At 42.1% G+C, this 72,089-nt stretch overlaps 1 protein-coding gene across 2 annotated transcripts; it reads left to right on the top strand.

Moving 5' to 3' along the window:
• Positions 1-19,733: 19,733 nt before the first annotated feature.
• On the top strand, positions 19,734-67,373 carry SEC63 (SEC63 protein translocation regulator). Of its 2 annotated transcripts, none has more exons than XM_088460451.1 (21): positions 19,734-20,010; positions 32,742-32,841; positions 34,532-34,646; positions 35,633-35,745; positions 36,790-36,851; positions 37,043-37,101; positions 39,126-39,176; positions 43,277-43,385; positions 44,220-44,314; positions 44,399-44,531; positions 44,624-44,716; positions 45,230-45,384; positions 46,720-46,867; positions 48,400-48,482; positions 48,562-48,627; positions 50,360-50,530; positions 51,206-51,355; positions 51,872-51,973; positions 62,966-63,064; positions 64,758-64,862; positions 65,696-67,373. In XM_088460451.1, the coding sequence occupies exons 1-21, from the start codon at positions 19,887-19,889 to the stop codon at positions 65,834-65,836; spliced, it is 2,274 nt and encodes a 757-aa protein (XP_088316577.1). In that variant the 5' UTR covers positions 19,734-19,886; the 3' UTR covers positions 65,837-67,373. The 2 variants fall into 2 exon arrangements, with proteins under 2 accessions (XP_088316577.1, XP_088316578.1); XM_088460452.1 differs by having other exon boundaries at positions 19,735-20,010; positions 48,562-48,621.
• The last annotated feature ends 4,716 nt before the right edge of the window (positions 67,374-72,089 follow it).

Below are 72,089 nucleotides of genomic sequence, written 5' to 3'. Positions count from 1 at the left end.
TACTTACTAACCTAACCAACCCCCCTAACCCTCCTTGTTCCTAACCCTAACCTCCCCCCTCTAAGTGCCTAACCCTAACCCCCCCTTCCCCGCTGCCTAGCCCTAATTCCCCCCCGGGTGCCCTAAACCTAACCCTCCCCTCCTGTGGCTATCCGCTCACGGCACCCGACATCCCTTCGATGGGGATGCCGGGCGCCTGTCTCCCGGCGTCGGGAAAATGACAGGCGTATAGATTTTAGACGCCTGTCATTTAACCCTTTGCGGGATAGAGGATTCGGGAAGCCGGCGGTCGAGATTGCGGCCGCCGGCTTCCTAAACGTATCCCTTAAATACTTATGCAAGCAGCATTTGTCAGTTTTTATATTTCTTTATTTTTTGCAACTGCTTGGAACAATCTGTGTAAAGCTGGGTACACACTGCACAATATATTGTGCAATTATGCGACCCGCATCCAATCTGCATGACCATTATATATTACGGGGGTAGGCAACCTCCCGCACTAAAGCAGCTGTGGAACTACACACACCAGCATGCCTTGCCGCAGTTTTAGCTTGCCTTAACAGCAAAACGATGGCAGGGGATGCTGAGCAGCTGAAGTATCGCAGGTTGCCTACCCCTAGTATAGTGTGTACAGGGGCGGATTGGGCCGCCGGGACAGCGGGACAGTTCCCGCTGGGCCGGTCCCATGAACCCCTCTGCCGGGCCGGCTGTCATCGGCTGGCGGGCCATGCCAATTTCTATGTGCCGGGCTGCCGGCCACGGCGCTTCCTGTATTAGCGTTCCGCTATGGAACGCCAACAGGAAGCTGTCATCTGCTCCGGCTAGCAGGCACTTTATAGTGCCGTTAGCCAGAAGCAGTGCAGCGGAGTCAGCGTCCGGAGCGCTTGTGCTCCAGCCAGGACACCGTGGGGGGCCGGAGCAGATTATGGCAGAGTTAGAAGGGGTGGTCCATTTTTGCACAAGACCACCCTTCAGCTGTGTGGGCAGTGGGCAACACCGGTCAGGACTCAGGAGCTGGTCATGATGCCGGATTTAGCAGAGGACGGGGCGGTTCCTAATCCTCCTCCTCAGCTCCCCTGCCCTGCGGTACTCCAGCGCAGTCTGACAGTCATCATACAGCGATCTTGGACCCTGCAGCCGCCGCACTACGGTCACAGCAGGACCTGGAGCTCTAGGTAAGAGGCCCTGGTGTCCTACTGTATGTGCAACTAGATTCACTGACTGCCTGTCCAGCTGTGATGAGACTACAAGTCCCAGCACACTTTGTCAACTGAATGTGCTGGGATTTGTAGTGCCATACCAGCTAGAGAGGCTCTGAAAAGACAAGTGTTATATATGCTATTTTTTGCTTATGAATTTCATGAAAACTCATTTTTAATGAATTTGTATGTAGTCTGCTGTGGAAATGTTATATACTGTGTGTGTGTATGTATGTATGTATGTATGTATGTGTGTATATATATATATATATATATATAGACACACACACACACACACATATCTAGCCAGTACTACACTCCACAATAATGGTACCTGCCCACCTAGATGCTCTATCTCTATATAAAGGAGCCCCTTCGATGTCCCTGCTCTCACCCTCCCTGTAACTCCCCCTCGGTGTCCCTACCCTAACCCTCCCTGTAACGCCACCTCGGTGTCCCTACCCTAACCCTCCCTGTAACTCCCCCTCTGTGTCCCTGCCCTCACCCTCCCTGTAACGCCACCTCGGTGTCCCTGGCCTCACCCTCCCTGTAACTCCCCCCTCAGTGTCCCTGCTCTCACCCTCCCTGTAACTCCCCCTCGGTGTCCCTGCTCTCACCCTCCCTGTAACTCCCCCTCGGTGTCCCTGCTCTCACCCTCCCTGAAAGTCACACTGTGTGCCTGTCACTCAATGTCAATATTCCTGCCACTCATACTCACTGTCACATTCACCTTTGTATCACTCACTCTGACCCTCAATGTCCCTACACACATCAATTACAGTAGTCCTGCCAGTCACACAATCACTCAAGCTACGAACCACACAAACACCCACAATGTTACCGTTACACTCACACTTAATAACACACAAACACCATCAATGTTATCCATTACAAAAAATGAGCAGGAAAGAATGTCAGAAAGGAAACAGACACAGACATAGAGGGCAGGAGAGCGAGAGGGGGAAAAGTGGAAGACAGGAGGGAAGAGAGAGAAAAAGTAGTGGGATGAGAAAAATGGGAAGGAGAATATCAGAGCGAGAGAGGAAGTGCGGAGGGAGAAAAGAGATATGAGGAAAAGATGGAGCCGGAAGTGAGAAATGGAATAAAAAGGGGGAAAAGGGGAGGAGAAGCAGGGGGCAGAAGAGAGAGAAGGAGAGAGTAGCAAAAATAAATACATTCAGGCAGCATCATGGACAGCAATAGCTTAAAAAATAAAAAGAAAGCCAGGCAACGCTGACCATTACCTTTAGATTGTGTGTTTGTATGTATATATGTTTATGTTTTTAAATGTAAATTTTTGTGTGGATGTTTCTTTGTTATAATGTTTATTTTGGGAAGAGAGTAATAGCCGAATCCACACTAAATTTTAATGCACACACGCAAGATCCACACTGGGTTCTATGTTAAAAGTAAAGTGAAAAGCGTCTTAAAAACATTTTTTTTGTCCAACTCAGAATCAGGTCCAATGAGAAGGGATCCCGCCCCCCTCGATTGACCCCAACCCCTCAACAGGCCACGCCCCCATTAGGGCTGCTTCCGTAAGTTTCCCGGGCTGGTTTTTCAACCCAATCCGCCCCTGAGTGTGTACACCCAATCTATAGTTTACACACATTGCAGATTGCATCGTTCCATCTGATGTGCTACACATCACATGGGACGATATAATGTACGATGCAGTGCACATCATGTAGTATTTATGCAGGACCACATAATTTTTTGGACAACCGTAACTCTGAAGACATCACCTGAACTGCCGATCCCTTTTCCAACCTCACTCCTTGGCTTGTTTCATTCTCTCCCTCAGTACTGCCTATTATTTAAATTGTATGCATGCTTGGCACTGTTCTGCATAGAGATGAGCGGCTCGGATTTTAGGAGATCTGAATGCGCCCGAACTTAGGAGATCTGAGCAGATCCGAATCCCGGCTCAGATGTTCCTGTCAGGTTCGGATCCGAAAACGAGCCAAAATACAGAGATCCCGGCATTGGATCTCAGTGTTTTGTTTCGGAAAGCTGGCTGATCTGATCCAATCAGCGGTCGCTACCATTGGTGACAGGCCGCTGGTTGGCTGAGAATGGCTGTCTCTCAGCCAACCAGAGGCCTGTTAGCATGCTAGCAGCCACTGATTGGATCTGACAGGCTGCATGAGGGGGACATCAGTACACCAGCCCGCCAAAATCTTCCGGGCGCCCACTATGATGTATAATACTAATATACATCTCAGCGTCGGACACCTGACTGCAGCCTAGGTAAGCAGCACTGAAGCTATATAATGGCGCTGCTGTGTGGCGTAACGTGTATAAGGGCTCTGCTATGTGGCGTAATGTGTATAAGGGCTCTGCTGACTGGCATAATGTGTATAAGGGCTCTGCTGTGTGTCGTAATGTGTATAAGGGCTTTGCTGTCTAGCATAACGTGTATAAGGGACTCTGCTGTGTGGCGTAATGTGTATAAGCGGCTCTACTCTGGTGACCATATAAGGGGTACTACTGTGTGTTGTAATGTGAAAAACAGACACTACTGTGTGGTGCAATGTGAATAACGGACAGTAATGTGCGGAGTAATGTATAATGTGCCATGTATTTGTGACTCCCACCCAAGACCCTGATTTAACATCAACACTGGACCTCAGTCTGCTCGGTGGCGACAGTGATCCGGAGAACAGCACACAAGTGGAAAGTCAAGTTCCACCTGGACCCTCATCTTCGCAACAACCCCAAAAAAAGAAAAAAATAGGCAGAAAGGAGAATTTTACAGAACGAGAGGACCATTTTTTACAAAACGCAGAACGGCTGCTGCAGAAACCCCCAGATGCAATTGATGATTTCACAGCTCATGTGAACAGCACATTGAGAAATCTGGATGCAGATATCCCAAAAAAAATTTTACGGTTAAACTACGACCTCTTGAGTCGCTGTATGAGCAAATATATCTCAAATTCGACATACATTGCAGATCCAATGCTATTTTCCCCTGCCCCAAATAGGTATGTCTGCCCCCCTCGCCCAGTTAGATATTACTCCCCCACCAAGCACCCCAAGCACCAGCACCACCTTGTATAATGTTCTGCTGGATGCAGCAGATGAGTCGCCCCAATATACAGAGATGTACATTTTTTCTATATTGTAATATCATCAAATTTTATGAATTCCAATCGGTGCTTGCTGCATGGGATAGGGTGGTGATGACGCCATTTGAACAAGGTCACTACGCACATGGCACAAGTACACATAGCTGGAAGCCGGGGCCACAATGTGTACTTGTGCCATGTGTGTATTGGCCTGTTCAAACTGGCGTCTGACCCACCCTATCACATACAGCCGGCTACCTATTGGGATTCATTAAATTTGGTGATATTTAATTTGGTTGTTTTTTTTGTCTTGATTTTAATGTCACCAAATTTTATGAATTCCAATCGGTGCTTGCTGCATGGGATAGGGTGGTGATGACGCCATTTGAACAAGGTCACTACGCACATGGCACAAGTACACATAGCTGGAAGCCGGGGCCACAATGTGTACTTGTGCCGTGTGTGTATTGGCCTGTTCAAACTGGCGTCTGACCCACCCTATCACATACAGCCGGCTACCTATTGAGATTCTTAAAATTTGGTGATAATGTTCTTTTGTAAAGTTGTAATAAAAAAGTATTTTGCACACAGTTTAGTGCACACTTTCAGTTGCCTGCAGGTCAGTGCACATTGTACTAAAAGAAGGCAATTTCTTGCTTTATATGTTGAGTAAAAAATAAATATAAAAATTTTTCTTTGCACAAGAAACCAATGTGTGGTGTTTTTTTTTAACTTACCTTGCAATACTGGTACTGTAGCACTTTTACGATGGCTTTGCAGGTCTCCGGAATGATGACGCCCAAGGACTGAGGTGAGATGAGTGTCCCAAACTTTAGATCTTCCAGTGACCTTCCTGTAGCCAGGTATCTCAGGGTAGCCACCAGTCTGTCTTCAGCAGGGATTGCCCTCCGCCACCTTGTGTCCTGTCTCTTGATGTGGGGGGTCACCAGATGCAGCAATTCTTGGAAGCTGGCGTCATCCATGCGCAGGTAGTTCCGATAGTCCTCCGGGTTGTTCTCCTTGATCTCTATCAGCAGGGACATGTGAGAGCGGGTATCCCTTTGTAGCAGCCACTCCTTGGTCCAGCATGCTCTCGTCCTTCTTCGCTGGGCCCTCTTCCTAATCTCCCGGACCCCGGCTTCAGCGACCAACACTTTATACTGATAGGGACGCATCAGTACAGAATTCAGGAACAGGATAGAATGCAGGTAGGTAGCACACACTTGCAGGTAGAATAAACTTTGTATAAGGCAAGCCAAATACAAAGAGCACAGTAGCAATGTACAGGATTCAGCAGGAATATACCTAGCCTCATCTAGTAGCAGAGCAGAATGTACACAGAGTTTAAAGGGTTCCTGCTGTTTATACTCCCTAGATAGCCCCTCCCATTGTTATGGCTGTTTAAATTTCCCACCAATAGTCAAGAGCCTGTTTTATTTTTTTTTTAAACTCACGATTTGTTATGTCCAATCTCACGATGCGTACGATCCGATAGATCGTGAGATCGTAAGACAGATTGGGTGTCTTTTTTCCCAAATCGTGATCACGACGGCAAGCGAGCTCCCGTGAAAGTTCATGAGGAAATTGGCCATAAAATCGTATCGTGAGCACATCGGTATATGTGTGGGCACCTTTAGTTTAACAAGCCAGCTCGCTGGAGCCTTTGGCCAATATTGGTGTAAATGTAAAGTTGAAAACAATATTGTGAGGTGGTCAAAATTGACTGTCAATGCCTGGAAATTAATGTTGTTGAGGTTACTAATACTCTAGGAACAAAAAAAAAAACAAATTATGTGATTTTAGCTTTTTTTTGTAAATTAAAAAAAACAAAAAACAGTCACGACATTTTGGCAAAAACAAAATCAAAACTGGATGACGAATTGGAACCAAAACCAGCAAGAATGGTCCGGCGCACATCTCTAGTTCTACATGATCGCATAGTGGGCCTGATTCAGCTGCGTATGGTACTGTAGTGGATAATTTATGCATGCCCATGCAACAGCATTGCATCGCACTGGCACGCCTGCATTCGCCTGACCACCCCCCATCACCACCCACAAACGGCACTTCCTGTCAATCAATGTGCTCCGGGTCTGCGTAGCCTCTGCAAATTTATTTCCCATCGCAATTGTTAGTTTGCAAATTAATCAAACGATTGCGTGCATCTTTGCTACTGCGATCCTTGCTGAATCAGGCCCTATGTGCACGGGAGTAAAGATTAATTGGATATGATACCCAACACTGTATAACCAAAGATTGCATAGTGTGTACACTCGTAGTCATGTATTCTGGGATTGTATGATTGTAAGTGAAGTTGGAAGGACTGTCACACCATTTGTTATATCGTTCAGGTGTGTACCCAGCTTAAGTATTATTTGTAATACAAAAAATCTATTGACTTTTAGGCGGCTGAATACTTATACAAGCCACTGTAACTCACAAGCCTACCCATACTTCTGGACATTTTTATTGATTTTGTTTGGAATGATATAGGTTTCCCTCCCCATGACTGTATCTTATGTACTTTGAATAACCAAATCAATTATTACCTGTCGAGGGTGGTAATAAATCTAAGCATTTTGGATCTAGCAAAACCTTTGCATCACCTTAACAATCAGCACCTCCCCACTAAGTAGTTCATTTGCATTTCTCATGTTTAGAACAAAATCTTGCTTTAGCAATGTAGATGATCACAAAATATTGACCTGCAACACATCTATCCTGCCTGATCCACCCATCACCTACAACCCGGCGTTATCAGGGCCATCTCTTCCATTGGGCTTGTTGTGCAGCCGCGGCCAGTTGGTAAAATTGTGATATTTTTATAAGACGGCCGCCGGTACACTGTACTCCAATCTAACCTCTCCACCCCATCCCCCCTCGTGATGAATACTCACCTCAGTCCCAGTTTCACTTCATCCGCCGGCTTCAGAACAGTCAGACAGAGTCTCTATGCATGTGTGGGAGGTCTGATGGGCATGCAGGAGGGTTTCATTTTATTGACCATTTACATTTTTTTCCCGTGAATGGATGGGTAGGGGCCCCAGTGCATTGCTTTGCCCAGGGCCCACACTGCTGTTAAGACAACCCTGGGCGTTATGCGTTACTACATGAAACAATGCACAGCTGTCTTCTAAGTAAGACCCCAGTATCTAGGATTACACTTTGAGGCTGATTTCATGGCATCCTCTGTGCTGACAGCTATTTAAAGCTCAGACAGAGGTTTGGAAGATGCCAGCTGCTTTTTCTATGTAAGAATGTATAATAAAGGTGGCACATGAGAGGACCAGCAATGGAAGCCAGGAAATGCTTATGTCAGAGACTCCATTCTTAGTGGAGTTCTTCTTTATTTTCCTTGTAATCATTGAACCCTCAATGTTATAGAGCATGCAGGGCTACATCCATTATGCACAGTCACCTGAGATGTCAGCCTTTGCTTTAATAATTTATTATGAATTGTCAGTATCAGGCAGTTCCATTTTTACAGTGTGGGTGAGATTACAATAAACGTTTGACGCCCATTTATATAGATTTCTTGAATAATTGGAGGATGAAGGATCCAGTACTTCAACTGACCATATATTTTTACTTCTTGTTTTGTATATATAAAGAAAAAGTCAGACAACGCTTCTGGGATATAGTCACACAACAGCAAATGCTGATCCTTGTAGTGCCCTATTGGGGGATCCTGGAGCCTCCAGGTGAGCTGGCTATCAATTTACAGACACGTGACTATATGATCCAAAGTGGGGCTATTATTATGTAGTGTAGGATGACCAGAGCAGAGGCACCTTGACACACTGGGTGTCTAATAATATATTTGTGTAACTGAGTCCTCTACATCTTATTATTATTATTAGGATGCATGTCTCTTTTGCTGATGCATTTTAGAGTGCCGGGGAATTTGTTTTATTATTATTATTATTATTATTATTAATATATTATTTTTATGCAGATCGAGCGATTGTTTGCCATTGCACATGCGCGTAAGCCGCACTATGGATACGCAGCGATTGTTTTGTGATTATGCCTGCACAGAGGATCCATTCACAAAGTGAGTGACATGTAGTCAGCGTTTGGGCTAGGCGAACGTAGGCGTGTCTGACCGTTTAAATGACAATTCATGGGCATGCATAAATTAGCTATTGCGATCTCCTTTGCAGCATGAGAGCTCTCTGCGTGTCATGACAGCTACAGTGTTTGGGGCTGGTCAGACTTGCCGCATATGCTGTATGGATGCCTAATCTGCATCGATGTTACCAATGTTTCTGTTAAGCTCTCATGCTGTGAAGGAGATCGCAATGGCTAATTTATGTGCGCCCATGAAATGTTGTTTAAATGGTCAGACATGCCTGTGTTTGCCTAGCAACCCTAAGGTTACCTTCCCTAAATGCTGACTACCTGTCACTCACTTTACAAATGGATCCTCTGTGCGGGCGTAATCTCAGAACAATTGCTGCGTGTGCGCAGTGTGGCTGATACACATGCACAAACAATTGTGCGATTTGTGTAAATATCGGCATTGCGTACATCTCTAAATCAAAGCCACTATTCAAACAAAGAATAAAGGTGCAATATACAGTATACAGCAGTAATCTCAGCAGATAGCACACCTATACTTAATGGTTCTAGGGTCAATCAGGAGGATTAGTCCACCCTGAAGCCAGCTACTCCAATCAGGTAGCAGGCTCTCCAGATGTACGACCGAAGTAGGTACAATCACCAACCACCACACATAACCGGGCTGGGAATAACATGGAGTAGGGAATCTAGAGCTCATGGAGAAGATATTTATTGCTCTGGGAAGGAGTCCGAGGAAAGGGATACAATGAGCTCTCTCCACAGCAAACTGTGCAGTAAACTTCCCGTCCAAAGAGATGAATAAGCCAGTTTCCAAGGAATTTAGGTTTGAGGCCCTCATCTTTCCGAAGAAGTCCAACCAGTTGAACAGTATTGCAACGTAGGAGTTGTTGCAAGGTGATGACCGGCTCATCAGGTGGAAGATCAGAAGCTAGAGGAATTTCATTTTGCGGATAGAGGATTGTGGGAGAATTTCTCCAGTCTCACAGCCACCACTGTCCAGTGCTGTAACAGGTATTCTTGGAGCCCTGATCTGGCCACACCCCCTCAGCGCATGACAACATGCTGAGGGGGCGAAGGCGCTAGTGTTGGGAAGAACAGCACTTCTCGGAGCATCCTCAGGATGCTTGTACCTGTTGTGCATTATTAAATATGTCTAGCCCAGTGTCTTCTAAATGTTCGCAGTCATCCCAGTTAAGGCATGCAAGCTTTATTGTATGATCTGGTCTCTGTTTGACATTGCATAGCTAAATTTACCTTTGCCCTGCCATAAGCACCAGTATTGCCTGTGGGGTCTGATACTTTTGCAGAATCACCTTTCTAGCTGATGGTACGTTAGGATCTAATTCAGCCCCGGATGCAGTCCAGATTCAGTCGCTATTGACCAATGTTCTGGGACTGTGCATGAGCTGTAACCGCAGTGCGCATGTGCCGCGATGCTGCTTTGTCTACGGTAGCAGTATGGGGGAAGCCACCTGTCAATTGGGGAGGAGAGAGGCACGTTTCAGAAAATGGAGGCGTTCAGTAGCCAGCGACTGTGTCATCTGATGCAGCTTTACTGACCTTGGCAGCTGGACATTTTGAGCAACCTTAGGGTTGCGCAGATGTCCGATGGTCTGGCCAATTTTCGCAATGGTTATCCGATGCTGCGACACTACAGGTCAAAAATGTTGAAACACCCCCATTGTTCAAGTTTTTATTGAAATATAAGCAATTCAAGTCCATTGATTAACCTGAAATGGAATAAAGGTAAGCGGTAAACTGCTAGAGGGTAAATAACACAACAGTTTAGGTTAGCAGAAACTTACAATAATGTATAAAAACCTTTTTTCAGGGAAGACGTAATGGGTTAAGAACTTACAGCTGTATTGCAGCTAGTGGGCTACTGAAGACTGGAACAGGGTCTTATGGACTGATTAATCAAAATTTGAAATCTTTGGTTCACTGTTAAGTATTTTTGTACACTATTTAGTAGGCAGAAGGATGTTCCTCTAGTGGCATTTGCGTAAGCCGCACTGTGCACGCGTAGCGATTGTTTTGCTATTACGCTTGCACGGAGGATTCATTTGTGAGTGTCAGGTAGTCAGCGTTTGGAGGAGGTAATCAGGGGTGGTTAGGCGGAATGGGTATGAAATACTGCCGGCCGCATGGCCGGCGGTTCGATTCCCGTCAGCGGCAGCCCGACAAGAGCAGAGTTAGAAGCAGCGGAAGCCCGACAGTGCTGGACATCCCGATCGTGGATAGGTAAGTATCTACTAACCTAACCCCCCTAACCCAAACCATCCTTAGGGGTGCCTAACCCTAACTTCTCCCCCAAGTGCCTAACCCTAATCCCCCCTCTAAGTGCCTAACCCTAACTTCCCCCCAAGTGCCTAACCCTAATCCCCCCTCTAAGTGCCTAAACCTAACCACCCCCTTCCCCGCTGCCTAAACCTAAGTCCCCCGGGGGGGTGCCTAACCCTAAGTCCCCCCCCGGGGGTGCCTATCCCTCCCTCCCCCTAGCCTAACCCTAACCCTCCCGGGGGGGTGCCTAACCCTAAATCCCCCCCGGGAGCCCTAAACCTAACCCTCCCCCTCCCGCGGCTTTCCGCTTGCAGTGCCCGGCATCACTACGATCGGGATGCCGGGCGCCGGTCTCCCGGCCTTGGGGAAATGCGGGATATGACAGTCGGGAAGCCGGCTGCCGGTATTTAGGCAGTCGGCTTCCCGATTGCTTCCCGGTTAGGCAAATGCAGGCATGTCTGACTGTTTAAACGTTTCATGGGCGTGCATAAATTAGCTATTGTGACCTCCTTCGTAGCATGAGAGCTCTCTGCGTGTCAGGAGAGACGCTGTGCTTGAGACAGGTCAGACTTGCTGCATGGCTGCCTGATCTACGTCGATGTTACCGGTGTTTGTTCTGGTGCATGACATCGTACACATATGAGAAGGTAGCAGTGGGCGTCCCTATACTGGAGTAAGCTGTGGAAACATTAGCATATTTTCACAGCTGCGTTTAGTGTGAGAACGCAAATATGTTTGCATTAGTGTCCATCTCTGAATCAGTCCCTTAGTAAATAAACCCTGTGACACCGACTGTCAAATATGGAAGTATGATAGTCTGGGGCTTTTTTGCAAGACCCTGAGTTGGCAACTTGCACCCTGAACCAAAAGGGCTACCACTGAAATTTGCAGTGCCATTCGGAACCCCTTGGTCTATTCAGAGATGGACATAATGATGATATTTATACTGTTGAGTGATTATCTGTAAGCTACACATGCATCTAAGTTGCACTGCGCATGTGGCAAGGTACTTTACAGTAGTCGCTGTTTGCATCTTTTTACTCGCAGTGTGATTGACAGTCAGGAAGCGTTAGTGGGAGGTAATGGGGAGTGGTGGCAAGGGACGCTGCAGTGTCGCGACTCGCAATCGTTTTCGGAGCATGTCAATGCCTGCATCTGTGATCCCGTACGCAGTCAAAGTGGCTCCGGCATCTCAGGTCCTGTGGCCATCCTAATTAGCTATAGGGTTACTCTGTACTGTGATACTCGAATGATCTGCAAACGATGCTGCATCTTTGTACGCAGATGCTTGGATTTGCGAAGCCACAGGTGAATGTCTAAATACAATCCTCAGCATCTGCTACATTTGCACATTGGCGCACAGCTCTGAATCAGGTCCTATGTCAGAACCATCTTCGAGGAAAAGAACAAAACAGTAGGCTGCAAATCATGGAATGGCCAGCACAATCTTCAGACTTAAAACCGATCAAGCTGGTTTAGGATGAACTGGACAGAAGGGTGAAAGCGAAGCAACCTGCAAGTACAACAAATTTCTGGGAACTTCTGCAATAGTGTTGGGAAGAACTTCTCAAACAATATGGGATTTCCATTGTAGGAAGAATGCCATGAGTGTGTTCGGCGGTTGTATCTTTAAAAGGTGGCTTCTTTGATGAGTCAAAAATGTGAATAACATTTTCTTAGAAAATAAATCAAACAAAATGATTCTATATCTCCAATATATGTTATCCTTTAATTTCAGGTACACAGACATCACAATACGTAACTTTTAATAAAAACTGGAAAAAGTGGAGTGTCCTAAAACTTTTGAAAGGTGGGACATGGCAAAGACACACATGGAGGAGCACGCACTCCTGCCTGCTCTTCAATTATACTATTCAAACATTCCATCCTGGCTCAGGTTTAGCAGCTGGTTTTGATCCCCCATGGTGAAAGTACCAAACCGACCTCTCTGCATCCACTAGTAGGCTTTTCAATGGTGCAAGCGTTACTGGACTACCTTACAAGATCTGGGGCCGCTGCTCTCTCCTGTTGACCACATCTGGTTGCCTGCCTCTCTTATGGCTGATTATTCCACTTCCTGGATCTATATTGCATGCTGATTGTGGATGACTGCTCCGCGCTGGTGATTCAGGCTCTGCCGCAATGACCAGTTGTCCACCATTCTGGTTAACTACTTTCTGCTCCTTATTATCCTACCAGTTGGCAGGACCCTCCACTTCACTAAGTTCTGTTGTTTATAGGGGCTTGCATGGTGCACTGCTAATGCTCACCTGCTGCTTTATACCCCTTTAACACTACAAGCAATAACCCGGGTTACTCAGCAGTGTGAAAGGGCCAGGTTGAAATAACCCAGCATTTCAAACCTGGTAACGAGCAGGGTTGAACACGGGTTCAAACCAGCTCACAATGCAGTGTGAACGGGTAACCCCGGGTCCCATTCACAGCATAGTAAGAGCAGGCGCTTGGAGATTATCTCATCTACAAGCTCCAGCTCAGCACGTGATGGCGGTGATGTCATCGACCTGCCAATAGGCCGGGTCGGGCCGCCAGTCTGTAAGGGGTCTCAGCCGGGTTGCACCCAGGATGGACCTGTGTACAAAATGCGATGTGAAAGGGGTATTAGAGTGTACCTTCATTTCCCACACTGTGGTCTCTGTATGTCTCATGGCTGTTTATGTTGACTGCCAGTCCTGACCTGCAAAGAAGTGTGATACTTTGAAAGAGGAATACAAGACAGTTTGTGGTGTGCCTACTCTTTGTGCCTCTCTGCCTCCAGGCACCTAGTGTCTTGTTGTAGCTTCAGTGTGTCCATAGTGTTCTGGTCTTGAATCACTCTCCTGTTTTATGACGGGCTTGCAGAGCGCAGTTCCCTGTGTGTGGTACCATTGCTGCCTCATGGTCCCTACATCCTTGCTAGCAAGTTGCCTGAAATGGCACCCTGCAGCCTGAGTTGTTGCTGCAGTGCCACTCGGAGCATCCTGTGCACAATACAGGCATGCACACTGCAGCTTGTACAGCCCCCGACGCTCTGGTGGCACTGAAGCAGAAATTATGGCTGCAGTGTACTGTTCCAGGCACACTCCTTAACAAACTGCAGGCATTATACTGGTGCTGGAAACCACAATAACCATGACTGAGATAAGGCGGTCTCCATTTTACCCCATCTATTTTACACCATTTCAAAATCAATGGCTGTGTCCTTAGTTGAATGGCCTTTAAATAACACATACAGCAAAAGAATAAGAAGAAATAGCCAAGGATTCCCACCCATCCCAACAGCATAGCAAGAAGATATTTTGTGGACAAGTTTATTCAAGCACTTTACCTTTTGTTTTTTAGATAAAAATTTCTCACAGGTGGTCTTGAAAACATTACGGTAGTGTCTAAATCCCCTTCACCGAGTGGACCCTGACGTCATCAGCCAGTGTCCAGCGTCATTCCCTGCCATCCAAGTGGGCATAGAGGGGGAATATAACCATGTGGCGAGCGTAGTGAGCACAGCGAGCCTTCGAGGGGACAACAAACTTGTGTAAGTGGGGACAAAGTTCTTCTTTAGCTGGCTGTCATGGGCATGAACTGTACTTCCGCCCTCACTCACGTCACTTCCAGGTAGAGATGGCTTACAAATAAACAAAGTCAAGTATCACCCTTTGGCGCTGCCACACAATGTCTCCTTATATTTCCAAAATGGAACCACAATGAGATCCTCTGTATGTAAATCTTCCAGGATTTATTCCTCAAGATGTGTGAAATTCCAATTCCGCTTCCTTTGCATCAATATCTCAAAAAAGAGAAACCAAACATAGTGCAATAATGATAATAAAATTACACTTATAATGGTGATGACAAAGGAACACTCACATGTTTCAAAATAGGTAGAAAACGTATAGTATCTCCAGTCTGTAACACCATAGGAAATTCCAACTTCAAGTGTAGATCAACTCAAAAAGAGAAGAATATACCAAAAATAGTGCAATACTGTATGTATTGACAGAAAATTTTATTCAGACAAAGAAACACTCACATTTAGACAGAATAAAAACCGCTTATATATATGTATCACACCGGAAAGGCAGGATGGGGTTATCGATATAAGATGTAAATAGAAGGAAACCAGTGGTTCCGGATACCAACGTGATCCCTCCTGTAGTTCACGATTCCCCCGTCTCAGCGTTCCATGTGCGGTCACCGGCTCAACGCGTTTTGAATTGCTTGATTCTTCCTCAGGAGCATGGTGAGTAAGCGTCTCCAGGGCTTTAAATACCCCTTCCAATATCCAGAAAATAACTCAATTTTCCCGCCTCATCTCCTCCTCGTGGTAACCGGAAGTGCCGTTACCGGAAGTGACGTTACCAGAAGTGACGTCACAGGAAGTGCCGTTACCGGACGTGACGTCACCGGAAGTGCCGCTACCAGAAGTGTCGTTACCGGAAGTGATGTTACCGGAAGTGACGTCACATCACTTCCGCTTTGTATGCGTTCCACACTACAGGAAGTGGCTGTTATCCACTCACTTCTTTGCATTTCAAATGGAGGAAACTCTCTGCAGGATGATGAAAGACCCTAACTTCTTATTGCATTTTGTCCATTAGTCCATACAAATAGCACGGAGATCATCTCATTGGATCATATAAAGTGCAAATGCCCAAAGTCCATACATAAAAGGGAAAAAAGGAAAATATAAATATTATCAATCATTAACATGGATACATATAGAGGCATACATAAAAATATTCAAAAACATTTTTTTAAAATAAGAATACATAAAAATTCATAAAAACCACTTGAGTTCAAAGTCCCCATTAAGTCCATGAGGTACTAAGGTTTTTAATTTATGGATCCAACCCATTTCCGATTTGGCCAATCTGACATCCACATTATTGGACCTCCAATTGGCACTAATGTGTTGGATACCAAAAAAGGTTTTTAGATAACAAGTATTGGAGTTGTGTATACTTTTAAAATGTGAAGAGACTGTATGCGTCTCCAAACCCTTTCTAATGTTATATACATGCTCCGCAAGTCTAACCTTAAGATTCCTACTGGTTTTACCAATGTACATCAATCCACATGAGCATGTTAATGCATATATCACATTAGTAGTACTACAGGTAATAAAATCATAAATTGGGTAAACTTTGCCATTCACTTCAAAGTCTTTTTGTTTTGAGGGACCTTTTACAGTTTTGCACATTAAACACGTCCCACATCGAAAAAAGCCCTTACTCCTAATACTTGATCTCTTATTAATTTCAATTGAGCTTCTGACAAGCTTATCTTTGAGTGAAGGAGCTTTCTTGTATATAAAGGAAGGTTTAATAGGTATTTTGTCTCCTATTATTGGATCCTGTTTAAGAATCTTCCAGTGTTTTCTAAAAACAGTTTCAATCTCTTTGGATTGAGAATTAAAACTACTGACAAAAGCCCACTCGAAAGAACTATTTCTTTCTTTCTTTTCTTGTTTACCTGAAGGTACTAAGAGATTTTTCCGATCTACACTGTCAACCTTATCTTGGGCCTTCTTAAGGGTTTTTTCACTATAGCCTTTATCTAAAAATCGCCCCGTCATTTCTTTTATTTGTGAATCACAAACTTCTTGTTCTGAACAATTCCTTTTGACTCTTAGAAACTGACTATAGGGAATTCCCTCAAGCCAGTTCTCATGATGTTGGCTATCCCATGTGATATAGCTATTGGAGTCAGTTTCTTTTCTATACGTCTTTATTTTAAGACATCCCTCTTTAATATATAAAACTAAATCTAAAAAGGTTATTTCCTGAGTACTGGTGGAAAAGGTTAATTTAATGTTAAAATCATTAAAATTCAGTATTTCACAAAATAAAACAAGATCTTCTTTGCTTCCACTCCAAATAAATAAAATGTCATCTATAAAACGTTGCCAGGACACCAGGCCTACCCCCAGCACGCCATCCTGTCAGATCTTCTGCTCCTCCTAATATGCCATAAACAAATTAGCATAACTGGGGGCAAACCTGGTGCCCATAGCAGTCCCAATCTGTTGAAGATAAAATGTCCCATTAAAATAAAAGTAATTATTAATTAAAATAAAATTAATACTTTTTAAAATAAATTCTTTTAAATTATCACCAAAATCAGTCTTATCTAAAAAGTAGGAAACTGCTAACAATCCTTTTTCTGTATCTATTATAGTGTAGAGCGAAGATACATCTGCACTATTCATAATATAATGTTCCTTCCATTCAATAGTTTCAATTTTATTCAGAACATCCCCAGTGTCTTTGAGATAGGCTCTGGTATTTTTAACTAAGGGTTGTAAATAAGAGTCAACAACCGCTGAAAGGTTGGAAGTAATACTATTAGTCCCAGATATAATTGGTCTCCCAGGCGGATGTAAAGGATCCTTATGGATCTTAGGGAGGATGTATATAGTCGGAACAGAGGGATGTTTTAAATTAATGAACTCATGTTCATATTTATTTAAAACACCTTTTTCCAAGGCTTCAGTAGTTAGTGTTAAAAGTTCTTTTGTAATTCTTGTCGTAGGATCACTCCTTAATTTCCTGTATGTATTTCCCTCATTTAATTGACTATTAATTTCTGCTATATAGTCCTCTTTATTAAGGAGAACTACTCCTCCCCCCTTATCAGCGGGTTTGATAATAAGCCCATCATCCTTTTTTAGGGACTGTAGAGCCATATATTCTTTTTTAGTTAAATTACACTTCCTGTTTTTCTTTTTATTTTCTGGATATTGGAAGGGGTATTTAAAGCCCTGGAGACGCTTACTCACCATGCTCCTGAGGAAAAATCAAGCAATTCGAAACGCGTTGAGCCGGTGACCGCACATGGAACGCTGAGACGGGGGAATCGTGAACTACAGGAGGGATCACGTTGGTATCCGGAACCACTGGTTTCCTTCTATTTACATCTTATATCGATAACCCCATCCTGCCTTTCCGGTGTGATACATATATATAAGCGGTTTTTATTCTGTCTAAATGTGAGTGTTTCTTTGTCTGAATAAAATTTTCTGTCAATACATACAGTATTGCACTATTTTTGGTATATTCTTCTCTTTTTGAGTTGATCTACACTTGAAGTTGGAATTTCCTATGGTGTTACAGACTGGAGATACTATACGTTTTCTACCTATTTTGAAACATGTGAGTGTTCCTTTGTCATCACCATTATAAGTGTAATTTTATTATCATTATTGCACTATGTTTGGTTTCTCTTTTTTGAGATATTGATGCAAAGGAAGCGGAATTGGAATTTCACACATCTTGAGGAATAAATCCTGGAAGATTTACATACAGAGGATCTCATTGTGGTTCCATTTTGGAAATATAAGGAGACATTGTGTGGCAGCACCAAAGGGTGATACTTGACTTTGTTTATTTGTATGTTTTTTTAGAGGACAAGTGAGGAACCTCTTAGAAGTCTCCCCTAGGCTGCAGTCATTGATTGCGCATATTTGGAACATTATAATATTATAATTGTCTTCTTTTCCTTACAAGGTAGAGATGGCTAGTGAGTGAGTGTCTCAACACACTGACTCGAATCATTCAGATGAGCGAATGATTCGAGTCACTCAGTGTTTGGTGAGTCAAGACACCCACCTCCCCTAGCCTCTCTGTCAGTGGTAGCTAGTGAATGGCAGCCCCGCCCCCTACTCTGCTGATCTGACCTGATTATACTTCTGTGCACTGAGTCAAATCAGCAGTGTAGGGGGCGGAGTCAGTGCAGAGGCTTGAGCTGGGCTGCGGGGGGCGGAGCTGTCAGCGACTCACTGAGTTGCGCAGCTACAGCCACGGCTCGGGGAGTTCACTGACTCAGGAGAGTCAGTGAGAACCCTGAGCTGTAGTGCTGGGCTGTGGGGGGCGGAGCTGTCAGCGACTCACTCCCCTGCTAGCTCCAGTGCTGCTCTATCTAAAGAGCCGTGTCTCGAGACACTTCACTGAGTTGAGCCATGAGGCTCAACTCAGTGCAGTGATTCGATCTGCCCATCCCTACTTCCAGGGCCCTAGCGCGAAGGGGAAATACAGCCAACCAAAACATTACACCAGGCATATGGGGCCCAGCAGCGACATGTACAGGCTAGGGAACAAGTGGGATTACAGCCTCAAGGGCAGGATGGCAAGAGGTTTACAGCAGGGAGGAGTGACACTGAGCCCTGAGGGAGTTGCTGCAGTGTGCACAAGCCCCATAAACCTTTAAGTCAGGCCTGGCCAACCTGTGGCTCTCCAGCTGTTGTGAAACTACAAGTCCCAGCATGCCTTGTAACAGTTTTAGCATTCCCTAATAGCAAAACTGTAGCACGGCATGCTGGGACTTGTAGTTTCACAACAGCTGGAGAGCCACAGGTTGGCCAGGTCTGCTTTAAGTAAAGCCCATTATGTGTAAATATTCTTCTAGTATTTTATTTATAGTTAAATAAAGTTTTGACCTGTTTGATCCAAATAAAATCTTGATGTGATCTTATTATGGTCAGGAGTAAGCAACACGTTGGCATATGTCCCTTAGGTAGTGACAACTCATGACATGACATAATGTACTAGGCTGGGGAAGAAATACTAAATTTATTACTGGAATGCTAAAAAGAAAAATATAAGTAAGCTGTATATTAGGAGCGGGGCACATAGAGCTTAGACTATTAAACGCGGAGATGGAGATCATCAGAGTCGCATCGCATATTACCAGGACATGTGCAACGTGGAATATCGCTGTATACTGTACTCTATGGCAGCTATGATGTTAGAATATAAGTTATGACTGTAACCTTTATCATACCTTAAGAAATGCCAGAATGACAGCTGAGCACTGAGCGTTACATGTGTGCACAGTAGGGTAATATAGATGATGCCCCCGGAATAACATTACACGTCTCAACCTCTGTAATGATCTGTGACATAGTTTATATCCCAACAACAGGGTAATACGGGCACTGCCGCACAAGACTACAGTAGTAGAAGCAGCTATGAGAGAGACCTCTGTGTATAATAATAATAATAATAATAATAATAATAATGTGACGTTACTTTGCTGACTGTGTTTCTTTCCAATAAAGTTTACTCGAAAAAATAACACGTCTCCCATAGCCACTGTCGCGAGGCTTTGTTGGGGGTGACGTCACATGCGGGCGTGCCAATGAGGAGGAGGTGGGCGGGGCCTTCGCCGGGTAACGGCCGTCGGTCGGTCAGTGGCCTTGTCTCAGGTACCGCGAGGGTCCCGGTTCCCGGCAGCTATCCCGGCGTGGAGAGGAAGGGCAGCCATGGCCGGGCAGCAGTTCCAGTATGACGATAGCGGCAACACGTTCCTCTACTTCCTGACTTCCTTCGTGGGGCTGATCGTCATCCCGGCCACATATTACCTCTGGCCCCGAGACCAGAACTCGGGTGAGTGCCCGGCAGCAGCAGCGCTGTGCGCCGGTGTAGTGCGAGTATGGCGGCTGTGTGTGCAGGGTATAACTCAGGCCTCACCGGCACCTTCTCTATAGCCTGCTGTTCCCCCATGTGTGTAGGTCTCTTCCTGCTGTCAGCCTATGGGAAGGGCTGTAGTCGCTGCTGCCCGGTGCTCTGCACCTACACGTCTTCATATTCATGCATATGGCCATACTACACTCTGGGTCACCCTACACTGGGGGTTACATGGTGCACACTCATATGCTTCCTAATCTGGCTATACACCCTGCTCGTACAATACCTACTTCTGCCCTCTACAAATAGAACTATTTTCCCCAATGTGTACTAGTCTTACATTCTAGTTATTACAGAAATACATTTGCGTTCCTCAATCTGCAAACAGTTCTATGCAGCAGTGTATGACTAGCACTGTCATTAGTACATACTGTCTGTGATCCATGCATATGTAGGTTAGTGCAAATGCTGAATAAATCCCTATAAGAAAACTTATTATGAATAGCATATGTTAATGAAACAATACAGGTTCATTTGATTTAGCTTAAACAGAATAAACAATAGCTACAGTTTAGAAAAAATGTTGCAACAAACAAGTTTACAATCTATGCAGCAGACCTGTATCTTTGCTTTGTGTGTTCTCAGCAGCTGTTTTATAGATATCAAGCAAGCATTGTGGTAGGGAAGTACTGTACTTGCATACTAAAGTGGCACTAGACATTATATTGTGCTGTGTGAGACCCTTGGATCTTGGAATGTCTGTCTTATTTATTAGGAAAATCCCAGTTTCAGGACAAGTTTTATGACTTGATCTGTTGGTGATTCCTAAAAGTAACCTTTTTATCACTGACATGAGTTTGCATTTGATCTGTATTTATGGGGTTCAGGGTTACACATTGGTATGAGTTCTGTTTGCTCCTGTTGTTCATACCTATAAATGATTCAACATCAGACTTGTAGGAGGTTTTCTACATATATCACCCAAAAGGTGCAGCACTCAGACGCAGTCATTAAAGCTCAACACAGTGATGTAAATATCAACCTTTTAGTTTATGAACAAACTCTTCAGGATCTAAATGATACATATATATTTGCTGTGATAATGCAGCAAATTTTCCCGCTCTAAGTTTATGCAAATTCCGCTTAGCGCGTCTATGCGGACACGTTTTTCGTGCAATTCAGTTCCAAAAGTCGAGAAGCAGCATTCGTGCAAGAATTCTTAAGTATAGGTGAAAATGGGAAAATTATGTTTGTACCACAAAAAAAGGCACATTGATATAGCATATCGATATACAAGTGTATTAGTGGTCCTAATAAAAGTATTTGAGATTCTTTATTTGTGTCAAATGGCTGTTGTATGCATATTCTAAATTAGTCACATAATGATAAAAAGCACAAGTTTTTTTTTTATTCAAAATAAAAGGGCTTTATAAATTGTGGGTGCATAAAAATACCTATAAGTATATATTTGTGTCATTTAAAGATACTTGTAAAAAAAGTTCAAAATACACATCTAACACCCACCTGCAATATTAAGAAACACCAGTCCCATTCATATGGCATCCACATATACCTATCTCACATTAATTAAACCATTTTCCTGCATTTTGCACTTGATCACCCCAAATATGACATGTCATTATTGGCCAAATTAATCTAATTGAAAAATTTATTTTTGCCTAATTAGTCATTAAGAAGGGTGTCCCAGTGGTTCTGAACTAAGTCCTGAAATTTTTACCTTGAAATAGGGATTTTCCCCAACTTTTCACCTGCTCAGGAGGTGGTGAAAACTTTGTGACTTTATGCTATGAAGAATTTGCACCTGCGAAAATCACATCTTATAGTATAGCGTGATAAGTATAAATGTGCACGATTAGCCATTTTTCGTGGCTATTTCAATTCCCCCATAGTGACTTGAAACAGATGGCAATTATCCCAAATTACCTTACAATCTAATGCCGGGTACCGACCTTGCTAGCGAAGGGACCTGGTGGGGTGCCGGCATCGGCAAGTGCATACAAACTTGCCGATGCCGGCAGCAACGGCGAGGGCCATGGTTCAGCAGCATTGCCCCTGCTGGCGTTATCACCCATCTGTCCGATGGACAAGGTCACTGACTTTGTGCGGGAGCGGACATAGTCAGTGACAGTGCATACACAATGGACATCTTAAAGATTGTATCGTAACGTGGTCGTTATCTGCAAATTCATTTAAAATGTCTTCTAGTGTGTATCCGGCTTAAGAGTTGTGAAGAACAACAAATACATAGATTAATGGTGAAAAAAACATTGTAATGCTGCTGGAAAAAGTCCATGTGGCTTCTGCAAGAAGATGTTACTATCAGCCATGTTTACTAAAGCTGTCATTGACCTTTGTTTGTGCAGCTACCCATGGTCTGGTATGTTGGAATGAGGAGAGACTGCAGATGATGATGACTTGAAAGATGAGCTAGTGTGGTAATAATCTAAAGGTGCATACACATGGGCCAATTCGCTCCATGAATGAAATCGTCCTGTGTCCCCGGCAGGGGTGTGCTCAGTGTCGCTAACGACACAGCAGAAACACTGAACAAAATCGAGAATGATTTCATTCAGTGCCGGCCACCCTCCCTGATCCCGAACATGTCCAACCTGACATTACCATCAGGTTGGAAGGGAGGTTCGGTCAATGAACAATAACTACAAACGGAAACGCACATTGGTAGTTATCGTTCATCGTTTTGGGGCAGAAACTGAACGATTTTTGTTGACGACTGAACAATAATGATATCGTTATCGGTCAGTTGTCCAAAAAATGGCTGCGTGCACCATTAGTCAACTGTTAGCAATCATGACTGTCCATCATCATTTAACCAAACCTCCTTCCTCTACTGGCTTGGGAAAAGGCTTTTGATTTTGTGCTGCGTAGAACTCTTGTACATATCTGCCCTTCACGCTCACTGCTGGTCACATGGCCAAGGCACTTGTTCCACATATTTGCTGAAGTTGTGGGCTCTATATATCACTAAAGCAGTAGTAGCAATGGCAACAGAAATTAATTCTTATAAAAAAAAAAAAATCAATGATTTATCTTAAATTTAAAATAGAGTTTTGACCTTCTGACATTAATACTTGATCTTCTGACATTAAACCAAACCTTTATGTATTCCATTAACTTTGAGTTCAAGCCAATATTTTCTGAATTAATTTAAAGTTAATTTATTATGAGATACTGTGTCAAATGGTTTGCTAAAATTTAAAGCCGTTATATCCACCGATTAAACCTAAGGTTTCACTTTAGTTACCAAATCCAAAAAATTCCCCTAGATATGCTTAATGCATTACACGCCTATGCATTACACGACTTTTTGAACGATCCGACCAAAACCCGGAGGTTTTGGTCGCATTGTTCAGAAAGATGTCTAATGTATAGCTGGCAAGGACCAGCGATGCGCGCGCACGCTGGCTTCTTGCCGACCCCGACTATCTACGCAACATGCTGGTCAACCTGACGACGATAGTCAGGTTCCACATGTTCCCAGATAGGAGGATGGGATCCTGCACTAAACGACGTTCAGTGAACGCCGTTCAGTGTGGGCACCGCACCTGGCGACCTGAAGGACTGAACGCTAGTCGTTCAGTTTTTCAGGTCGCGTAATTGATAGGCCCCTTAAGATTATCTTCCAGCAGCAAAAGTTGTTATAAAGAATTTTACAACAATATCATGTACAGTTCTATTATCGCATTCTTGCCTACTGCCGTTTTGTATAGTGGAATTACATTTTCCAATCACATTGAATTTCATCTGCTAGTAGTGGTTGGTTAAAAATGTTGATTAACTGCATTGCAAACACTACTCTTATTCGTTCTAGTACTCTTGAAAGTATACGATCTAGATCAAAATACTTTTCTACTTCAGGGTCCATAGGGTTTCCACAGGATACCTTGGGGTATAGGTGTGACGTCAGTCGCAGGGCACCAAAGAGTTAAGCTTTCAGCCTCCCAGGATGCACTAGGTCCCCCTCCTATACCCCGCCCCCGGGCCAAGGCACCTCAGTTTAGTTTGGTGCCCGGCCGGCGTCGGGTGCACCTGTCGGAGTGGGGGCTAGAAGAGCCCCTGAAGCTTTCTTCAGTGCAGCTGTGGCTGCACATCTGGATGTACAGCATGGACAGTCAGTCCTGAGGTCCATGCTGTCTTCCCTACACCCCCGCCGGTACCAGAACGCCGGTACCGATCCGGGGATGCTGGTGAGCATCTGGGGTCACAGCTAGCGGTGACCCCAGATGTTCCGGACCATGGCCGGATCCAAGGGGGACAAAGGTAAGCAGCGGGGTCCCGCGGTGGGTCCCCGCTGGTCACATGGTCCTAAGTCCCCAGGCAGGGGGCTCCCTGGGGACTGGCTGCAGCGTGGAGCCAGGTACTGAACCTGTTCTTTCCACTACCCCCTGGGACAGCGGACCGCAGCAGAGCGGTAGCGCTGCGGCGTCCCAGGGGTTAAATGCATGCCAGGGGAGCGCGCCTTCCCTGTCTCACAGCCGGCGCCTCCCCCGCTGCACACAGCCCTCTCTGCACTGTGCTGACTGGTCCTGTGTCAGCGCTCCTCCCCCAGGCCAGCTTCTCTCTGCTCCTCGGCGGCCATCTTCTCTGCAACGCATGGTGAACGCTGCTGGAAGCCTGGAAGGAAGCATCGTGGTCTGGGTCCCCCCGCATACCTCTCCTCCGCTGTGGCTCAGGTCTGTGTATGCAGCGCTGTGTCCTACCAGGCCCTGTGTCTGTGTAGTTGAGTGATCAGCGCTGTTACTGCAGGAATTGTTATTTCTCTGCATTGTATGTGACTGTGCTAGCGCTGCTGCCTGTAACTTTATCTTCTCAAAACTGTCAGCTTTATTACTGTCCCTGTTCTTTCTGCTAAAGCCCTTGCAGTGCGGTGCTGCAGGGTGGTCTCTCGCCTATTTAATACTTAATTGGTGAGAGAGGTCACATACATGGTGCCATCATGTCTGAAAGTGATTTTCCCCTCCGGCTACAGTGTACCATGTGCAAAGTACTGTTAGCGGAGGGGGAGGGTAGCGCGGAGGGCCTTTGCCGCCAGTGTTTGTCCATGGCGCGGCCTATTACGGTTACAGCACCGGTACAGGAGCCGCCCAGGGCTTGCTTCGCTCAGGCGTTAACAGCTTTAGTGGGCCAGTTAGCTCCGCAGCCCGCGTTTACTCCGATGGGTTTGTCCCAGCAGTCTGTGGTGTCGTCACCCATGCAGGGGTTCCCACGACAATTGGTGGTACCCCACAGTCTCCCTATTTCCCCGCTCCCGGGTTCTCAGGAGCCAGCGTGGGTTAACTCCCTGACTAGTTCTGTACAGCACTTGTCGGATGTGTTGCAAGGGGAGTCTGTGATGCGGCCTCATAAAAGGCTGGTGGCGTCTCTGTCCGCTCCTTATGAGGATGACGAAGGGACGTCTGATGATGGGGAGATTCTGGATCCTTACGATCAGGAACCTCTCCATACTAAGGACGCTGATGCTAAGTCCAAAGTATATGTTCCTGGACTTATTCGGGCGGTCCGCACAGCCTTGGTGATTGAGGACGAAGTTCCCCCAGCGGCTAAATCTAAGTATGCCTTTTTCAAAGATGTGAAGGGCGATGCCACAGTCTTTCCTCTTTCGGGTCAGTTGGTGGACCATTTAGAGGAGGCGTGGAAACAACCTGGCAAAAGATACCAGCCGCAGAGACGCCTGGCGGTGGCTTATCCGTTCGCGGATAATTATTTTGCTAAGTGTGAATCCCCTCCACAGGTGGATTCTCACGTGACCCGTCTTGTCCGTAGTGCCACATTGCCGATGCCATCCATGTCCTCCCTTAAGGATGCTACGGACCGCAAGGTAGAAATCTGCACCTTGTGGCTGCGATCCTGGAAGGCGGACGCAGATTCCAAGAAAGGTCTGGAAGCGTTGCCGTTTACCGGAGAAGTTCTCTTCGGTCCGGATCTGGATAAGATTGTGGCCACGCTGGCGGCAGCCAAATCTGCTTGTCTCCCGTCGGCCGCTGCTCCTTCTGGTTCTGGACCATCGTCCTTTCGGTCATCTAGGGCCCAGGGCAGGCCCAAACCACAGTCGTTTCCTCGACAGGCTGGCCCTAAGAAATCGGTCAAGCCCCGGAAACAGGCATGGAGTACCAGACGTCCGGCCCCCAAGCCAGATGACAAGCCTGCGGCCTGACTGTCCGGGCCTCCCTTTGGGGGATCCCAGGGTGGGAGGCCGCCTGCTGCAGTTCTCCCGGTGTTGGTCGTTCACTACGACAGACACTTGGGTTCTGGAGGTGGTCTCCCACGGGTACGCCCTCTCCTTCCGGCACAGACCCCCGGCTCGATTCTTCACCACGGGTCTACCATCAGACCGGAACAAGGCTACGGAGCTGCTGAAGGTATTGCACACTATGCTCCAGGCTGAAGTTATAGTGCCTGTTCCATTCTCCCAGAGGGGCCAGGGTTTCTATTCAAATCTATTTTTGGTACAGAAACCCAATGGGTCATATCGTCCGATTCTCAACCTCAGAGCACTCAACAAGTCTTTGCGGGTCCCGAAGTTTCGGATGGAGACTCTACGGTCCATCATTCTGGCGCTGGAACCTGGGGACTACATGGTGTCATTGGACATACAGGACGCTTACCTGCATGTCCCTATTCTTTTGCGCCATCAAGAGTTCCTTCGGTTTGCAATCCGCAGCGACCACTTCCAGTTTCGGGCGTTACCTTTTGGCCTGGCGACAGCACCACGTGTTTTCACCAAGGTGATGGCGGTCATGGCGGCTTCTCTGCGGCTGCAAGGAGTCCGCATGTTGCCGTACTTGGACGACCTGTTATTGGTGGCAGGATCTCCAGAGCTCCTGTTACACCACTTGGACCTGACCATTGCACTGCTGCAACGGCACGGCTGGCTAATCAACTGGCAGAAGTCCACTCTAATCCCGTCTCGGAGGATTCTGCATCTTGGAGCCTTATTGGACTCGGGACAGCAAAGGATCTTCGTGACGGAGGACAAGATCTCTGCTTTACAGTCAAGGGTGCGCAGTTGTCTGCACAGCCGCCGGGTGTCCTTACACTCGGCGATGAGGTTACTGGGCTCCATGGTGTCGGTGTTCGACATGGTGGAATACGCCCAGTTTCACTCCAGACCTCTGCAGCACCTGATCCTGTCCAAGTGGAACGGGCTGCCTCAGTCTCTGAAGTTCCAGATGATTGTGCTCACCCCGGAGGTTCGCCTGTCCCTTGCGTGGTGGTTAAAGACGACCCACCTCAACAAGGGACGTCCGTTCTGGGTTCCAAATTGGGTCCTGTTGACAACGGACGCCAGTCTTCGGGGCTGGGGAGCAGTTTCGGGTCCACACTTGTTCCAGGGCAGGTGGACGCCGACAGAAGCGGAGCTTCCAATAAATATCTTGGAACTCCGTGCGGTCTTCAATGCTCTCCTGCAGGCACAGCGGTTTCTCCAGGGTCACCCGGTGCAGGTCCAGTCGGACAACGCTACCACCGTGGCCTACATAAACAGGCAAGGAGGAACTCGCAGTCGGGCGGCTCTCGTAGAGGTCTCTCGGATCCTGGTTTGGGCGGAGCGCGATCTTCCAGCCATATCAGCGGTCTTCATCCCGGGAGTGCTAAATTGGGAGGCGGACTTTCTAAGTCGCCAGGACGTTCATCCAGGGGAATGGTCCCTGCACACGGACGTTTTTCAACTACTGGTGGACAGGTGGGGTCTTCCAGAAATCGACCTCATGGCGTCCCGGCACAACAACAAGTTGCTGGTGTACGGGTCTCGCACAAGAGACGAAGGGGCGTCTCTGGTGGAAGCTCTGTCCGTCCGGTGGACGTTCCGGTTCGCATACCTGTTCCCTCCGGTCTCCCTTCTTCCACGGGTAATCCGGAAATTCAAACAGGAAGGAGGGACGCTCCTGTTGATGGCTCCCGCGTGGCCCAGACGGCACTGGTTCTCAGACCTTCAGGGTCTGTCCGTGGACAGTCCTCTGCGGTTGCCGCTACGACCGGACCTTCTGTCTCAGGGTCCTTGCCTTCACCCGGACCTGACTCGGCTGTCTTTGACGGCGTGGCTGTTGAGACGGCCATGCTGAGGTCCCGGGGGTTTTCCAGCTCTGTGGTGCGTACCATGTTACGAGCTCGGAAACCGTCTTCCGCGAGGATATACCATCGCGTGTGGCATACGTTCTTCCAGTGGTGTCGACCGAGAGGTTATGCACCGCGGGAGTTTCGTCTGTCTCGGATTCTCGCCTTCCTGCAAGCGGGACTAGATCATGGGCTTCGCCTTGCTTCTTTGAAGGTACAGGTTTCGGCCCTATCGGTCTAGTTTCACCGTAGGATTGCTACAATCCCGGATGTGCGCACCTTTATGCAAGGTGTTCTCCGTATTCAGCCGCCCTTTGTTCCACCTGTGGCGCCTTGGGATTTGGCTGTGGTCCTGAGGGCTCTCCAAGGACCACCGTTTGAACCACTAGGCTCAGTGGATATTAAATGGCTAACAGCTAAGGCTGTTTTCCTTCTGGCCATTGCTTCGGCCAGACGTGTTTCTGAGTTAGGGGCTCTTTCTTGTAGACCCCCTTTCTTGGTTTTTCATGGGAACAGGGCAGTGCTCCGCACTCGGCCCGAGTTTCTTCCCAAAGTTGTTTCCCAGTTTCATGTTAACGAGGAAATAGTTGTTCCGGCCTTTAACTCACCGGGTCTTTCCGTGGGTGAGGCCTCTTTGGATGTTGTGCGGGCCTTAAGGACTTATGTTGACCGCACTTCTTCGTTTAGGAAGTCGGACGCTTTGTTTGTCCTCTATGGCTTCCGTAAAAAGGGTTGGCCTGCTTCAAAGCAAACTTTTGGCAGCCTGGATCCGTATGGCTATTTCTGAAGCTTATCTTCATGAAGGCCTACCGGTCCCTCCTTCTCTGAAGGCTCATTCCACTAGGTCTGTGGGTCCTTCGTGGGCAGCTCGACGTGGTGCCTCGGCAGTTCAGATCTGCAAGGCTGCTACGTGGTCTTCTGTCCATACCTTCGTGAGGTATTACAGGTTTGACACCTTCGCCTCTCAGGATGCTTCCTTCGGGCGGCGGATTCTCCTTTCTGCACAGGAGCGTCCCCACCCTTAAAGGATACTGCTTTGGGACATCCCCAAGGTATCCTGTGGATACCCTATGGACCCTGAAGTAGAAAATATGAGCTATGGTAAGAACTTACCCTTGTTATCTCTATTTCTACGAAGTCCATAGGGTTCCACAGGACTCCCGCCCTGTCGCACCTGTGCTGCAGATGGGCTTTGCTCTGGTCACCGGTTTTCCGTCTCCCTCTGGTGAGAATGTGATTCTTGTATGTGTCCAGATCTTTGTTCTCTCTCTTCCTTCTCCTCCTCTGGCCTATGGCTTGGTAACTAACTGAGGTGCCTTGGCCCGGGGGCGGGGTATAGGAGGGGGACCTAGTGCATCCTGGGAGGCTGAAAGCTTAACTCTTTGGTGCCCTGCGACTGACGTCACACCTATACCCCAAGGTATCCTGTGGAACCCTATGGACTTCGTAGAAATAGAGATAACAAGGGTAAGTTCTTACCATATCTCATATTATCTACTAGTTTTAAGGGACAATGTATTTGAATTTCTGTTTGCACTATGGGGCATATGTATCAAAGCTTGATGAGAGATAAAATTGTGATATATAAATCACCAACCAATCAGCTTCTAACATTTTATAGGCTGTGTATGAAAAGTGACAGTTAGGAACTGATTGGTTAATACTTTTTCGCTATCAATTTTATTTCTCAACAAGCTTTGATACATAGGCCCCTTAAGCCGTGTAAAACAATGTGCGAGAAAACGTGTACTTACTTTGAATCTCCCCCTTAGAGTTCAAGTGACACTCCTATAATAAATATGTTTCTCTTCAGAGAGCATTTTACCGTCTAGGGTAAAATACATTCTGAAAACTATTAAATCGGGGTACACATTCCGAAGGTTGAGAACACAGGACCCAGTTTTACTTATTATGAACTTTAAAATCTTTAATGTGCTCCATTGTTTCTGAGCTAAGCTAATAAATGCACTAGTGTGATATTCCAGTACTTACTAAATGATAGGCATATTCACAGGTTGATGTGTCTATTTTAAATGGGAGTCATACTTTGGTGGGAGGGGAAAGTTTTTGAAATGTAAAATATACTTCTTTTTGTTTTCAAACCTTATAACTTGGTCTATAATAAATAAAAACAAGTATTTTGTATTCCACAGTTTGGATATTCATGAATAACACAGACCTACTTATGTGATCGTTTTTTTAGACAAATTACAGATGTATTACGTCTTTTTCTTGTACCCAAACATGGAAAATTTCATGTATTAACGCACACATGTAAAATAATTTGTTTGTTCCACTCTGGCATACCCTTTCAACTGAGTAAATATAGAGCTAAAAGTAAACATTAGTTCATTATTTCCTTCTCTCCATCACAAACAGCTATAGTCACTCCAGACATACTGTGCAGTGAAGAATTTTAGGACAAAAGCTTGAATTATCCAGTACAACATGTCTTTGTAGGTTGTAAGCCCCACTGAGGCAGGGACTGATATGAATGGTCAAATATTCTCTTTAAAGTGCTACGGAAAGTCTGTGTGCTATATAAATAACTATTAATAAATAAATAATAAATACACTTTACATCTTTTATGTCACCTCGATGACAGCCATTTTAATAGGGTTTGGGGTTACCTTAAGGTTAAAAAGGGGCAGCTTAGATGGGCCAAGTGGTTCTTGGGACTGATTCAGCTTTGGGTATAGAGTACAAAAGAGAGAGAGTAACTGTGCATCTTGGTAAAACCATGCTGCACTGCAGCTGGGGCAGATGTAACATGTGCAGAAAGATTTGGGAGCGAGTGTCCATATTGAAATCTAAATTGCAGTATTAAAATAAAGCTGTCCAGCATTTATAAGTTACATGCAGAATCAGTCAGTATTTACCGTTCATGCCAAATAATAAATGTATTTGCACACCTTTCATTACAACATGGTTTGTCTAGGTACACAGTTACTTGCTCTCTATCGCACCCCTTTTTTACTAATGTCCTGAGTCTGACCTGGTATTTGGCAAACTGGGTCAGACCACGGCGCCGACCCGGTTTATTCCTGGGTTGGCGCCTTTCACGATGCATATGGGTGCAGTGGAACTTGCCTATCTGCGCTTGGAGATGACAGTCCCCATGCCATAAACAGGACCTGGTTACCCGTGTTAAACCCTGCAAGCTACCTGGTTGGATTGTGGGGTCACTTGACCTGGGAATCCAACTATTGCCCCTTTCACACCCAGCAGCAGCTCAGGTTAAACCTGCAATAACCCAGGATTTTGGAACAAAAGATCTTTATTAGACTTTATTGTTATCTTTTTGTGCCTTTGCCAGGATAAAGATCTTTACTTACTAGTCATGTTATGCTTATGTACCTGGGTGAGTAAAAAAAACCCAACACTGATAAATTGTTGAACATACTTGTTAGTGTTAACACCTGCTCCAGTTTGTAGTGTGTTCACTTAATAGGAAAGTTAATGCCGTGATAATGTTCCCTGACTCTAATATACTTCTGGGGAAGGAAATTATGCCATTTCTGTGATGTTTAGGAGCTTCTTGGTGGCATAAAGTTTAGATTGCTTTGCATGTAGAATTTTCACTAGAAAAACAATTCAGATGCCTGACACATCTAGATATTGCCAACAGGTGTTCCTGCTCCAGTTGTTGCTGCATTTAGGGAGCCATCCGATATAATTGCTACAATAATTATAACCATTGCAAAGAACTTTTCATGAAGTTCCTTTTAAAGATGTTGCAACAGACTGCTGTGTGAGCTATAGCTATGCTGAACTTTGCACATATTCACATTATTACAAGATAATATAGGATAGTTATATACAATTTGAAAGTGACAATCACAAACTAGGATATGTATTCAAAGTATATTCACCTGTCCCGATTTTCTTAATTAGGTTTTACTCTGTTATTGATGTTGGATGTTTCATAACTCCATTACTATTATACATGTAATGGTAAAGGGGCCTATCCATTAGGCGACCTGAAAAACTGAACGACTAGAGTTCAGTCCGTCAGGTCGCCTAGGTGCGGTGCCCGCACTGAGCGGTGTTCACTGAACGTCATTCAGTGCAGGAGACCGACCTATCTGAGAACATGCCTAACCTGTCGATCGTCGTCAGGTTGACTGGCATGTTCCACAGATAGTTGGTGTCGGCAAGGACCGTGCATTGCTTGTACTTGCCGGCTATCCATTAGACGAATTTCTGAACGGTCCGACCAAAACCTCCTGGTTTTGGTCGCATCGTTCAGAAAGTCGTCTAATAGATAGGCCCCATAAAACATTGCTCAGGAAGTTGTTTCAAATTGATTGTACAGCTGATGCATGTGTTTTAGGTCTTGTACAAACTGGCATCATAAAAGTGCGTTGTAGCATAGTATATGAAGTGCTTTACCTGGCATTTCTTAATTTTACTGAGTGTCAACATTTGTTAATGCTGCATCCACGTCGAAATTGATGTCAAGCAAACACTTGTCAGAAATCGTGTGTACAGGTCCATTCACTTTAATTATATTTTTTAACTTGTTTGCACTAGTCTTTGCCAACAATTAAATTACACTTAGTTCTTGATTTTTAACCCCTTTCTAAACTGTTGTTTAAATGTTTTTATTCATTTATAGAACACGTCCGACTGAAAAATATACGTCATGTATATAGAAGCTGTTTATGGTATCAGTTGAAGTCTATAAAGCCACAGCAAAATATAATTCCAACTGTTAAGTAAGTGACGAATTTTGTTTTTATCTATGTGCTCTTTTTAATAGCATTTTTCATTTTAAAATGTTAAGTGTATTTCAGTATTCTAGATCATGGTGTGCAGTAACAGTCTGCACCTCCAAATGGCAGGCCAATTATGTTCCTGTGTAGGGAAACACATCTGTCTCCCTAAGGTGTACAGGAAAAGAAAACACTCTGCACACACAAGAACACTGCAGCTGCACGGTCAGCCAATGTCTCTCCCAGGATGTGCCTGGACCTCCCTTCCCTTTCCTCCTCCCCCATTAATATGTATGACTTCGCCACCCTCCTTCAATAATATTAGCAACCATGCTTCACCCTTCCTTCTCCTGCTGTAACATGGAAGCTAAGCTTATTGTTTGCATCATCACCCATGCACATGAACTTCAGGCAGAATTGCTTTGTGAGAAAAAAGAAAAGCTGGATACACACTACACGATGATGTACCCAGTCGACGAGACGTCACGCTGTTACGATACATCACTACGTCCGTAGATACTGCACAATACAGTGTGCGATGTATCGCTCTATGCTGCATATAGCAGCATGGCGTTATTCATCGCATTGTCCCATCTGCTGTGTGGCACAGTAGATGTGACGATGCAATGAATGACCGGCGGGAACCCGTGCGATCTGGCGTACACCCTATATGACCCATCGTTCCAATCTGCATCGGAACAATATATTGTGCAATGGATCACATAGTGTGTGTACCCCAGCTGAGGTGTATGTAAGTTTCACCTGTATGTTGATGTAGTAATTACTGTTGCTAATTAGAAACAATAAATATGCAAAACATACCAACTTTTCTCATGCCACTAATTGTACCTGTTAATGAAAGCCACTAATGGAGATGTTGTCGCCTGTGTCATTTTGGTGCTATGTTTTGGATGGAATACTTTACATTGTGTCACGTGCTTTGCAGCTTGAACAAATGCAATTAAATAGTAATCCAATAAAGAAATAATCGCTGTTGGACTGGGATAGCAAAAAAACTAACAATTGCAGCTTTAAAGTTTGGATTTTAGGAGGCCAAATTGGTGTCAGGATTAGTAGACTATTCCCCCCCCAAAAATGTATTTCATGACGTCTCTGCTGGTGCTCCAATGCCTTACATATATGTTGTAGTTGCTCTTTATGGAGCAAGCATAAATCCTTTTGCTAACACAGAGATCTTTTTTACTTTTTATTTTTGTTGTATTTCGTAAACCAGAGGTTCCCAAACTTTTTTGAATCATGGCACCCTAGTGTATCAGCATTGGACAGGTTTGTGCTTCTGTTTGTGCACATATTTACATTACATTGACCATAAAGAATTTCATTTGGTGCTTGACCACCAACCTGAGGCACCACTGCAAGTGTCCCGAGGCACCCCAGGGTGCCACGGCGCACAGTTTGGGAACCACTGCCCTAAACTGTGATATTTCCCCAAACTGCATTTGTTACGTTATGGCATCAGATGTTGCATCTGGATAAATTGTGGTCATGATTTAATGGTTCCTACCTGTTTTGCACCTTGTATTCCAGATTGGTAGTGGCCAGTGCATGATTGATTTTAGCTGGCAGTAGCATTGTATGAGCATTGAAAAATCAGAATGAGAGGTACTGGACTTCTACATGCTTTCCAATATTGTATATTTATTTCTTTTTTTTCCTATGTCTATTTAAACAGGAAAGTTATATTGCTGATTGGATGGGCATTATTTCTTTTTCTTGCCTACAAAGTTTCCAAAACAGATAAAGAATATCAAGAATACAACCCTTATGAAGTGTTAGGTTTAGATCCGGTAAGTAACTAAATATATTAACAAATATCAGTTGTAAATGCTCCATAAATGAAAGGGATTTGGTATGATTTACCGCCGGCCGCATCCCGACAGCGGCAGGCCGACAAGAATGAAAATACTGATCGTCCCAAGGTAAGTATTCACTAACCTAATTCCCCCCAGCCCCCCCTTAGGGGTGCCTAACCCTAACCGCCACCCTCCTGCGCGGCTGTCCGCACCCGTCTCCCGGCTTACCTTCGGAGGTTATACAGTCGGGAAGCCGGCGGTCGGTATTCCGTCTATCGGCTTATGGTCTATCGTGAGGCCCAAACAGCTGCACATTTGTAATGGGTGTTGGTGATGAAACACAATGTACTGTGCACATAACAATTTATTTAGTTTATTAAAGACTGTGGGGGTCATTCAGGCTTTCTCCACCGACTTGATATCTGACTGGTGGGTGCGAACAGGAATAATTGTTAGCATAAAAGAAAGGGTTTTGGATAATCAAGGCTCAAATAATTGTTACCTGCTGCCTCTTCAACGCTGGTCTCTAAATTAAATTTAACAGCTGCTGGCACTTTATATGGGGGAACAGAACGCGTAACTCACCCCGTGGCTAATTGAATCTGCCCATTAATATATATATATACAGGTTGAGTCTCCCATATCCAAATATTCCGAAATACGGAAGTTTTCACAAACTGTGTTTGAGCCACAAAATTATTGAAAGTATTGTATAGAATTACCTGCAGGCTGTGGTAGAAGGTGTATATAAAACATAAATGCATTCTGTGTTTAGATTTGAGTCCCAGTCCCAAAATATTTCATTATGGTTTGCAAATATTCCAAATGACGGAATATTCCGATATCCAAAATACCCCTGGTCCCATGCATTTTGGATATGGGAGACTCAACCTGTATATATATTTATCTAATTTCACAGTATGCTAGTGCCATTATTTTTCTTTGCTAGGAGAATTTATGTATCTGTTCTTTTTTTAAAGGGTGCAGCTGTGCCAGAAATTAAGAAACAATACCGCCTGCTTTCTCTGAAATTCCACCCTGACAAAGGAGGAGATGAAGTTATGTTTATGCGGATAGCGAAGGCTTATGCAGCGTAAGCATTTACCACTTTAATGTTGTGTGTAGCCTGGGTCAGTCATAAAAAATGCTCTACCGCTTATTAAATTCATATACATTACAATATATTTTATTTACTGTTGTGGCATATTCTGTTAATACAGGATACTTATAACAGTATTTGTAATTCTGAGTTCTGTGTAAATTATCTATAGGTTTCTTAAATAATTATTGAGACCAGCACCTTCATTAGTACAGATTTTAAATGAATATCTTTCAATATACATACATTTTGACCTCTGGTACATTTACTTACTTCTAATAGCTATGCAGCCCAGTGGTATTACTGAGCTGTGTTTGCTGACAAAACTAGCCCCATTATAATCAATGCTGTATAGAAAATGGCGTGCAGGCCTTAACGCTTGAAAAATAAAATCGAATTGACTTATACATGTGCAATACAAGTGGGAAACATTGACTCAGGTACAGTCAACTGGAACCTGCAGCTGAAACACGTGGGAAGAGGGAAAAAAAAAATGATATTTACTACTGACAATTATTTCAGGCGGGGCAAGTACTGTCAGTTGGGGAAAGGGGGGGTGGAGAACCGCTGAGCGTACATGGATGTGTGTGTGTGTATGTATGTATGTATATATATATATATATATATATATATATATAATTTATTTTTACATATTATAGTCCACCCAGCTAATATGTATGCAATTAGCACAATCACTGGGTGTCCCCACTGCCAGCTCATAAAGAAGGTTGTCACCTGTTATTTTATACGTGCTAGTATTGTAGTCTGACTGTTATCAGGCAGGTAATCTTTAATTGTGTATATACTATCTTTAATTAATGCAATTCATACATTTCAACTATAAAATATAAAAAAAAATGTACAGAAGAAGGATCAGGTTACCTGTGTGATATTACTAGTAAATCATAAACTGTACAAGAAAACATAAGTACTAAAGTTCTACACTCAACAGTATATAATTGTTATAAATTTGACACATGGTATCTTAAATCTGATAGCTCTCTGAATAATAATTCACTGTATTTTGCTCATTTTTAGCTTAACAGATGAACAGTCCAGGAAGAATTGGGAAGAATATGGTAACCCTGATGGGCCACAGGGTAAGCAACTATACTACTTTTATGGACATTATGGGGTCTAAGGTATAATACTATCACTGTATTACTATTGTTCTTTAATTAATAGGATAAGAGTTTTTGCTATCTTTAGTGTTGAGTAATGTTACTACTTTCCAGTACCTTTAAAATATAAATCTTCACAAACATATTTTCGTTTCATTTTTTTTTTAAAGCTACAAATTTTGGCATTGCCCTGCCGGCATGGATTGTGGACCAGAAAAATTCTATGTTGGTGAGTTAGTTAAACTGAATGGTTTTAATTAGGGATGTGCGCCGACCCCCATCTTTGGTTTTTGGATATGGATTTGATTTTGCCAAAACAGCCCTTGCGTGTTTAGGATCTGAATTTTTAAAAAAAAATTATTAAAGCTGCTCAAATCACACAATTTGTTTTTTTGTTTTTTTTAGATCCTACAGTATTACTATCCTCAATAACATTAATTTCCACATATTTCCAGTAAATTTTGACAATATTTTCATCCAGTTTAGGCCCACAATTTGCACCAATCTTGGCTGACTAAGCTAAGCAGCAACCGTGGGCGGCACAAACACATGGCCGTTCAACTTCCAACATGGCACATAAGGAAACTTTTATGTTTTCAATAATCAAGAAGCCTGAGGAAGATGGAGTATGTATGTAATTGACGGCAGGGAAATGAAGGGTTGATTGGTAGTAAATTTAATTTCATTTTTTGATTCCGAAGCAAATTTTTGAGGGAGGTGGGGAGAGCATGGGTGCACAATATGTCCCATGTTTTGTCCACAAAATCATCTTGGTGGTTCAGAATATTTTTTTAAATTAAAGGGGCATGCAGGAGATACTGTCTGTGGTCATAAACATTTCTGGACATTTTTGGCATTCAGCAACCGCATGTCAAAGATTGCAGCAGCTGTGGCAGTTCAACTTCCAACTTGGCACATCAGGAAACAAATATTTTTATTAAAGATGAGTGAGGGTGTGGGAGTATGTATGTAGTTGAAGGTGGGGAAAGGAATATATTTGATTTAACTTTTTTTGATTTTGAAGCAAATTTATTAGGGAGGAGAAGAGGGGAGGCATTTACAAAAAATATTTAAATCATTCACATCCGTCCTTGCTCCAGAAGAATCCTTGAGTGCTATACCTGCTGCTGCTGGAAGTGGTTTTTCATCCCAGAAGGGGACCAGGGAACTTTAAAAAACAATTGACTGTTAAACAATCCTTTTGTAAGCGGGAGCAAGTATGCCAGCAGTCACCCAGTGATCACTGACGCCATAACATCTATGCTGGTATTAGATGTGCGTCCAATATCCGCCAATAATGCAGTGGGTTTTAGACAGTTAATTGAGGTCCTGTGTCCCCGCTACCAAATCCCATCTAGATTCCACTTCACTAGGAAAGCAATTCCCAACCTGGTAGCAGCATCTTGATGAACACAGCACCCCTTTATGGACAACAAAGCACTCCTACGGAGTGCGGACGGCCAACTGCAGAGTCACAAATACGCGGATGATAAACTGTCTGGCCGGCAGTGTCACCGAACAATAATAGCGTAGTTAACACACACAAAAAATAAAACCTGAAAAAAAATCTTATTTTTTGTGGAATGGTAATTTTATTTAACTTTTTATTTATTTTTTTTACACTGGGGAAGAGCACCCCTGGATTGACAGAGCTCCCCCCTGGACAACAAAGCACCCCATTATGAACTGCAGCCCCAGCCCCTTGATTGTCAGGACAACAGTGACACAGCAGCACCTCTTTATGTACTGATTACTGAAGCCCCCCTTTATGTACTGGAGCCACAGCCCCTTTATGGACAACACCGCAGCAGCCTGCAACCCAAGCCCCCGACAGGACAACAGTGACACAGCAGCACATGCACAGACAGAGCAGCACGACAGTTCTGTACACTCTCCACAGCTGAAGTGAAAATGGCGCCGATCACCAGGACCTGGTATACAATCCAAAACCTGCGAGAATCCGACAGCGGGAGGATGACACATTTTGCCTCATTTTTCGGATCTGAGTCAGGCGGGAAAACCCGAACTGGACTCTGATCTCGGCTCGGGTACACGAAGTTCGGGTGGGTCCGGTTCACAGAGAACCGGACCCGCTCATCTCTAGTTTTAATGTATATCTTGCTTTTATTGAATTGTATTATGGTTACGTGTAAGATGTAATTAGTTGTGTTCCTACTTAATAAGATTTGAATATGGGTTTCAGATCGGTAGATGAACATGTTTGTGCTGACATGTCTGTATGCTCTGTTATAGGTTCTTCTTGTGTATGGACTCGCCTTCATGGTTATTCTTCCAGTTGTTGTGGTAAGTGCTACACAGCTGTCTGTCTAGAACTGACAATGCTGGGGTACCGAGTTCATGTGTATAATGGAAAAACAACATAATTGATCGTGTATATGACGAAAACAACCCTCAACCCTACAGAACCATAATGGGGTCTATCCATTAAAAGATCTTTTTCTAACGCTGAAAGACAAAAGATTATCCCTTGAAAATTCCTGGAGCTGCGGTGACAGTTATCTGTCATGTACATTACAGATTTTTGGGAACGATGAATGATATTGCATGACATCATTCAAGGAGTGGATTTTTTTTAATGTTTCTATGAATTTTCATTAAAAATATTGTTCGTTTACCGCTTATAAACTGCCAGATATTTCTAATATCTGGCGGCGACAAGCGATAATTGACCAACATGTTGGAGAGATGAAAGACACAATTTATCGGCCGCGGGAGTGCGCATCTGTCATCATTCAGGGCCTATCCATTAGCAGATAAATTGAACGACTGAACGATATATCGTTCAATTTATCTGCTAATGGATACGCCCCTTAACAGCTGAATAATAAATTTGCTGAATTTCTATCAAGGCATGTGACATTTAAAATGTATATATATATTTTTTTTTGCAGAATTTGTTTTCTAGTTGAAAACAATTTCAGTGCCTTTAATGAATCAGGACAGATGGCTGGCAGTTCTATCTGCATGAACAATTTTGCTATTTACTACAAGTGTATCTCTGTAATATGCTATGATTTTCCTTTTAACTTAATGCATATGCAGGTATGATTTAAATAATTGTTTTCGGTTTCGCAGTTAATTTCACTGTATGGGGTAGACACTTGTTTTATCAATTGTCTGCACATAATTTCTTTATATGATTTGGGCACTGAGACAATTTTCATAATTTTGGCTCTGTACGCAACCACAATGAATTTGTAATTGGAGATTGAATTGAAGTGCAGACTTTCAGCTTTTATTCAAGGGGCTGAACAAAAATATAATCTGCAATGTTTAGGAATTGCAACCATTTTTATGCACCTTCCCCTATTTTCAGGGGCTCAAATGTATTGATTAACTTTATCATAAATAAAATGTTAATTTTTAATACTTTGTCAAGAATAATTTGCAGGCAATGACTGCCTGAAGTCTGGAACCCATGGACATCACTAACTTCTGGGTGTGCTCCTTTTATTATGCTTTGACATGCCTTTATGGCAGCTGTCTTCAGATGATGTTTGTTTGTGGGCCTTTCTGCCCTTAGTTTTGTCTTCAGCAAGTGAAATGGGATCGGGTGATTGACTCTGCCATTGCAGAATATTCCCCTTCAAACAAACTCCTGGGCTACTTTCACAGTATGTTTTGGGTCATTGCCCATCTATACTGTGAAGGACCTTCCATTTAACTTTTCTGAAGTTGGCTGAATCTGAGCAGACAATATATCCCTATACACTTCAGAATTCATCCGGCTGCCTCTGTATTCTGTCACATCATCAATAAACACTAGTGACCCAGTGCAATTGGAAGTCATGCATGTCCATGCCATCACACTGCCTCCACCATGTATAACAGATGATGTGGTATGCTTTGGATCATGAGCCATTCTAAGCCTTCTCCATACTTTTTCTCTTCCCATCATTCTGGTAGAGAATGATGGGAAGAGAAGGTTGATCTTCGTTTCATTTGTCCAAAGAATGTTGTTCCAGAAATGGGCTGGATATGTTAGTTGTTTTTTTGGTAAAATCTGGTCTTTTTATTCTTGAGGCCTATGAATACTTAGCACCTTGTGGTGAACCCTGTATTTGCTCTTAAAGTCTTCTCTTTATGGTAGACTTGGATAATGATATGCCTACCTCCCGGAGTGTGCTCTTCACTTTGCTGGATCCTTGTGAAGGGGGTTTTTCTTTACCATGGAAAGGATCCTGCGATCATCCACCTCTATTGTCTTCCGTGAATGTCCATTTAAGTTTGCCCGTGTGGATGTCGACATAACATACCACACTCATCTAGTACAAATATAATCCAAAGTATAATATAAAGTAAAGCTGTACAAGTATAATCTAAAGTTTCCGCTATCACATGAGATCTGTACAATTAATGGAATGATAAATGCACAGTAATAACCACGTTGGCATGCAGTTATGCGATATTGGTAGTTAGAGAAGTTCTATTGCTTTTCCTTTGTTATAGTAGAAAAGTTTTTTTTTTTTTGTTTTTTTTTTAACCTTTTTTGTAATATTTTGTTTCTAATTTTATTGTGAATTTTTAAGTTTGTTCTGTACAAATGAAATACATTTTGAAGTAGACAACATGTCCCTTTTTTTTTATTTTTTCTCAATATTGGGGCTTCAAGCCTATAAAACTGCAAAGCTTAAATGTTTGATCAAAATATGAACAAACCATTTGTTCTTTAATTTGCTAAATACATACAGATTTGCATTGGTCGTGACAAGTGCCAACAAAAATTCTCATCTTTAAGTAGAGTTAGCTAGGTTTTGGTTCTCTCTTACATAATCATCTGATCTCTTCCCACAACTCTTATGCTGGGTACACACTGGCAGATATATTGGCCGATCAATTGATCGGCCAATATATTGTGTGTCCATCGGCCAGTGATATGTCTGTTAACGCTGTCGTTCAGACATACCGCGTTGGCTGTACTGCACAGTTAATGGCAGATATATCTGCACATTGTGCTGTGTGTACGGGCGATCAGGCGTCCACTACACTTGCTGTACAGGCCGATGGAATTTTGCAGGCCTGTGGAATTGTTCACCAATAGATTAGCTGATGAAGCGACTGTTGTAAACCGTTATCATTCAGTTTATGGACCGGAATAATAATTGTTCACAGCCTAAAAATAGCAGGAAAACAGTCAAGATCCTTTGGTTGTCAAACCTCTCCTATCTTCTCGACATTGTTCAGCCGACTCCAGGCTGTGAATGTAGACTACCTCAATACTTCTTGTAATGTACAGATGTGCTGTGATTATCGTGTATAACTACATGCATAGCTACGAGTAATGCATAGCTGTTCGCAGTCTCTGAATTCCATTTGTGGTGTATAATAAAAACAAAAAGAGGGGGATCGAGCGCACTAATCAATGAATATTCATATGCAATATAGTAAAAATAGGTGAAATAAATAATCTATAGCTGCTATCAGAAATAGGTATATGCTCTGGACCTATAACAAACAGTAAAAAACAAAAGCTAGACAGCGCTAACAGATAATTAATTTAATAATGACAATAAATAAAAAACAATACATAAAAAATCAACAGTCGGCCGGCGTTGAAAAAATATAAATATATAAAAAATAGTCCCAAGAGAACAAATAAATGAAGCTCAATATCGATATTGTAATTTTCAGCATAGGGTATAAAAATTAATCAATGTCCTTTGCCTATGTAGATACTTTTGTTCCTTCTGTTTCTTAGATATATGACAAGTAGATCATTGATTTAATTTTTATACCCTATGCTGAAAATTACAATATCGATATTGAGCTTCATTTATTTGTTCTCTTGTGGTGTATAATAGGCTAAGTTTAGTTGCAGGCTATGCATGCATTTAACTCTGCCTTATTTCAGACTAATCTATTGCAGCTAGCATAGGCTGGTACAAGTGTGCACTGATAATGATGATTGCTGTGAACCCAATCTTATGGATAAGGGACGGTCTGGCTGCAGAGATGTGTGCATACAAGTGAATATATGCAATTTGTTTCATGCACGCAATGCAGCAGTGTTTATGGCCAACTTTTGTTCAACTCTGCAACGGCCCCTGAGTGTGCTTACAGCCTGTTATGCTTGATAACATAGTTAATTATGACTACGACAGGGGAAAGCAAATGCTATAGTATAGATGCTTTTCAACAAATGTAACATGTTTTGCGTGTTCTGCTTTTGGTAAACTTTTTTTTTTTTTTTTTTTACTTCGTGGTGGGATTCCATTGTAACTATGTAATTTTCAACATCTTTTTAATCCAGTTTGTATTTTTAGAATTTTCCCTATTGTGTTACAGAGAAACTATAGAAAATGAAAGAACACAAAATAGGATATCTTGCATCTATATAAAAAAAGTGTCTCAAACCTTATTGATTGGAGCAATTGTTGTTCTAGGGTTCTTGGTGGTATAAATCAATCCGTTATAGTGGAGATCAGATCCTTATTCGCACTACTCAGATCTACACATATTTTGTGTACAAGACCCGCAACATGGATATGAAACGTGAGTTGATATTATATTGCAGTGAGCCTGTTATGAGAATTATTTTTAGTTTTCATATCTGGTTCTGCAATGTTTCCCAACCTTAATGTACACACTAATCTTGCTCCACTTGAGATAGATAGATATATATATATATATGAAAAGCTAGCCCCTAATCCATGTTGGTTACAACACTTTAAGCTTTCCTTATTACTTTTTCCACTACTCGGTGCCTAAGGGAATGCAATTCACAGCTTCAGTGGTGTTCTGCATTTTATTTTGCTCACACAAGTATTAGGAGTAAATATTCAAGGGCTTTATTTTAGAATTGTTTTTGTTTTAAGTAGAATCTAAATAATGGCTAGATGTTGTTCTATACGACTCAACATTGATTAGAGCTAAACTCTTTTAACAAAAATCAATCCAGCAATCTCCTCATTTGGGTGATAAAAAATGTTTTTTTCTTATTACAGTAGTTAAATATTCTAGTTATAATAATTCCGAAAGACCGTGAGCCTGCGATATTTATTTCTATAAGATTCCTACCAGCTCACTAGTAATGCTTTTCACGGTGAAAATACTTGGTTCAGTGTTAGAGAGTAATGCCGAGGAATTTGCTGGATGGCTCAAATTTTAATCTTTGCATCATTATTTAATTACCTTGTATCTGAAATGAGATTGTAGGCTCTGCAGTGCAGTAATATAACCTGAGATTTGCTATGCATAGTGGTGAATAAATAGAATACCAAAACAGTACATTGAATATTGATTCACGTCATTGGCATTTTTAGATGTGTCCAAGACTTGTGTTGTGTTCATTTGGAATGCGTGTAATTCTGTGAATCTCCTTTTTAGGTCTAATTATGGTGTTAGCTGGGGCATCAGAGTTTGATCCACAATACAATAAAGATGCAACGAGCAGGCCTGCAGATAATATACAGATTCCCCAGGTAAGAGCCGCCTTATCAGCATGAACTTTAGCCTATTTAAGCAACACATTTGAGGTGTGCTAACAAGCATGTTATTTTCTTTAGTTAATAAGAGAAATTGGTAGCATCAATCTGAAAAAGAATGAACCCCCGCTAACCTGTCCCTACAGTCTTAAGGCCAGAGTCCTTCTACTGGCTCACCTGTCACGGATGCAAATTCCAGATATCCTGAAAGAAGGTAAAGTGTTTGTTGTTACTGGGTATAAAATTATTCACTAATTCCATTAGTTTTACATTGCTTATAAGTTTTTCTGTTTTTTGGTCTTACAGATCAGCAGTTTATTTTAAAGAAATGTCCTGCCTTGCTCCAAGAAATGGTTAATGTTATATGCCAGCTGATAATCATGGCTCGTAGTCGAGAAGGTAAGACTAGTGATCTTGCTGCTGCTTAAGATGCTTCATTAAATGCTGGTAAGATATATATATATATATATATATATATATATATATATATATACATACATTCATTCATTCATTCATGGTAGAAAAGGGAATTAACAGTACCTTTTTGGATCAAGCTGATTCACGAAATCCCTGAAGGGACTGTAATAAACCTAATGCAGGGTACCAACTTACCTATTACATATCTTTGCACTTTAAATGCACAATTACTAGGCTGCTTACTTGCTAATTTTAACAGTTTAAAAAAATTATGAACACATGAATGTGTTTGAAAATTATGGGATCCGACCAGCAGTTAGTCATGGCTCCTGCTTAGACATTTGTTATAGCCAGCTTGGGGTCTTCTATCCTTGTTGAATATCTCTTGCTAGTACATAACATTAATATGTCTTCCATGCTTTGTATGCTTAAGATCTCCCCACATATTTTTTTATTTTTTTTTTAAAAAGTAAACCTTTTCTTCTCATTCTGAAGAGAGGGAACTCAGACCACCATCACTGTCCTCTCTGGAGAACTGCATGAAGCTCTGTCAGATGACTGTACAAGGCCTCCAACAGTTCAAATCTCCCTTTTTGCAGCTGCCTTTTATTGAAGAGGATCATTTAAGACGAGTTTTTAACCACAAAAAGGTATGGAAATTAATTTCTGAACTTACAATTGTGCATTAACCTCTAAGGCTAGCTGGACATGGTTGGGTTAATTAAGGGAAATGTTCCTTCTAAATTAACCATTTTTAAAATACTAGGCTAATGACACAAACTTAAATAATGAACGCGTCTTTTCATTTTGCCATAAATCAATTGATATTTATTCTTGAGGACACATTTATGTAACAGACATCCTTTTATCTTCTCAGCATATATGCTTGTACATTGCTTTATTTTATAAATCTTTCATCTATATTTATGATGATGATGCTTATTTAATCTGGAGCTTTCTTCCACATATACAAATTACTCTAACTACAATTAGCAAATGTCTGTCTCTTTTGGAATGACATGGAAAAGTCGGAAATAACCTCACACTGCCCACTCCATTGGTGGCACACAGATATACTGTGCTGATTAATTTCATATGCGACACTTGTATATATGTGTGAAACTGAGGGCCTGATTCACTACGGAATGCAATAGCGATTACACACACAGTTCAACTGCGATAGTATGCTAATCCATTGCGATCGCTATGCCGCTGCTGCCCACTTCACCTTACACACATCCTTAATGTTTAGCAAGACTGCAAAACCATTGGTACAATCGCAGCCTCACTCACACTTGCACAAGCTCTGACCTTACTCAGAAATTGCTAACTTCCATACACGCTATCAGGCCTCAGGCTGCGTAGGGCATCGCAGTGGATAATTTATGTACAGCCCCTGCAACGGTGTTCAACGCACTGGCATGCCTGTGTTCCCCTGACCACCCCCCCCCCCCCATCGCCACCCACAAACAATACTTCCTGTGAATCACACTGTGATGGGTCTGCATAGTCACTGCGATCGCAGTCCCGATTGCAATGGCTAGTTAGCGCACGCGCTCTTCGATGCATACTTATGTGCAGTTCGCAGCATCGGCCGATTGCGTGCATATTGGCAACTGCGTTCCTTGCTGAATCAGGCCCTAAGTCTGTAAATGGAACTTGGCATGGGAAAAAGCTGCGGCCATTGCATCTTAACACTTCACATGCTGATTCAGACACTCAGTCCCACACATATATACAAGTGTTGTATATCAAATTAATCCACGCAGTATCCCGGTGCATCCTAGTTGCATTGCATTGTGACTTAGATGCCAAAAGAGAAGTCGATGATTGGCCTGACGCTCTCATAGTCTCTATGGGCCTGGCATACAAAGAGGGACTGTTTGGCGCAACTGCATCCTAGATGTGCGAGGACACATTTGGGCGTTTGTCTTTGCATATCTATATACAGTTTTTGTTTTTCTTTGTTTCATCCTTACTAACAGTTCAAAATCAAGACCATTCGAGACCTGGTCAGTATGAAGAAATCAGATCGCCGTCTGCTTCTTGGCTTTTTGGAAGATAGCAACTATGATGAGCTGGTATCTGTTCTCGGCAGCTTTCCAAATATCACAATGGAGATAAAGCCTCAAGGTATGTGGGGACCTCCTTACACCATACTCATGTTTGGTGTCCTTGTTACGCTGAATTCCATACATTTACTCTTAAGAAATCCTACTGGCATCAGAAATGAGTAAAAGCACCCACTCTGCTATCCATCTAGTGTTTGTTTCTGAGTATATTAAAATATCAATAGAAATATGAAATCTATTTAAACTAGTAAAGTGATACCTAAACTACACTTGCTAATAATCTGATCCTTGCCCATGCTTCTTCGATTATGTGTATTTCATGTAGAATCCTCATCTACAGCTGTACACCTATCCCAGTCTGTAGGCCACATGAAGGCATTGGGGGGTGATGAGGGAGTGCAGTCCTGCAGGAGTCTTTAGTCTAGCATGGGATATGTTATATAGGTACTTTCTCTAACATCAATTGGGCATAGAGCGCGGTGACAGGAGTCTGGGCACTTCAAATTTTGCCAGCAAAAAGCTTGACCCCCCCCATTCCCCCCGATCTTAGTTTTGTATGTGCCCTAAGCAAGGCACTTGTTTCTTGACAGCCACTTTTACATAATTTTGAAAAATATATATTCTCTTACCATCATCCCTGAGCCGCAACCGGGAATATCTGGGGCAAGCTGCAGGGATACTACAATTGGCACCTACTTCTGCTGTCAGCACATTCCCACTGTGGATTGCTTTTGGGGGGTAAGCTGGTTACCAACACAATTCCCATTCCTGCTGTGGTCATCAGACCAGCACTGAAGGCTAACTATAAATCAGGCCCCTATTGTTTATATTCAAACTTTTAATATGTAAAAAAGTTTACTGCTTTGCTGCAAGAGCAAAGAATTGTGTAGTCTATAGTTTCCCTGTTGCTTTGTGTGAATAGATCACACTATTTTTGTAAAATAGGCCAGCGAATTTGGCCCAATACTCATTGCAAGGAGATTTCCACTCTTTATTAATCGCTTTCTCTGCCGAAGGCTGGGTTAGGATGTTAATTCAAATCTGGAGGTGACTGGACAAAGAGCTTTATCTATCCAATTGTGGTCTCATTCTCAGACTTTCCTCCTGTCCTATGAGATTGAATCCCTAGAACAGCTATCTTATAGCATAGTGAGCTACCCACATTCCTTGTTCTGAAATGGCGTGATCCAGAAAGTCTTCAGGTGGTAGTAGGCATAACTCATTTTTGTTAACAGAAGAGGAAACGCCAAGCTGCTGTTTTTTTTTTTTTTTTTCCTCTTTTAAATGATCTCTTAAACTGCTCAATATAATATGCAAATATGTATATGTCTGAAAATGTTCTCTAGCAAATAAATGTGAAGAGTTCAAAGTTTTTATTAGTGACATCACAGCTAGGCTTGTATTCACTCTCATTGCTTTGTCAATACTGTTGTTTATACGGATTGTAATGTTAATAAGGGTACTATCCGCTTAATTGATTTATTCTTCTGTTTTATCTGTAACCTTTTTCTGCTGCGTTGACACTTTTCAAGATTGACAAAATAGAAAATCTAATGAGTGCCCCAGTATTCAGTTTGTTTATTACTGTTACAGTGCTAGATGATGAAGATAGTAACAACATTACAGTGGGTTCCCTTGTCACTGTCCTTGTCACTCTGAAAAGACAAACAATGGCGGTAAGTAAGCCAAACCAACTTATTTTAAAAGGCATAGAAACTCAATGAAATGTTAATGCATATCTCTTCCCAAACTTAGGAAGTGTTTGAGAAGGAACACTCTACTTGCTCTGCAGAGGATCAGCCAGTGGAGGAAGGAGTAAGTGTGCGTCCTAATTTTGTATTCCTATTACAATGATGACAAGACTTCTGGTTCGCAATTGGGAGCGTTTTATCAGGCTTCACCAGCCCAGTTACTGTACATGCCTGTGGCACTCTGTAGGCCTCTAGTCTCTTACCTGATAACTAATGAATTCCTCTAGAGTTCTACTCACATTTGCTAGCCAGGTGGTTTTTAGATAACAGTATAGCCAATTTAATGCACAACTGTATTGGCCAAATGGTTGAAATGATCAAGTGCAATTATCTTTCATGTAGAAAGGATATAAAATTAGCTGCATATGTTTAAAAGAAGTACTTGTATGAAATATTTTTCTAACATTGAAATGGGAGACTCTGACTTGATGTAGAGGGTCCTCATAGGTGTTTGGTACTGTAAGAAATCCAGTGCAAGTTTGAATACTCCTCTGACTTTTTTGTACCCTTTTCCAATATGGACTTTTTATTTTTCGGATTGCCCATAGTAGTAGGGCACTGCTTTAGCAGTTCTGTCTTTGGTAGCATTGATTTAAATTTTATATTTGCTTTGTTTTAACTCTTTAACCACCTCTTCCATAGACTGCATTTATAAAGAGACTAATGCAAGTGCACACTCTAACTATGCTGAACCTAATAATATATCTGCTAAATGGCATCAAAGAGGTCTTTGCATAATAATGGCCATAATTATAGGCCTGCCCACCGCGTCCAGGTGACCTCTATCAGACAGGTCCATAACACTCCCATGGAACAAATATACGGCACAGGACCCCCCAGGCCAACCCAGCAGAACCGCCCCATGGCATCACACTAGTGTGAGATTTAAAGTGAGGGTTAAAGAATAATAAAGAGAGCAGTTATCTTATTAGGTTCAGCATGGTTAGAGAGTGCACTTGCATTTGTTTCTGGTTTCTGCTTGCAGCACTACAAGTCTCAGCAGGTAGCACCTCACATTGTGCTTAGGGTGTGCAATCTAGGGCCCCTCCCCCTATGTATATAGACTGCATTTATACAGCATCCAGCTGCATGATGCCCCCATAATGTAGTTTTCCAAGACCACTATTATTCAAATTGTAGATGTGGCGGACCATAGGGATTGCTTTTATAGAAATTGTGACACTATCCTTAAGTCTGTACATCGGACTACGGGGCCTTTCTGACTCATTATAGCCTCGGCGGTGATTAACAAGGCAGTGGGAAAAGTGATGTGAGCAGCAGTAATTTCTGTGTACACTGTGGCTTGAAGCCTGGGAAGCGGATGTTGTAAGAAGGAGTGAAGAGCTCCTTTCTACCCCTTAAGGTTCCAAAGCATATGGATCCCAAGTTTATTCCTATCGTTGAGCAGGAAAGGCAAGTAGCGCAGTGTCCAAAAAACAATCTTCTGCTCCTCGTGGTCCAACAAAAAGGGAAATAAGTTTGGTCATCAAAGCAACCAGCTTCCAAATTCCCTGGAAAACAGTCTTGCACGACAGGCAATCTGTGCGCCGTGGAATGCCCATGGTGGGAGCCCTTCTCATCGGTTTTAAATACCTTGGTGACACAAATCAAAGATTGGAGTTAGATGAGAATGGCATGTCAATACAGTATATAGCAGGTTCTAAATGGTTAACTTTTATACAGTTGAAGACTGCACCCTTGTTGGAAGGCAATATCATGTAACAATATCTTGCCTCATATCTGTGCATGTTACATTACATTTGTGTGGCAAAGACTTATCTAAATTTGGATGTATTTTTCAGCAAGCAGAAAGTGGCAAAATAAAGAACAAAGGCTGGCAGCAAAAAAATAAAACTGCCAAAAAGTCTTCCAAATCCAAGAAAAAGAAGCCAGTGAAAAAGAAAGCAGCTCCCCCTCCTTTATTACAGCAGAAGCCACTAAAGCAGAAGCAAGCAAATGATGTGACGGGAAATGTGAGTGTTCTGTGTCATGCAGTTTCCTTCATCATAGACCAGCTCATTCTGCTCATACTAAGGAAATATGGGTCACATGAAATCACTATGAAGTACACAGAAGTCTCCAATTTCTATAGCATAGGTCAATATAAGGATTTGGTATAGTAGTGCTTTCAACAGCTGTTCTAAAAGGGGAAATAAATATTTCTTATCAAACGCCATGTAATCTATTTTAATGTCATACATGCTTCAATCTAGTCTACACTTTTGAAAATGAATCTCTCTGGCATCTGGTGGTGGTGTCTGTAACAGGAGCAAGTGGGGATTTGCATGTTGTGCTAATATGAGGACTGTCTACATTTATTTCTGTTTTTGGTGGAGAGAATGCAGTAGCTAAATAGAGGTAATACCGGTAAATCTTTGCATCCAAATGAAAATGTCTAATGGCATTGGAGTTAGAGATAAAAAAGAAACATAGAAAAGCGAGTTTATTCCATAACATGCCAAGACACACTAAGACACTTCATATATGTGCATTATTATGCAGAACAGAGCTTCTATCAAAATGTATATTATGTTACTTTACATCCACCAAAAAAAAAAAAAAAAAAACCTGGTTAATTTATTAATCAAGTAGACCTCCTTATAATAACAAATTGATCAGTTTTATAACCTTTACATGTATCTTTTAAGGATGTCACATCAAAAGAGGATGAAGAGGACGTTTCTGAGAAAGGTAGTGACTCTGAAGATGAAGATACAAATCGGGATTCTCAGAGTGATGGGAGTGACAAGGAATCTGATCGGGAGACTGATGAGAAACAGGGGAAAGATGATGAAACGGTAATATTTCTGTGTCCTGGATGCAGCACAGAGTATTATCAGAGTATATATGTGGTTGACAATCTGCTTAGGATCTATCTGCCATCTGTAAAATATTTAATATCCCAATAACAAAAAGTAGTTTTATTGATCTTGACTGACCTCTTACTATTGCACAATCTGTCATAGGAGGTAAAGATCAATCACAAATATGCTAACAAACCTGTGGAGATCTGGGATACTTTCAATTCAAAACACAAATGTAAAAACAATCCTTTTTACCTCATGTTATATATCAGATATAAGCATCAGAGATTGGGTGTGCAAGAAGTCATGCATTAAAGTCAGCAGATGGCTACACAGGTGACTGATGAAAATCACATTGATTTTCACTGTAATTTAGCCATATAATGCAATAGAGCAATGCCATCTAGGTTGATTGACAATGATTACATTTACCATGTTTTAATCCGTTTTTAGTATGAAGCAAAATTTGTGTTTGCCATTTTTATTAATGCTGAAATCATCGTCTTTTAGGAATGGCAAGAATTACAACAAAGCATTCAACGTAAAGATCGAGCCTTACTGGAAACCAAATCAAAGGTTACACATCCTGTATATAGTTTATATTTCCCAGAGGTAAGTTATTTTTATTTTTTTTAATATAGATTTAAGATTTCCTAGTGTCTTGTTTTGCTGGACTATGCAATATTTAAAGGGACCTAATCATCAGCATAATTTTTCTTTAACAGAGCTGTATTAACCAATGCTCACGCTTAATATGTGGATGTGAAGCTAACTGAGAAAATAGCTTGATGTATTTAACTTCAGATTCAATTCCAATTTATCTTAGCTGGGAGAGGGAGGGAGGGGGGGGGGGGGGGGTTGAGTTCTCTTTAAGAGAGCAAGAACACCTGATCCATTGTCTGGGGACATGAGCTTTTTCAGATCAATTTTTCAGCAGATCTGTGTTCTCTATTCAGTGTTCTTTCCACTTAAAGGGTTTCCCTTTAACACGGCTGACAACTTTGCAAAACAATTTGTCACAGTCTCTTGTCACTGGAGACATCGATTAATAATGCATTTGTGGTTAGGTAAAAATAAAATTGAATGACTTATTTATTCATTGTTTTTGCTCTACTGGGTAATAGAAGTATTTATCATGATATATATAGATTACAAGACTGATTGATTAAAGCCTGCATGACTATTATGGTTCTTTTTGCTGTCTTGAAACCTGTTGAAACTGTTTTAGTACCGAGGAACTAGAATTAATTCAAATTCATTATATTGTGTTTCGTTACTTTGAATCGAGGTCATAAAGTATTTAATATTTTTTTAAAACTAATAGTGAAGCACAATATTTACACATGCTTGTTGTATATAATGCATACATATTTTTATCCAAAGAGCTGTATGATCTGTATGAATGTTGTTTGCAATGGATCTATATAGTATACTGCCAGCTTATAATATGAGACAAAACTGGTGTTTAACAAATGGTAGTAATAATGTTTCTTCAGCCATGAGGGGCACTTGAAGCATTGGGGTATAGGAAGTGGTGCAAGGAGGGGGTGTGAAGGCTCATCCCTCTTGGGGTGGTGAAATATGTAAAAGGTGATATTTACATACATATAAATAATGACATATAATGCAAAAACAATTCTAAAATACACCCAGGACAAAAGTATATCCGTGTTATCACTGCTATCATGAGTATAAGTTGCTCTATGATGATATCATTCAATGCAATCAATCATATCAGCATGCACTTTTTACCATTCTGTAAGTAAGAGTGAAGGTCAGGGTATTAAAGACTTGTATTGACAGTTCTGCTGCTTCCCAACTTACCTAGGGCATAGGGTGGGGAGTGAGAGACGTGTTCCACAGTTACCCTTGGAAACAGCCAGTATAGTTTCCCTATAACAGTTATTCGTTTCTACCACTGTGTTGATGATTTTCACAAAACTGATGACTTTTGTTGCCAACTTACATAGGAAATTGGTAATGATCCACTCTATGGGTGACCTCATAATCAAAGCCTCTGCCACAGCCTTGTTGATAGACCATGTAAGGCAAACAGAGAAAGTCTTGAAATAACAGTTGGATCATAAATTATTCCATCCCAGAGAATGCTTTTTTGGTAATACTTTTCAACACCCAACTATATTGGGTGTTCCTTCCACAGGACAAGATCCTTTATGGTCAGAGCAAAATGGTTCCCACCTTCGAGATAGTTCAATCAGCCCAATTCCACTGTAGGGCATTTCTGTTAGAACTCTGAAACAAAATTGCATCTACAGCTGTCTTCCCAGTACATTGGGCTGTCACATGGAGTCTAACATTCGCTCAGTTGATGTTTGAGGTGTGACAACCTCAACAGTGTTTAGCCATTCACCAGTGGGACTGGACTCTGATAACCACGGACTCCAGTCTCAGGCTGGTGAGCGGACATGCTCAAGTCTTAATTTCAGGACTGTGGAGTAACAGTGGCATCAATGTGTTGGCACTCTGGGTCTTATTCAGACTCGGTCGCAAGCGCTCGCAACCGGGTAGATGTTTGCCCACTGGGCATGCGCGCGTCGAAGCCGGCTCCGACGTGCGCATGCGCGAGACCCGGCAAGCGACAGGCGCTCAATCGCTACGGGTCTCGCACCAAAGGGGGCGAGCTGTCGATGGTGATTGACAGCTCGCCCCGTTTGGGAGGCGGGTAGGGGGAGTGGCCGGCCAAACTGAGGCGTTCCAGATGGAACGCTTGCCTTTTGAGGGTGGCCCCACTGACATCAGCAATGATGTCAGTGGGAAGCTTCCTGCTCGATCAGAGCAGGAAGCTCCCTGGGACTTGCGCTTGCCGAGACCCAACCTTAGGGTCTAGTCGCAAGCTCCGATGGTCGCGATGGTCTTGACCATCGCGACCATCAACCTGGTCGCTCGCTAGAGCTGTGGATGGTAACCCACAGCTTAACTAGCGACCAGGGGGCCGCACTTCACACCACAAGCGGCCGCCCTCATTCAGAGCGACCGCTTGTATCTAGCGATCGACTCTGAGTGAGGGACTCTGTTCTGTATTATCTCGTTCAGGTATAATCAGTAAAGATTCAGTTAGACAATGTAATAGCCATGGCATACTGAAAACATCAGTGAGAAGTCTGAATGCATAGCCCTTAATGGAAACTGAATCATGTGTTGGATCAAGCAAAATGTGTCATCCCAAGAAGCCGACTACACCCCAGAGAGTGGTCTCCCCAGTTGTCTACTAGCAGCTGGTGAACCAGTGGAATCAAAACTGTACATCGACATTTCGATTATCTAGGCTGAAACAGAGTGGATATCTGCTACTTCAGGACCAGGAATCCTGGGGCATTGTTGATTAACACCATGATGGTTTCCTGGGACTATCCATTACATCTTCCCTCCTGTAGAAATGCTACCAAGAGTTCTAAAGACACTCAAAAGTAAATGAACGTACATCATCTTGATATCACCAGGCTGGCCCCGGTGTTTGTATTCCGATTTTCTCTGCATAGTAGATGGCACCTACACTTGTGACTGGAAATTAGATTTACTGTGTTCGTTTAACGGCATGGCTATTAAGACTGCAATCCTAAAAGCCAAGGGGTTTTCAGTTGTTGTAATTCAGACTATGCTGAAAGCTAGAAAGCCCGTCTCTGGCACAAATTATCATCTTGTCTGGAAGATCTAGATTTCTTGATGTGAGCGGAAGCATCCTTTAAGATGGTGAAATTTACGTGGTGTCTTACAGGAAGCCCTTCGCCTCAGTTCCCTGAAAGTGTAAGTCTCTGCATCTTTTTTTTTTTTTTTCCCGTGGGAAGTGAGCTTTGATTACAGAGATCCAGGTGTTCCTTGGTATCTTCACTTGGTGCTCTTGGCTCTGCAGCAACCACCATTCAAACTTTTATGCCACATACACACTAGACGATAAGTTGGACAATATGAACGATAACGATATCGTTCATCGCGTTCAATATCATTCACTGTGTATGCAAGACATCATTAACTATGTGCGCTCCTGCGGATCATTAACTGTCTTTCATCGCCCTTACTTGCAGGGCAACCTGATGATATTGTCAGGTTCTGCAAGTAAGGGATGAGGGAGGGTGCTGTCTATCGTAAACCATATCGTTCATTGTGTATGCTCAATGTTGTTAACGATATTGAGCCCAGCAGTGCTGGGGAAACACTTAACGATATGCTCCATGAGCGAGATCGTTAAGTGTGTATGAGCCTTTAGAGTTGGTTGGCATAAGATTTCTCTTGGAAGACTGTATTTCTACTGGCTATATCCACAGCGCAAAGGTGAATTCTCTCCTGCGTCATATTCCATAAAGGTAATGCTGTTTTAAGTACAAAACAAAGTTTCCAGCCTAATGTGGTTTCAAGATTCCACATTAATCAGGAAATAGTTGTTCTGGTAATGAACCGGGATTGTTTGGGGATGGAAGTTGGCTTTCTTTGTTTCATTAGATGGACATTACTGGTATTGATTCCTAATAGTCGCTATTTAGAACTGCAAGTCGAGAGGATTAATTTTTTTTCCAGTCCAATCGTGTGGTTCCAAAGCACAAAAACTTATTTATGTAAAGAAAAAGTAACACGATGAAAGATTTAATAATTAGAGTAAAAAGCAATAATAAAGTACAAGCCAATGCATACGCACTGGTCCCAGTATACAGTCATCAATCCAGACGTCTGTGGTCGCAAGAAGATACCTTTACACTGGGATCGGGACACCGCTTATATAGCTTGCAGAGTTAACAAAGGGACTAGTTGACAAGTTTCCATTGGTTCTTGCTTCTGGATAATCTGGTCATTGGTTAGTTCATACTGTGTCATCAGGGGCATGGCTCAGTCCTCCAAACGTCTCTGTGTGGCTTCCCGCCGAACAACTGGCTAATACTAGCTACAACACTACATGCATGTTATAACATTTCTATCCAATAACTCCCTATCATCCATAACTAGCGGACGCATGATGCGACTTCTTTGCCGATAGATACGGATGTCTGCAATTAAACAGGGATTTAGTATGATACCAAACATGACATGTCCACTATATTCTAAACCTTAGATCTCATTTAAGTACATATTACATCATAATTACTAACACACAAAACCTCTAATACCTCTGGTTATTAACTATAATGTGTGGGAACCATCTTGCACTTATGCGTCCGCATATGTGCGTCTTTGTGTTGAAATAGCAAATATGTGTCGGTATGTATGTGACTATATACAGATGAGCGTCCATGTGTAAGTATGTGCATACGTGTATATATATATATATATATATATATATATATATATATATATATATATATTATAATATCTCAGCCACATGCACATAACACACACATACATGTTTGTGTATCAGTGTATGTGTTGTGAATACGCAGTTTAGCGCATCTGATTGCGCGACGCAAAGTAGCGTCCTCTTAAGTCATCCGACCATAGACTACTATATCGTCAGATAATTGTACAACGATCATAACCAATTATTTGACTTTGACACTGGACAGAGCATTGGGCTGACAATCTCTTCATCCTTGGTCTGGATAACCTCTAAACAGGCCATCACTCAGTGCTTTATGGATGGTGAGGCATGGGGTTGCAGCTGAGCAGCTGTGTAAAGTTTCCTTAGAAAAAACTAAGAAATTCCACCACCACACCATAATGGACCAGCAAAAGAGAGATATGCATCCTACATGAGAATAGTAATGCAGAAATCTCTTGTTACATACATTTGCAAACATATGGTAAGCCGCCAGCCACGGCAAGTGGTCTCTGCTCTGGTGGTCCTATGCTTCATGATAATAACACCTACTTTGGGTCATACATTTATGTATTTCTAAATTGAGAGCAAACTCACCCCATGATCCTCCAATATGGTACTACAAGAATCCGCATACCCTCCAACTACTGATCTCATCCATGCCTCTCAGAACAGTAATACACATATGGAAAGATGCTCAAATCAATTTATTGGTCCATCACAGGTGAATGTAAGAGAGAAGTTAATCCTAGACTAGAAAAAAAAACTAATTCCCGCAGTATACCATAATGGACCAGCAAAAGAGACCTAAATCATATATGATAATCGTAATGCAGATATCTTAGTTACATACATTTGCAAACATATGGTAAGCCACCAGCCATTGTAAGGCGTCTGCTCTGATGGTACTACACCGGGTCATACATTTATGTATTTAAGTTTCCCATCTGGTCATCCATGTACATGTTCACAAATATTAATGGGTATGATACCTTTGAGTTCAGGAATACAAATTTAGAATGTCCCCAGTGTTCCAGTGTCCCCCATATCTGAAGAATTAAATTGGATCTTTGTACTTGCATATAATAAATAAAATATATTCCATGTGTGACACTGGACACTCTCCCTCACACTCCTGTTCTGTCTTTCTTTGGTTGTTGTTTAACAATGTTCTTTTCTCCTCTCCCTTTATATACTATACTTATTTTGGGCCTTGTTCCTTAAAAACTGAATTAAGAGATGGCCAATGGTCTATGGAGGGGGTTATGTGGTTGATTTGAAAAAGTGCCCAGGCTCCTCGCATCAGTTAATGTGTTCCCCATGAAATTGTATAAAAGGAGTTAATGTTAGTACAAAAATCACGTGTATAATAACTGAATATACAGTTTGTGAACCGTTTTGCATAGATGTGACCTTAAATGTTTTCATATAATACAGATCTATAAAGCTAACCCAATAAATTAAATAACATAAAAAAATAATCTATTATTGACCAAAATTAGCCAACATTAAACTGCTTTGTTGAGAAATATATGTGAACCTCTAGGATTAGCAGTTCAATTAAGGAAATAGAGTCAAGAGTTTCAAATGGTGGGATGACAATATGGTATGAATGTCTGCTCTTTATATTTAAAACAAACTACAAAAGTATGTGAACACGGAAGGTGGATCATGCAGCACGGCCACGCAAGAAAAAAAGAAAAATAACTCTCCTGTACTGATATTAATACTTTTTACATTAATGCCAAGGTATTAGTATCCAGTAGGTATTGTGTCTATAACCCTGTAAAAGTGTTTGAGATAAATCCCGTACTCACAGTAATATGAATTATATATGAAAAAATTGTGTCTTTGACACTGTGGGCGGAATTCAATTGTTTCCAGCGCCCGACGGAGCTATTCAATTGTTTCTCCTGTCGGGCGCGATCAGCTGTCAGCACTCAATTTCAGCTCGCAGCCCCAGGGGGGTGAGAGCTGAAATATGTGAAAAGTGACCTGTTTGGGCACCCAAACATCACTTTTCGCGGTCGCGCCCAGCACTTTGGTCGGGGGTAGCTGCTTTATGCGGCTAAACCGACCACTTTGGGCGCGATTAGCACGAAAAATGGCCGCAATTGAATAGCGGCCCGCGATCTCCTGTCACTTTAGACGGGAGATCTGGACTGTGTAAACAATTGAATTCCGCCCTGTGATTGTTAGTGGGACAAACCGCTTACTCACATAGAAGTGAGCTAAATATAAAACAGGATTGTATAACCAATTGATGTCAATCAAATGAATACTTTTATTTAAAGATCAAATCAAAGGAGTGAAACACAACCAAAACCCATAGCAATTTGTCATGGAGAAATGTATTCAAATGTAACAACATATACTGTTCTCATTTGATGATACATTACTTCATGAACAAATGAAAATTCAAATCTACAATAAAATTTAGAATATGATCACAGTATCAAATAAAATAAAAAATGCCATTAAAAATCATAAAGAATGCATAACTCACTTACAATAAAGCTGCTATGTGTTTCACTGCACCACTCTGCTGCTTCAGGTAGTAAAAGAGCTAATAGGAGCAACCTGCAAAAGTGTGGGCATATATATAGGCTGAGGGATAATTGGAAAAAACCCTGGTAATGAAGTTGACTTGAGAAAATTTCATACCAGGAAGGTGGAATTAAAGCCTAAAAGTGAATATGAGGAAAATAAGGTAATATATCCTCTTTCAAATAATACTAAGAAGGTCATATGTAATAAAAGTAAGGCAGTGTTTGTGTCATTAAGAGGATGTGTCTTAACGAGATGGGGGAGAAACTAGTGACGTGGTGAGAGTGATCAGGTCCAACTATATGGATCTTACCTGTGATGAAAGAGAACGGAGAGTGTATTTGTTTACATCCACACCGCCAGTGTCAAAAGCTGCAAATGTAGTAATGATTTGGGTCAGGATATAGCAACAGAGTGACCCTAAACACAGTCTGTCTTACACAAAAGGATTGCGGTTGAAAAAAAAATCTATTTCTCTTTCATCCGATCTGGGGGACACTGGACCATGGGGTTGCTTGAGGGACCGAAGGGAGTTGGCACTTAATTAGACTAGTATAACTTTTTAAGGGAGTAGCGCCTCCCCTCTGCAACCCGTGGTCCGCAGTTTCTTTTAAGAGCCCAGGGAAGCTGGGCTGTAAGCCCTGTAAGGTGTCTCACTCTGTTATTTGGAAAACTCGTAGTAGTTTTCTTGGAGTTGAAGTCAGAGTCAGCCTGGTGGCTCTGGTTGATTTACCAGGTTCGGTAAGACAGGTGTCCTGGCCCAGGTTAACTACAGGACAGGTCTGGGCCCCGCGTTGATCACACATGGGTTTACACCTAGGCAAGCCCGGTATACTGCAGCCTTGATAACAATCAGGACAGAGTCTTTTTCTTCCGTTGTGAAGCTGATTTATGCTTGTTTTTTCTGCTGGGAGTAGTCCTTTCGTGGCTTATATCCACGTTTTCCTGGCAGAGCGGCTACCTGCTGAACTTAAGAGGCTGTTTTCAATTCTGCGCGGCTACCTACTATGCGAGCTGTGACTTTTCCGTGGCAGCCATTCTACGAGGGCCGGTTAGGTCATCTGTTTACCAACAGGTTCACCATGTTGTTCTTGCTTTCCACGGTTCGCATCGAAGTATACTACTTTCGGTCGGAAAGTTTTACATCCAGGTTTTTGGCTGAGCATACCCTCCCCTAGGGTCGGCTTTTGAACGTCCGCATTGGCCAGTATCCACCAGATCGGATGAAAGAGAAAATTGGATTTTTGTACTTGCGTTGAATCCTTTTCTCTGAATCCATCTGGGGGACACTGCGTTCCCACCCTTATGCTCAGGTCTTTGGTCGTGAGTGGTTTGTGGTTGATCTGTAAGTTACACCAGGTCACAGGTTCTCAAATTCGGTCCTCAGGACCCCAAACAGTACATGTTTTCCAGGTCTCCTCACAGAATCGCAAGTTAAATTAATTAGCTCCACCTGTGGATCTTTTGAAATGTGTCAGTGAGTAATGAGTACAACTGTGCACCTTCTGGTTTACCTGGAAATCGTTACCTGTGTGGGGTTCTGAGGGCCGAGTTTGAGAACCACTGCACTCGGTGATTCACCCTTGGGTTAGGGCAATTTCGAAGTTGGACTGTAGACCACTGGTTGCAGAGGGGTGGAGCTACTCCCTTAAAGTTATACTAGTCTAAGTGCCAGCTCCATTCGGTCCCTCAAGCAACCCCATGGTCCAGTGTCCCCCTGATGGATTCAGAGAAAAGGATTCAACGTAAGTACAAAAATACAATTTTTGGAATCGTCCTGTGAAAGTCCAAACATTGATTTAATAAGAAAGTTTGTGACAGGACCTGATCACGCAAGAAGCTCTGCAAAATCCAGGACTACAGCGGGTCTGTGAAGGAGGAATGGACCAAAATCCTCATACGATGTGTGAGATTGCTCAACTATTACTGTAAATGCTTCATTAAAACCATTGTTACCCAGTTTCTGAATCCTAGTGGGATCTGTTTTGGGATTTTTTTTTTAAATATGTATAGATTTGTGACTTAGATGAAGATTTAAGTTTTTAAGGTCACATGTATGCAGAAATTCAGAAAATGCTAATAGATTCACAAACTAGCACCAATGTACCTGTCAGAACTGAATAAGTGGTGTTCTGTATCTGTCTTAACCAGTGGTAGCTTTTCCACATCTTAGCGGAAATTAAAAAAAGAAAGTCTTTCCTCCTATGCTGACAACCAGGTACAGCGTCCAAGTGTGGTTAGAATTCACGAACTATATATAATTCAATTTAAAACTACACATTTTAATTCCTCCTTCTGCTTAATCCGACTGCACTGTCGCCTTAGTGGTCTTTAGTTTCAAATACATCTAGACTATTTATCGCTATAAGCAGATGTTCAACATAGCAATTATTGCATAATTGCTTTCTATGACGAAAATTAGGAAGCGTGCATTAATGTGGAACTTATAAAACACACACACACACACATATTTGGAACTCAAATAGCCGGCACTCCTTTGCTGTGCACAAACACACCTGCGTCGGGCGCCTTCCTCCTGGTTACCAGACATGGTACCTACTGTAGAAATCCCAAAAAATAGAGGCGGTACTTAGACGACTTGGTAAAATAACGACCACAGAAGCCTGTAATAGGTTAATGTCGTCTGAGTGACTCCTCAATTTTTGGGAGATAGATAGATATATAGATAGATAGATATATATATATATATATATATATATATATATATATATATAATATGGGTATATATATATAAATTATATAATATATCCCCAGTTGTAACATGTTTACTGGCAAAAGCCACATCTTGTAATTTGCTTAAAACAATTGCACCTCTCCCTTATTGTTAGGGAAGTCAATCCCGGGATCTTTATCCTGATATTTAGGGCAAAAAAACAGCAGGAATACAATCCTGGGATTTGTGCCACCAATCCCTGGATTTTTTTGGGGATTAAAAATACACAGATTGTCTTCAGCCCAGGGGCAGCACTGAGCACTAGTTTTGTCGGCTCAGACGATGCCCCCAGGCCTTGTGCTGCTGCGTGTGACATCATAAAGGTGACGTTGCGCAGCCACACACCAGCCTCCCCCCTTGTATAGCCGCTTCTGTCTGCTCTGGATTCTGTGTGCTGTGGGAAGCCGGCATTGATTAATTCACCCCTGGGTTTGAGATTTTTCTCAATCCCGAGATTTGAAAAAATGAGTCTGGATTAGCCTCCCTACTTATTGTCGTGTATTTCCTGCTATTGTGCGGTAGGCGAAATGCATATAACTGTTTTATGAGTGAAAAATCCTGAGTTTTTTTGAAACCTACAAATTCTGGGTTAGACTCAGCTAGTTGTGGAATATCATGGTTTACTCACTGCCACTCACGAGCCTGGAGAGTTTATGCTGTAAGTAAGTTGTAGCAAGTGTAATCTACTGTAGAGGAGAACATGTGAAAGTATCATGCTGTTCATTATGCACCATTAGAGCAATGATCCCTTGTGTCTGCACCAATTTCCTGCTGGTTTGCACATCATTTTTCTTGTTCAAATTGATGTTTGTCCACATTTACCAATCTGTTACACTGACTACTGTTGCGGTGATGCCACATAATATTACGCATGAATATTTGATGCAAACAATAGCTACTCTTACTAAGCATCGTGCAAACCTAGAGAGATGATCTGCTGGAGCAGTTATTGCTGTTATTGCTTAATGCATTTAGCGTTTCATTATTCGTCTACTATTAGGTTTATGTTGTATTGTCAGAAATTAGATTGTTAAACAACAGACCATTTTCTCCCTTGTAGGAGAAGCAAGAATGGTGGTGGATTTACATTGCAGACAGAAAGGATCAAACCTTAATATCTATGCCGTATCATGTGTGTACACTTAAGGATCAGGAAGAGGTGAGTGCAGTGCTGCGTCTGTTAAGGTGGGGTTGGATTTTTATTCCCCTCTATTTCATAAAAAAAAAACAAAAAAAACAATTGTGTAACTCCATCTTGAGGAAGTACTTATCTGTATAACACATAACTAGAATTATAATCCTGAATAAGATATGTTGGTACACACTCTTATCAGCTAGTGGTACCAAAGTATGTTTAAGCAGCATTAACATCCCATTGGTATATACACCAGTGGTTCCCAAACTATGTGATGCGGCACCCTGAGGTACCTCAGGACACTTGCAGGGGTGCCTCAGGTTAGTGGTCCAGCACCAAATCAAATTCTTTATGGTCACTGTAATGTAAATATGTGCACAAACCTGTCCGCCACTATATAACTGAGCCTAAGGATGACAGGTAAGCACAATATACTGCACTGTACTACTTCACTACATTTTCTTCTTGAATTTCTCAATAACAAACTTTTGGCTTAGGGGTGCTGTGAAAACAATGCTGATGCACTACGGTGCAGTGATTCAAAAAAAGTTTGGGAACCACTGATATACACCATGTTTGTATGACTGGTTGACTAAAAAGGTTGCAAAGTCAAATCCATTTGCCTTTAAATATTAATGTTGACATTTGCTTGAACTTTTGACACTGAGGGCCGTATTCAATTAGCGGCGAAAACAGCCGTTTATTCGTGGTATTTTCGCCAAAAAACAGGCAAACGCAATTGGCGAAAAAAAACTGGAGAAAAGTTTTCTCCATCCCAGACCAGGCGGAAAAATATGAAAAATCCCTATTTTTGGCTATAAATGTGAGGATTTCTTTGAGAACCCTTTGGACACCTAATGATAAATGACTCCCAAAAATGTTCATAAGTTGCGCACTTTGGCAAAAAACGACCGCACAAATTTAGGGTAGAAAAAACAAAACGTTGAAAATGGTTTTAATGTATTGGATCTGATTTTTCGGGGGTGGTACGGATGCTTTAGCAGGCAGGTTTTTACGGTTTTTAAAATTGCGTATTTACGACACGATTATACTTACACCCATTTTAACGTACCTCCAATTTACGTGGCACAGTGATTTCATGGAAAAAAAATTGCTTTGTATAATTTTCAATGGTTTTTATTTTTTTCCGCTTAAAATTGCGTTGTCACTTTTCGCCAAAGTGCGCACCTTACGATTTTCTTTTTTGAGTCATTTATCATTAGGGGGGGGGGGTCTGAAAGAAATCCCCACATTTTTTGCCACAAATAGGGATTTTGCTTTTTTTTTTTTTTCGCCTGGTCTGGGATGGAGAGAACTTTTTTTTTCTAGTTTTTTTTTCCGCCAATTGCCTGTCTTTTGCAAAAATATCGCCCTTTTTGGCGAAAAAACGGCCTTTATTGCCTATGGCGGAAAAAGAACGGCCGTTTTTCACCGCTAATTGAATACAGCTCTTAGAGTTGGATGATTTAGCTATTACACAGAAAGTGATAATTCATATTTGTGTTTTTTGTTTTTACTTGGAGTGGACATATTCTAGATTTTAAATGTTGCAGGAGGGAAAGGGGATATAATTGTAAAGGCTCAAAAGTCAAACTTTTCTGCAACATTGTATAAATGTTTGTTTAATATACATTCTTTTTCTTTATCCTACCTTTTTTTAATTGTCAGTATTTTACCACATGTGAACACTGCTTACATTGTATCTTTTATATTGTAGGTGGAGCTAAAATTTCCAGCACCCAGTAAGCCTGGAAATTATCAATACACACTCTTTCTAAGGTCTGATTCATACATGGGTTTGGATCAAATTAAACCATTGAAGGTAATATAATCTCATACCTAGCTATGTTTAGTGACCAATATGAACTAGTATTTTATGTACGCCCTAATCAAACTATTTGGATTAATCAATTCCTCAAAATGATTAGTCTCACAAATTCAGACTCTGTTGCACACAGATATACAAGTGATGCATATCAAATTAATCGGTGCAGTCTTGTGAAGTGGTTTTGTCACATCACATTGCAAAGAAGACGCATGTTTGGCCAAAATAGACGCAAAATAAAATGCTTGGTTAAGCCAAGTTGCACATTTGACCTGGTGTGCTGAGAAGGGCTGTTTGTTACGCCCTCAGCAACAATCTGAGTACACATCTGTATTTCATAAACGGTAATCTATATATTGCAGCCATTCTTAGCAGTGAGGATGACCATCGGAATAGCTACCACCTGGCCCATTGCAATAAGGAAAGGTTGCTAGTTATTTCTCAGTTCTTGACATTCTGACACGAATCAAACATATGTAAGTGTAATGTAGTTTGGTGTTGGAAGCGGTGAGCACAGGGTCATTAACTAGGCAGCAGCTGCACATTTAAATTCTAAATACGATATTTAAAAATTTTTGTATATTTTTTTTTTTTTAATTCTCTAAGATAAATGGGCTACTGGGAAAGCAAATAAATGACATTAGCAAGGTACTAAGAGTTAAACCATCAGTGTCACCTTTACTAAAGTAGAATATTGGTACAGTAGTTTCACTCTGTACGTAAGGAACTGTAGTTAAATTCATGAAAACCATTGGCTTATAAAAAATTGACTGTTTCCCTGCAACATAAAAAATGTTAATATTGTTTCAAACCAATTGTATTCTTCATAGTTGGAAGTTCATGAAGCCAAACCAATACCTGAAAACCATCCACAATGGGATACTACCATAGAAGGTGATGACGACCAAGGGGACAGTGAGGGCTTTGAAGAAAGCTACGAAGAGGAGGAGGAAGATGAGGAGGAAGATTAATGTACCAAGACAAAAAGAACTTAAAAGATTTGCACATGGACGTCGATGTAATATTGGAGCTATTCCATTCGCCATAACTACGGTGTACAAGTTTTTGAGAAAATTGATACTCCCTCCCCCCCTCCTGTGTTCTTAACAGTCCTGAGTGTTCTGTATTTGGCTTTGGAGATAAAACATGCCCTTGCCATGTGCAAGTGGCATGCATAGTGGTTGCTAAAGCCAGTCGTGGCAGAGTACTGCATTTACTCAGCTTAAAAACAAAATTAAAGATTTATTTTGTAATGATTATCTCTACAATTCAAACTGGTTATCATTGTATTACAAGAGATCTGTGTGTGGCAGGCACTGTCTCCTGCAGTCATCCTGGGCTTAATTCAATGTTCATGCCATGTAACTGAGTTTGTTTCCTCCCGAACAACAATTCAGCGTATTGCTTTTCTTCCATCTTGAGTGGTTGAATTTTTTCATAATATACGGGAATAATCAACTATTATATTTCAGTAGGTAACACATTCCACCAAAATATAATTTTACCAGGGTATAATATATTATGTAACACTAAAAAAGAAACGTCAGAATTTTATTTTTTATTTTAAAAAATCTTTTTAGCAAATTCTATATTTGTCATTACCACTAGCTACTGTAAACAGGTTTGGTAAAGGAATGGCTCCGTAAAATGTGGGACCACAAGTTGCAGTATGTTTGTGGTTTTTATGCAAAGATACCTTTTTTAGTGAAGGGTAAATGTGAGGGCTAAACACTTAGTCCTGGTCAGTCTTAATAACAAAATATGAAGTGATGTGCTCTGCGGCTGTAGCAAGTAAGAGACAAGGACACACCAGCCATCGTTCCAGAAGAGATGTTTTTAAATGAAAGGAAAACATGAGTTACACTACAGCCTCTCTCGTTGTCTCCAGAAAAGTGCCAAGCTCCTGTCTGTCTGTACTGATACTGTGACATCTACATCTGGAACATTTGTGCAGGATTTTTCTGTGTAGGCTAACTTGGCTTTCTGCAGAAATGTTATGAATTAAAATGGGCTACACAGATATGAAAAACTTGTGTAATGCTCAATAAAATAGTACATCATTGATGACTGTTTTGCATTTGTAATGTGTACCTATTCTGGCCTCCCATTGGTTAGTAATGTGGAGGGAATGATCATTTTCTAAATCTTTGTTATTTAACTGTAAATAACTAGTATTTCAAATAGTCGGTGGTCTTGTATAATATACCTGTGACCCAAATCTTTCATATTACAGTAATGAGAATTATTTAGCCCTTATCCATTATTGTAATAATAGGACAAGATTCTTATGAGAGGATTATACTGTGTCATACAGAGGTAATGAATTTGTGACAAGTCACTACTTGCACTTTTTATTTTTTACCCATTCTTCAGTTTATGTGGGCTCTCCGGCTGAAAACAAAAATTGCCATGTTTCTGAAAACAGATTGTCACTTTTACATGCAAACTGACACTGAGAAATTGTTTGTAATGCAATAGCTGCAAATAAAATTCGGAGGTTAAATGGTATTTGTATGTTTATTGTTAAATCATATCAGATGTAGCACCCAAAAGCCCAAATGCTTTCAAAAATAAATTCTGGTTTAGCGACTGAAAAATGGACAGATAAGTGCTGCACAATTTGTTATTATTACAATAAGATATTTCAAGTGTAGTAAAATATATAGGTGTATATTTACCAGGTGGGAAAGATTTCTGGGGAGGTGCTACCTGATGAGACTAATTGCAGGCACAGAAACAGACAAATCTCAGGTGCACAACTCCAAATTATTAATATATATAAATGCAATAAAATTTTGCAATCAATAGAAGTTTTTAGCATAATCATGGCCAAGGTTATGGGCCTACCCACCATATCCAGGTAACCTTTCGGGTAGGTCCCTAACATACTAGGGTTCAAATCCAGAGCGCAGGACCCCCCAAAACTGGCCCAGCCAAGCCGCCCCAGGGCACCACCATAGTAAGAAAAGTGCAGTGTAAAGAGATAGTTAGGAGCAGCTGCACCTGCATATAAAGAATGAAAATAAAAAAGTGAAGTACATATATATTAAACACACAGTGAAGGGTTAAAATGTGTTATAATGGAAAATGTGTTATAATGCAGTGCCCTGAGACAAATCAGCCAATGCAATCCAAGGGGACCCACGCCCCAAAAATGAACCAAAGTTGCACTACAGTATATAACTTGTAGGACTTATCTAGAATTGTGCCTAATACAGTGTGCATATAAATTACAAGACTCCATGCTTTTAAACCTGAAAGAGGTTACCTGGATATGGTGGGTAGGCCCATAACCTTGGCCATGATTATGCTAAAAATCTCTATTGATTGCAAAATTTTATTGCATTCATATATATTATTAATAATTTGGAGTTGTGCACCTGAGATTTGTCAGTTTCTGTGCCTGCAATTAGTCTCATCAGGTAGCACCTCCCATTATTTATATTTATATATATATATATATATATATATATATATATATATAGATATAGGCAGGTTGTGCAGTCCAGAAATCTTTCCAATATGCTCCATTTAATGTGCTTTACTGCACTTCTGAGGGAAATGAGACGCCCTCATTCTGGACTAGCACCCTTCCTTATTGGTTTCAAAGCATGGAGTATGGTAATGTATATGCACACTGTATTAGGCACAATTCTAGATAAGTCCTACAAGTTATATACTGTAGTGCAACTTTGGTTCATTTTTGGGGCGTCGGTCCCCTTGGATTGCATTGGCTGATTTGTCTCAGGGCACTGCATTATAACACATTTTCACCCTTCACTGTGTGTTTAATATATATGTACTTCACTTTTTTTATTTTCATTCTTTATATGCAGCTGCTCCTAACTATCTCTTTACACTGCACTTTTCTTACTAGGGTGGTGCCCTGGGGCGGCTTGGCTGGGGCAGTTTTTGGGGGGGTCCTGCGCTCTGGATTTGAACCCTAGTATGTTAGGGACCTACCCGAAAGAGGTTACCTGGATATGGTGAGTGGGCCCATAACCTTGGCCATGATTATGCTAAAAACCTCTACTGATTGCAAAATTTTATTGCATTTATATATATTATTAATAATTTGGAGTTGTGCACCTGAGATTTATCTGTTTCTGTATATTTACCAGGTGTTTGTTTTGCAATCCACTGGATTACAGTACTAAAGCCCAAATTGCTGTGAAACTACTGAGAAACCACACTTTAGAATGAAAGAAAACATGGGTCCACAATGTTAATGTCACAAATATAGAATCCCTGGCGTACTAAACACCGGGTTTATAACCTACCCCAATAAAAGACCTGGCAGGCGCGTATGCATAAAGCCCTACACACCACAATATTAATTGTGCCAAAACAGGTGGTGTGTGGCGACATGGAAGTCTGTATCCCAGCCCTCCCCCCCCGCACACGCACAGACAAAATCGATCTTTCTTCTTGGCTTAGGCTGGTAGTGAGAAATAGGGTCCCTCCTATCTCCAAGAATCCCGCACTAGACTGAACCAACCAGGGCTGTTAATACTATAGTAGGGAGACATGATGCAGTGTAGGATCCTCCATTCATAATGTCAACCAGTCCTAGACTAGACAGCTCAGGGCTGGAATCCTTAGGAAAGTGGGGATCCTCCCAAAAATACTCTCCCATCCAGCCCTGGTGTGGTGATTAAGCAGGTAATTAATATTCTTTACAGGTGGATTACTGATCCCAGCAAGGATACCAGGGCATGAACACGCATGGAGAGCCACAAGTACCTGCTGGCACCTGTAGGTCCACCTGTAATAAAAAATTTAAATAAATACACACACTGAATGTGGTTTTCTTTTTATTAAACACACTCCACACCTGTCATTCACCAATTTAATACTCAGAAATCCTTGGAACGGGTAGTCTTCGGTCCATGTAGCATCCGTGGATTCTAGCAAAATTCACTTGCAGATTTGCTCTGTAAGAATAAAGGGCCACACTGATGGGGCAGAGAGTGGCTATAATCATGCTCTGACCAATTAGCGTTGGATAAATGTTAGGGAAGTGGAACCCCATTCTTCCCTAGGTAATCTAGCCCTGGGCTGATCAGTCTGCATGTCTCCCTGCTGACTGAGTGTCCACCGGCAGTAATCTAAAAGGAAAGGGATGTGCTACTGCAATAAGTCTTTTGTATTGAAATTAGAGATGTGCAGGTTCGGTTTTACTCGGATCTCAAAAACTGTATATTATTGGCTATCGGCCATCACATGTTTTGGATAGCCAATAAAATAAATCTGAACTTGCGATAATTTTGGCGGAAAGAACCAAGTATATCCGAGTAAAACCGAACCCGCACATCTCTAATTGAAATATACATTTATTAGACAATAATATAAAAAAGTAAAGATGTAAACATTTGTATCACTATAATTATAGAAGTGCAATTATAGCAGCAATTACTAGTGATATACTGTATATTTGTCCACGTGAAATACATTATTCATAAGCATACTATTGTTAATTTAACAGCTCCTAATTAGGGTTGCAAAAAGAAAATATACACCTATGGAACTTAATTATATTTTAAGGCAACGCAGGAAACTTAATTGCAACCCACCAGAGAGGGTCTGTAATGGAGCAGTTTGGAGCTTGGTCAGTGTTTATTAATTCTCCTGCAACAAAGGAAAAAAAGATATAGCAGTCAGCAGTCTCGTCGGTACCGTTCATAAATGTAAGGGTAAACTTTGTGCTTTAATGCTATTTTCCACTGGATTCTGGTTACGAGCATCTTCCCAGCACCATCCACCATTGATACATTTCGACCTAATTTTTCTCAAGGTGATGTGCATGGTTAAGATGGGGGTCCTTATAAACTCTCCATGTACTGTAGTACCACTTCCTGGTTCACAGGGTCAAAATGATCATCAACAGAAGTCCTAAACATTATGTAAAATATCCAAGCTTGGATAATTGTCATTTTTGCAAACGCCACTTAATGCACATTATGTCCACTTTATGAACATATACTGTAGACACTTCTATCTGTGGATGTAGCAATGATGCTAAAATATGCTAATGCCACATGAGTTCTCTGAAGAAAAAAAAAAAAACTCCTGGTGTCAGCATCGCAGATCCGAGTGCTGCATTAGAAGATGCAGCATTGGATCACCAACGTGACCAGTCTTAAGTTTAATTCAGAATGAGCAACGGAACTAGTAAGTCAGAAGACTCAGACCCTGGCCTTAGCACTCTCTCAAAACTGAGGCGACGCACCCGTTTTGGGAAATGGTCCCCATTTGCGCCCATTCCAGGGCACAGCAGGCAGGATCGCAGTGGCATCACAGCCCCGTCACATGCACCGTGCCCAAAACATCAGTAAATTGCGAGGAATAGTGGAGCAGTCAGGCCCATAGAACTCAACTAATACTTAATCTCCACTGAAGGACGTATAAGCGCTAATGTATCTTAAAACATGTAAGCAAAAATCACACTAAATCAGGCCTGGCCACCCTGTGGCTCTCCAGCTGTTGTGAAACTACAACTCTCAGCATGCCCTGCCACAGTTTTGCTTTTGGGAATGCTAAAACATTGACAAGGCATGTTGTTCCACAACAGCTGGAGAGCCACAGGCTAGCCAGGCCTGCACTTAAGGAACTACTTTTGGTTCACTAAAAATCACAGTACAGTGCAGTGCTGAGCTTGAAGTCCGATCTCTAGCACGAATGGCAAAAACCAGAAGACTGATGGTAAGGCACTTGTGGTGGTCACTCATGTAACAGAAGTTTTGCAAATGACAACTTCTGGCCTGCTGTGTTTCAGTGGGCTGTACCAACTGGCATGTGGCATTGAAATAAAGCTCTGCTCATATGAAAGTAAGGGCCAATCAATAAAAGGGTCTGTATCGGAAGCATAACTAGGGTCTTTGGCGCTTAGGGCAAGATGAAAAATATCCAGCGTGATTCACACTATAACAACTTACAGGATCTATCACCCCCACAAAGGGATTTGGGTATGTGATCAATGATCATATAGCGCAAGGACGAGAGATTGTGACTACTACTTACAAAATGGCGTGCCACCGGTTGGTCACTGCTGCCTGAGGTGATGGCAGCCCGAATGCCCGACCAATGCAACGTCATCCGTTCTCTTAGAGTCCAATTGGTTTTGCCGAATAAATGAGTCTGCAAAGACAGGTGATAGCGTATACAATAAGTTTTGTGGTGCATGTTAATCGATGGCGTATATTGTACTTTTGTCCACTGTAGGGA

The sequence above is a fragment of the Taudactylus pleione genome, unplaced genomic scaffold (genome assembly GCF_031769625.1).
Source record: "Taudactylus pleione unplaced genomic scaffold, aTauple2 ptg000046l, whole genome shotgun sequence".
Taxonomy (NCBI): Eukaryota; Metazoa; Chordata; class Amphibia; order Anura; family Myobatrachidae; genus Taudactylus; species Taudactylus pleione.
Note: the sequence above shows the minus strand (reverse complement) of the source record. Positions and strands in the feature narration are given on the sequence as shown.

Bases quoted from the DNA above. Each gene is read 5' to 3' on its own strand.
- SEC63 (XM_088460451.1), top strand. From the start codon at position 19,887: ATGGCCGGGCAGCAGTTCCAGTATGACGATAGCGGCAACACGTTCCTC. The intron at 20,011-32,741 runs GTGAGTGCCCGG...ATTCATTTATAG, and splicing joins GCCCCGAGACCAGAACTCGG to AACACGTCCGACTGAAAAAT. The intron at 44,532-44,623 runs GTAAAGTGTTTG...TTGGTCTTACAG, and splicing joins TCCAGATATCCTGAAAGAAG to ATCAGCAGTTTATTTTAAAG.